We start from the raw sequence: 72,089 nt of genomic DNA, 5'->3' as shown, positions 1-72,089 counted from the left end.
TGAATGTAGGCCACAATTACTAATCATGCAATATTGTAATTTACCTACAAGCAATTACAAGTGGTACATACAAGATTTTAATACTAGACTTTCAATGAAATCTCCATTACTTAACAACATAAGTGCAATTTCAAGATATTCATAATAAACCCTCAATGAAATCACAAGTATTGGGCAAATCATTAAACAATAACCTACCTATACAATTTAATAGTCATATACATGCTTAAATCCGCAAATCCTAAGTCAAGCATATAAAATCTCTATTTATATGCAAATACAAGAATTTAAAAAGCATGTAATCAATATATATCAAGCTCCAATATGTATAAAACCCAAAGAGGATAAACATACAACCACCCCTACCTCAATAGAGAATTGAATCTCTATAATCCAAGCAACCAAGCTCTAAATGGAAAACAAGTTTAGGGTTATTGAAGAGGAGAGTAGGAGGAATCTTTTCTCTTCTAAGGTTTTTACTCTAAGGTGAATGGAAGTAAGCCAAATTGAAGGGATAAGCTATGAACTAAGCTCTCCTCCAATGGTGGATTGGCTAGGGTTCATGAGAGATAATGAAATGAAAAAGGTAAAATGTAAAATGGTGAGTGGAAGGGCTAGAAATCCTCCACTCACTATGTGCTCTTGCACTACCTCTCTCACACACACAATGCAAGACTAAATCTTGATCCTACACTTGTCACTAATCCAATGCCTCTTCCAAGACTAAATCCCAAGCCGACACTTGTCACAAATCAAAGGCTACATGTGCACCAATCCTAGGCCAATAAGTGGGTGAATCTCCACCCTCCAAATGTCAAGAAGTCATGGTGCCAAGTTTCTTCACCCAATTGCCAACAAGTGGCTCTATGAGAGTGTGACACTTTTCCAAAAATTACAAAATGGTCCTTTTTCAAAATATCTTCTAAAATAAATTACAAAAATGTCCCTAAAACGAAAAATAATTATTTTACATAACTACACTAAAACCCCAAAATTAAGAATAATTACGCTAAAGTATGCATTCATGCCCTTTACAAGAAAAGTAAGCGACTAGCATGCTTTTCTACAAAAGTAAAAATACTAATGTCATGGAAATCAAATATCATGCATACATGCAAAATCGGAATCAAATCCGAGCACAACAAGTGAGGTTATGCAAGGAAAAATGAAAAACGGGAAAAGACGAAAAAAGAAAATCGCCGAAAAAGGAAAAGGAGGAAAAAGTCCAGGTCATTACAACCTACCCTCCTTAAAAGGATTTCATCCCCGAAATCGAGTCGTACTTGAAAGAGAAAACAAATGAGGATACCGAGAGTGAACCTCCTGTTCGAGCTCCCAGGCAGCCTCCTCAATGCCGTGATATCTCCACAAGACCTTAACCAATGGAATGGTCTTGGTCCACAAAACCTGCTCCCGTGAATCAAGAATCTGGACCGTACCTTCCTCGTAGGTTAAGTTCTCATCAACAACAACATCTGTCCACTGTAAAACATGCGATGGATCCGGCTCGTACTTCCTCAACATAGATACATGAAAGACGTCGTGAATTCTATCCAGGTCTGGCGGCAATGCCAAACGATAAGCAACTTCACTGACGCGCTCCAAAATCTGAAATGGTCCTATAAACCTAGGAGACAACTTGCCCGTCTTCCGAAATCTCAGAAGTCCCTTCTATGTAGAAATCTTGAAAAAGACGTGGTCCCCTACCTCAAAGGACAAGGATCTCCACCTCTTGTCAGCGTAGCTCTTCTTCATGCTCTGAGCTGTAGCTAACCGCTACCTAATCAACTTGATCTTCTCTGTAGTCTCAAAGACAATATCGGGACCTAAGGCGACTGTATCACCTACCTCGGTCCAACAAACTGGAGATCTGCAAGGTCTGCCATACAACGCCTCAAAAGGAGCCATACCGATACTGGCCTAGTAACTGTTGTTGCAGGCAAACTCAACCAAGGGTAAGTAGTCTTCCTAACTACCCCCAAAATCGAAAATGCAAGCCTGTAGCATATCCTCCAATATCTGAATGGTACGGTCCGACTAACCATCAGTCTGAGGATGGAATGCCGTGCTGAAATGAAGCCCAATGTCAAGAGCCTCCTAAAAACTCTGCCAAAATTGAGATTTGAACCTGGGATCCCTATCCGAAACAATGGAAACCGGAACCCCATGAAGCCTAACAATCTGCCCCACATACAGTCCACTAAGCCTCTCTGCGTCATCTGTCACTGCCATAGGCAAAAAGTGAGCCGTCTTAGTCAATCTATCAACAATGACCCAAATGGCATCATTCCCTGCCTTGGATCTCAGAAGTCCCGTCACGAAATCCATAGTGATGTGCTCCAACTTCCACTCTGCCACTGGTAGTGGTTGCAACAAACCTGCCGGTCTCTGATGCTCTGCCTTCACTTGCTGACAAGTAAGGCATCTAGCCATGAGCTAAGAAACATCCCGTTTCATGCCTTTCCACCAAAACTGTCTCCTCAAATTGTGGTACATCTTCGTACCACCAGGATGAACTGCGAGTCGAGAATGGTGAAAATCCCGAAGAACAACGTCACAACAAGACAAAGGAACAACCATCTTTCCTCTGCACCAATTAACACATAGACAAATACAAATAACACATAGACACATAATCAAATCATCAAGTAACACTTAATTCAATTAAACCCATAAGCAATTAGTCAAATAATCAATTAAATAATTAAAAATACAATTAAAACAAATAAATAAATACTGAGGCTATCCTTTTAAAATTAGGGGTATTACATTCTTCCCCCCTAACAAAAGGAATTTTGTCCTCGGAATTCGCCCTTACTTTCTTCCAGTATGCTTAGAAACTGTGAGCTAAAAACATCCTCTTATTCCCAAGCAGACACAACCTTACTATGAGGGCTCCACTTAACTCCAATATACCAAGTGGTATACAGGGTTCCTATATTGTAAGAAACACAATAATCATACAATGCATAGGTTGTATTAAACAACAACGTAATCCTCCCATTTCGACAAGGGAATGATCTACATACCTCCAAGTGCTATAAAATATACGCACAAACTCCTATGCACCCAGTGCTAATAATTTGGTAATGCTAATCCAGAGTTGATTGCCTCAATTACGAAACACAATCCTCTAAAAGTCAATGTAATAAGTAAAATTGGCCTTTCTCCAAAAATCGCCTTTCTTCCTACATGGAAGACATAACGAGAAAACTACTACCTGATAGAAAATCTAGTCTACAAGATTGACTATTTACAACATCCCACTGTTGCCCCCAAATTGTGTGCAGTCTATTACAAAGGGGAGTATTTCTCTCCGACGTATTTTTAAATGAAGTCAAGGTCTGATTGTACAACCCTTGCTTCCATTTCAAACCAAAAAATGAGAGGTATGCACGAGGTAATATACAAAACCTCAAACGTTGTCACCCCAACCTCCTTGTGCTAACAATACCACAGACAAAAACTGAAAAGCGAAGTAAATGCTTCCAATTGTCCATAAAAACATAGGATATATGCCTCAAGCATATCCTTTATGGTCTAATTTAATCTCTCGATTAATTCCTCTATATATAGATATGAAGCAAAACTGCTGCTCCAAAATCGTTAAAAAGCTCATTCGAAATAGCACTTTGCATGATTGCATCCACTATAATGGACATCCACATGCTATAACACCACTATCACTGAACTACAGAACTACTATGAATTTCTAAAATAAGCATCACTCAAATTTATGTCCTCAAGCGATCTTTCTTAATCCACCACTTGGATTCCATATGGAAAATTGAAATTCCAAATCAATGTTGATCCTTTCCAACGACCGTCACTCCTGTTTAGTTCAACTTCCATATTTATTATAGGAAGTGGCTAAAGATTCCTATGATATCCGATGATCAACTTTCCACCTTTGTAACAGGTTTTACACATAAGGAAATTATATACACGTCCCTATCCGTACCTGTTCACCAAAACTGACAATTGATATCGTGATGTACCTTCTAACCATTTAAGTGTACCAAGAAAAATTATAAATTTCCATCTCAGTCACCTGACCGTCATATCACTATTTACAGAAACTACTAACTCCTCCTCTAGTACCTTAAACTCCATCTGAGTAAGGTAACACCTTCACTAGAGTCAGCTCTGATATTTAAAATTGACTTCCTGAACTACCTTGGTAATAACAAGTGTTATTATTACACCTGCTATACATTCAACTGATAACTCATCAATGAACCGAAAGATTTAAATATCTTATCAGTTGTTGAGAGCATCCACTTCCATAATTGCTTCCACCAGACGAAACTTGATGTAAAGTGTGAATCACCACTTCTATCCATCTAAACCGTCTCGCGATCCATTCTATTTGTATGAACTGAAGTCCTACCAGTTCGAAATAAACAAGAACTAAGCTGACATAACTTATCAGTCAACCAATATCCCATCCAGAATCATGACCCTTGTGCGAAGTCAGTAATCCTTCAACTAAATTCGTGGAAAATGCTCTCTCATTTCCACTTCAGTATAGGGAATGGCTATAAATGATCTAGTGATCTCTGATGGTCCATCTCGACTATCTAATAAATATTACACTGGGAGACAAAATCACTCTATCCCCCTTCCTGCCTGTCCTCCAAACGTCTACTTCATACCGTGAAGCATCATGTTTCCACTTGGATAAATAAAGAACTAAGAGTTGTGAAACTCAATCCTTGCATCCTCCATCCAATTTGTCTGCAGAAAGTACTGTTAATCTGGTACCACCAACTTTCGTCTAAACCCATTGTTTAAATTGGAGCATCTTCAAAAGCGAATTCTGTAACAAAATCTATCCACCACTGATCTGTGATAAACTTACCAATATTGAAAGTCAATTGGTAATTCCATTTATCAATAGTCAACTATAACTTTAACTAAACAAAAGTTAACAAACTATAACCTTTCCATACATACCATGCACCTCATCTTTATATAGGTGTTTGGTCTCACCATCTTGTCTTTGACATACCCTGCTTCTTTAAGATAAGTTAATGACAATCCGACTTCTTTGTCTAACTTCAAAAGAATATGAAATCTTTCCATCCTCTACATAAGTCATCAATTTCCTAGCAACAACTAATTGTTGCAAATTGTGACAAAAAAAATAATTCCATATTATTTATGGAAATGAAGAGACTTAGTTTCCTCCTCCATGTGTAATACCAGCAAATTTCTCCTAATGACACACCCTCGTGAATAAATTCTTGATTAAGATTTATTCAGTCTCCTATCTTCACTCGGTGTCATTCCAATAAGTACTTAATCTAGTACTAAATCCTCCTTCTGACTTGGTAACAACTTTTAAAATTTTTAAGAAGATGTTTAGCAAATCCAGCACCTCTGATAAATCATCATGGTGTTACAGTGATCTTTATTTACCACTACCTCACGCATACCGAAACATTAACAACCACCAATATCATGGCGTTATAATATGATATGAATCCATACCTAACATAAAGTATATCAAACTAATCATTCTAGATTGTTTGACTCGTAGTGATGGTTTAACTATCCCATCCCAAAACACACCATAATGACACATGTCCAGGTTTAATAGATTGGCTAGATTTATTTGTATCTACCAAATCCTATGACCGTACGCACACAAATCTAGCGTAAATAGCGTTATTACTCCATGTTATTAAAACAATAGTTAGCTGATCACACATTTGTGTCCCCAACTAAACCACATACCAAATCTCGAGTAATTAACAAAAAAAATAAAACACGTATGATAAACACAATAAAACAAGATATACTCCTACTTAGGATATCATTCCTTCTAAAAAAAAAAAATCTCCTTTGAAATCAACCTTACCAGATTGTTTCAAAATTTCCTTTTATAGTTTCATAAATAATCATTCAACCTCGAAACATATCTTTTTAAACATAGCTTAAAAACACAAATGTTTGCCTAAGCAAATACCAAGGGCTTAACCCTCATCCTTCTTATATGTGGAATGCAAACTGTCTAACTTGGCTTTATAAAGTGAATTAGAATGTCACAACATAATACCAATGCCCTCTTGTATGTGATTTAAAAATTATGTATTTCGTTCTAATAAGAATACATCTGATCCCCAAACTCCTGAGAAATACTTCTTATATACCTCTTTTAGAGATGATAAGAAAGCTTAATTATTTGTAGATTGATCAACCCTAATTCTACTAATAACACTCGCTATACTACTAGCAATTCAAATCACCTCGCGCGATCATCCATCTTCAAGATTTAGTACCCTCTCTATTGGATACACATAAATCTCCTCCATTAGGATCCTCTTCGGCTCCTACTCCTTGCTTGTCTCCTTTTTGAGATCAACTAAAGTCATGTTGGCCCTGATATGCGGTGACCTATCACGTACACCTAAATCCCTCCTTAGCTTATACTTTTAAAGTAACGCCAAACGAACCTAAACCGTCGATCCCTAACTCTGCCTTTGGCAACGAAATCGATAACGTACTCCTTTACTCCTTTGGGTCTTTATCGCTTTTGCCTTGAACCCATCCTTTTCCTAGTGCCAACCATTCTATGACTACAGAATAAAAATTGACATCAGCTCCTCCTAAGAAACCGTAAATAGAGTACAACGAATCCTAATACGGGCTCTAAGTTTTAAGAGACACTCCTAAGGACACTTGAACCTAGAGTGCTCTAATACCAACTGTGATACCCCCGAATTCCCGAATGCGGGTTGGCCAGGCTCACGCCCGAATACCCGAGGATATCGAAAATAAAATCAGCAATAAAGGAATACAGAGTACAAAAGAATAAAGGAGAATAAATAAAATACTGACAAGAAACTAAAATGATAATCTAATAATAAACCTCAGAATATATTTTCATTAATTAATAAACTTTTCTGATACAACTGATCCTCCAAAATACAACTCGAGAATCCATACTGTGTAGACCCTTAGAAAATCCAAACTAAACAAATGACAGCAATAACTGTCTAAATCAGGAAACTAAATCATAAAGGAACTCCTATTTAGCATCGAAAGAATGAAGTAGACTGATCCCCGCTCAGCACGAACAACCTCTACTCTTGACAAACACCTGAAAAATAATGGTGGGTCAGTCGCACAAACAAGTTCTACTTTACTACAGTCCAAATAGAGATCCGATACACATATACATCCTAGTCAAGCCAACAGTAACTAGTATATATATACACACTAAAGGAACCTCACTAGACTATAGGGTTGTCTCAACCTGAATAGTAGGCAATATGCAAAACGCACATATAGAAGGCATGAGTACCTAGACCTACTAAGGTACACAACTACACTATATCTAGCTACACATCCCTGGCGATATACGCGCCCTAACCACTGATCCTGAGACTCAAGCTCATATCATAGCACCATACTTATATATATATAATCTAGTAACCATCCTATCCAGTATAAATTAATCATCCATAAGTCATTCAACTTGTTTCGCTAACCTGACTTGAATATAAGTAGGACTTAACATTTTAGTTAATCCATTCCTTATATAATAAATTAATCTTCCATAAGTTATTTAACTTATTCAGCTGACCTGACTTGAATATAAGTAGGACTTAACATTTTAGTTAATCCATTCCCTTATATAAAATAGGTAAGACTTAACTGATAAGTTAATCCGTCCCTAGAATGACACCGTCCCATGCCGGTGCATTAAAACACACAATCTAATAATTGATGTAACGATTAAGGAACTACATCAAACAATCCAGAAATAACTATAATAATATGATATCAAGTTATCACAAAATAGGAATGACATATTATTTATTTAAGCTTCCTATATCATATGTCCTACACAAACTGAATCTTATATATGATGATATTTTATTATACCGTCAAATAAGCATTCTCCATATCCAATTCATCCTACACATTTAATCTCAATTGCTAAAACATTTTAAAAGATTAAATCCATTCGTTTGTTTAAAACATTCAAATAGCAAGCATCATTATGATTGAGTCTATTTAAATTTATTTAAACCCAAACCTAATTCCTATTTAATGTTCAGGAATCCTAGGCATGTTTCTACGTTCCACCATTCCACAGATATAAAAAATACATAATTTAAAAATGTAAAAATTCACACCGGAAATCAAATCAAAATCATGCATTTATCAATTCATAACACAAGAACAGATATGAACCAAATTCATAAAACCTATGTTCTAATCCAATTAAGCATGCATAATTAATTAATTTTATGTGTTTAATAAATCCTGAAATTTTCTAAGCATGTACAAAAACACGAATCAAAGGGAAAGAGATAGAAGAAAAACTTGTCTTAAACTTTCGGATCGAAAGTTAAACTTCTTCTTCCTTGATCTTTTCTTACAGGGTTTTTCTCCTCCTTCCTTCCTTTTCCTCCTTCCTTCTCTAACTCTATCTCTCTAGAATATATCACGTGAATATTTCTAACCCTTTTCTACAACCTATAGCTATATATTTATAGGCTAAAAAAAATAGCCCTAACCCTTTTCCTAATCCAAGTCAACTTAAAAAATAATAATAAAAAATAAAATTTTTAAAAGGTAAGTAAAATATGTTACATATATAATTTATGTAAATCTTTATTAAATAAATAAATTATACGCATCCCATTATTTATTAATGGATTATTCAATAATACATAAGTTACCGTAATATTATAAAGTAACTTAAAACATAACACGTATCAAATCTATGTATATTTTTATTATTTAAATATAAAACATATACATCTGATTAAATGTTATTACCCAAGTTACCATAAAAGTGATTAATAAATTACCCATTATTTATTAACGCATTTTCCAATAATACTTAAGTTACCATAATATTATAAACTAACTTAAAACATAATACGTATCAAATCTATGTATATTTTTATTATTTAAATATAAAACATATACATCATATTAAATATTAGTACCCAAGTTACCATAAAAGTAATTAATAAATTACCCATTATTTATTAATGCATTATCCAATAATACTTAAGTTACCATAATATTGTAATATAACTTAAAACATAACACGTAACAAATCTATGTATATTTTTATTATTTAAATATAAAACATATACATCAGATTATATATTACTACCCAAGTTACCAAAAAACTAATTAATAAATTACCCATTATTTATTAATGGATTATCCAATAATACTTAAGTTACCATAATATTATAAAGTAACTTAAAACATAACAATCTGTGTATATTTTTATTATTTAAATATAAAATATATATATCAGATTAAATATTATTACCCAAGTTACCATAAAAATAATTAATAAATTACTTTCCCTTTTATATATGTATATAATATATATCTATATATATATATATACACAACTATCCATGGGTAATAATACATACCCATCCAACCTCCTATCCAAGTAATCCATGGGACCCAATTGGTTGGCCATTACTACTAACCATAACCATAAAAGAAAATAATAAAAGAAAAGAAAACATTTAATTTACAGTTAATCAAAACACTATTTAAACTCATAATCTAATTAAACAATTAACACATAAACAAATACAAATAACACATAGACACATAATCAAATCATCAAGTAATACTTAATTCAATTAAACCCATAAGCAATTAGTTAATAATCAATTAAATAATTAAATATACAATTAAAATAAATAAATAAATACCGAGATTATCCTTTTAAAATTAGGGGTATTACACATATCCCGTGCCGATTACGACTCTCTCAGCACCCATATTGACACACTTTAGCTGAGAGTCGAGACCATAAATGGCACCCTTATCGATTTTTGTAGGGAGACTCGGGAGGGACAATAAGCAATGCAGGCCATGCTGTAATCTTTGATTGAACGAGCACCGGGAGGAGCCGGTGCCTCATCCTCTGCTCCAATGATGGAGTGATTTTCTGCTTTCAGTTTCTATTTTGATTTTCAGTCGTACTCTTTGGATTTATTTTGGGCCGTGTTTGGCATTGTTTTTAGTTTCTATTTTGAACTTATGACTATATTTGTTTTGCTATTTTGCATGGATATTCAGTTTTTCTTAAATAAAAAGGCAGTTATTTATTTTTATCTCTCTGTATTCCGTATAATGCTTGTTGTATATTTATGTGTTTTTGGCAGGTTTTTAGATTCAAGTTTGGGGGTGTTGCTTTCAAAATTCTCATGGTGGCTTGTTGTCACAACGCCAATGATTTTCCTCCTCTACTTGGTATTATTGCTATTTTTACCCTTTCTATTTTTCATTTCCATTCTTTGTCTTCCTACATTGAACACAATGTGACATTCAAGTTTAGGGGTATATTTTGGTATTCATTTTTGTTTGCATGTGCTAACTTATTCATGTAAATTGTTAAAATAATTTTTTCTGAAAGCAATGCTTTTGTAATCTTGGAACTTGTTGGAGATTGAAGTATGTGTTTAGTACTTTGTGTATAGAGGCAAACGAGAGTTTTGAAATAAGAAAAATTTGAAATGATCATGTGGATTCAAACTGGTTTGTATAAATGCTTCAATTAGATTTTCATCAGGTATCACTCTCTTCTATGCTTCATACTTCACATATGCACACCGGAAACTTACTTGTGAGGCATGCAACCTGATTTACTTAGTTGATTTGAATTGATGACCCAAATGAATGGATATCTTTGGCATGAACTAAAAAAAAAAAAGATGTTGTATAATGAAAATGACTAGTTTAACTTCGTAGCCTTGCTAACTCAAATTATTAAACCCTTGAAGTGTCCTTACACTTAGCACCCTAAAGCCATCCGGTTTGAGAGTTGTTAGCCAAACGCTTGTTACATGCGTTAGTTAGAAAGCTTAAGGGAATTAGGCATTGCACGGTCATTCACAAAAATAAAAATAAATAAATATGGTTTGTTTGAGTTCGTAACCTTGCTAATTCGAGTTATTAAGCCTTTGGAGTCTCCTTACACTTAGCACCCTAAAGCAATCCGATTTGGGAGTTGTTGGCCTAATACTTGCTACATGGGTTAGTTATAAGGCTTAAGGGATTTCGACATTGCACAACCATTAAAAAAAAAAAAAAGTGTTTTGAATAAAATCATGCCTTAGAGACCTCATTTAGAAGGAAATTCAATGAATTGAAAGCTTGTGTTCTTGAGATTGGAAAAAGAGGGTAAAAGCTGCATATTGGGAATTCGGTTCACTTTAAATGAAGCTAGAGATGATGTCTATTATAGTTATGACAATTGAAGTATTTATATAGAATATGATTTTAATACATGAGAGTTGAAAGATGATTAGCCATTTTGTTATATCAGGGCTTCATATACACAAGGTAGTCTTCATAATGATTCCATCTCTAATGTTCTCTATGTTCCAAGTTGCAAATGAGCTTTGTGCATCTTCTTGCTAAATGCAATCGTCACTCCCTCGAAAGAGGAGATTTGTTGTCATTTCATTAAGTGCTTTCATTTTAGTTTTGTTATGGGACTAGCAAAATTGAAGTTTGGGGGTGTGATAAGCACCGAATATTGCATATTCAAGTGCCCTTATTTGCATTAGTTAAGTCCATTATTTGGTTCTATTGTATATGTTATCTTCATTTGTATGTTTTTACATATTTGCAGGTTTGTTTCCCAAAAAGAAATAAAAATGATGTTTTACGGGTTTTTGAAGATCAAGGTATGCCAGGCTGGGGCTCTACAGTTTTGCTAATCTAATATGATCCATTGAACTCATGGACACTTTCTACAGAGCCCAAGAAGGAAGATAGAGTCATTGGGCCAAGCCCAAGGTAAATTTAAGAAAAGAAATTTTGAGCCCAAGTTACACCATTGCGGGCGCCCGCCAGCCTCATGCACAAATCCTGCGGGTGCCCGCCAAGTTATGATCAAGGCATTGAATTCCAAAAAATGAAAGAAATTCATTCTAGTAGCCTCCAAAATCCGTGGGGCCCCGCCATTTACTCCGGGCGCCCGCCAATTGCCACCATAGCCCTAGAATGCTCCTTTGCCAGCGCGCGGAGGCCAACCATGGCACCCCGCGGGGGCCTACCAATCTCTGCTGGCGCCCGCCAAGTTACAGACAGCAGGTCATGGTCTTCATTGTTTTACCCAATGTTGTCCCCTTGATTGAAGGGATGGGTCTACACTCTTCTAGGGATTTCTGACCACGAAATTAAGGGGGTTTGGTAGGATCTTTGGCCTATTTGGGTGAGTGAAATCATTATAAAAACATTATGCAAGATTGAGAGGATTTTTAGAGAGAGAAATATTGTGTTTTTGAGAGCTTTTGGGTTACATTTGTTGAAAAGGGCGAAAATGGAAGGGCTGAGCTCTTCAACCACTTTCTCCCTTGCTTCTACGGGTAACTAAATCCCTTTCTAGGGAGGTGGTGAAGCCATTCTTTGTAAGCATGAACTAGTTGTGTTTTAATTTGGGGAATGAGTATGTATTTGATAGTTTCATAATCTAGAGACTTACACAAGTTGTAGTGGTTCTTCATTTCAATAGATGATTGTGTTGAAATTATTATCTTGTCTTAGATTGTATTTTCTCATGATTATATTGCTTACATCTTTATGGTGAGAATGGAAATGAGATTATGAAATGGTTTTAATGACATGTTGTGTGTAATTTTGATAGTCTATAGCTTAGGGCCTCCCTTTGATGGATTATTCTTAGTTTTTAACTTCATGTGCTTTCATCATATTTATTGACGATTTTGATAGTCTTTAGCTTAGTGAGCATGTCATAAGCTACACCTTAGTTTAGGTAGTTCAAGCATGTAAAACTTTGATGGACTATACTTAATTCTTGATTTTATGTATTTCTTGAAGATAATGTAGCAATCATGTATTACTACATATCATGGTCACATACATAAGTTGTTCCCCAAGTTAATCACAAGCAAGCATGTTTATATGGTTGGTGGTGGATTCACTTCCCTAGTTCTCTCTACATAAGTTCATTTCATCTTAAAATCATTCCATTTTATGCAAATTTTAATTCCTAGCTCTAAGTGACAAACAAACCAAACTTTACACCTCTTTCATCAAGCAAAGTGATTTTGTAACCTTACGATAGCCCTATTTTACATTACGATAGCCCTATTTTACATTGATTTGTGCTATTACAAGTGTTGATTATTATTGGTAAACATATTTCAACCACCAACAACTCAATATGTAGAGGATGGCTTTGATACCAATTGTGAGGTATGCAGCAGAAAAGGATGTGGAAGTTTGTATTAAAAATAACCTAGATGGGTGGTAAATAGGTTTTACTAGCTCCTTTATTCAATTTTTACTTATTTTAATTTTACATAAAATAAAACCAAAATTAAACCCACAAAGCAAAAATAAGTGTAAGTAAAGTAAACAAAGTTTGAGAGATGATACCGGGATTTTTAGTAAGAAAACCTTGATTGATGGAAATCAACCAATCGTTACGGAAAAAACCTCGTGAACTACGTTGTCCATAACAAAATGATTCACTATGTTTCAAGCAAAATACACTTTGACTTAGGCTCACACCCTATCGTTCTACCAAAAATCAATTGCTGACAATCCCTAGCTTTGCGACTCCCCTGTTCAACAACTTTTGACATCAAGCTTACTCTTGATCTTTGTAGAAGAATTGCTGGTAGATTAAACAACACTCCATGGATACTTTGACCCCTTCAAAGTATGATTCAATCGCCCCTTTTCTTCAATTCTGAATTTGATGAAGAACAATAAAAATCATGCTTCTTAGAATCTCTGAATCTTCAATTATGCTTCAATTCCAATCAAATAGAGAATACCATTCCTAAATTACTCATGTGTATATGTGTGTGCTCTTAAAAATAAAATCAGAAAAATCAGATTTGATTTTCTGAACAAAAATATCTCTCAAAGGCTCTGACAAAAATTCTGAATTTTAGTTTCAAAAAGCCATCAAACCCTAAGTGAGAAAACATGTTTTTCTAGACTTTTGAAAACCTAATTGAGCTTGGAAAACAAGTCAATTTTGTGCATAACCATTAAGGTAAAAGTCTATACAAAATAGAATAGGAAACAGAGTTTCCAAAAACTTCTGTATGACTTGAACCCATTCAGCTACTCTTGAACCAGTTCAAGTTGGCCAGTAGAGTTTTTAAGAAAAATGATTTTGACACTTGAACTGGTTTAGAGGGACTTGAACCGGTATAAGTTGGCCAGACTTGAACAGTGAGGTTTACACTTAGAAAATTTCTAGTAAAAATTTCTAGCAACGCTTAATTTTAGAAAACATACAAGTCATGCAAGTGGCATAGCCTCACCTTCTAAATTACCTTCCTAAAGTTTTGTTCTTATCATCATTGAGTGTATCGAAGTACGAACTCACTTCTCCAATTTCACTTTCGGTCTTGAATCTTGACAAATCGAACCAAAAATTTACATCTCGATCGGATTCGTTTTGACAACGAAATTTGCCAAATTAGAAATTTATATATTTCACATTGTTTCTCTATTTTTCCTTTGTCAATTTGTTCCCAAGATGATAGGTTGATATTAAGGGGAATAAAGGGCCGGGGAGTAATTGTTCATCACTTCTTTGGTAAGCTTTCACAGGTTCTTTTATTTCATAAATGTGTAGTATACATGTTGTTTTTGTCGAAAATGAAGTTGTTACTCCGTGAAGCTACACAATACGAAATGTTGTCAATTCCGGTTTATTTATTTCATAAATTGTAATTTACCTTTTTTGCTTGGGTAGATTACAAATTGTTTTTAGGATTTTATCGCGAAATTGCTAAAGGCGGAGATTGTAAGATATGCATTTGTAATTTAGCAAATTTCTTTGTCAAAACAATTCCAATCAAGTTGTAAATTTCCAATTTGATTATCAAGACTCAAGATCAGAAGCAGAATTGATGAATGATGGTGTCCACGTATAGATACACTCCGTGATGATGAGAACAATACATTAGTAACGTAAGTGAGTGTATGAGGACGCATGTATGGTTTTCGAGTTTAGGCTTTTAGGAAAAATTTCTAAGTATAAACTTGTTTTCCAAACTGCCTCTATGAAACCAGTTCCACCCCATGGAACTGGTTGCACAACTAAAGATTTTTGTAAAGCATTTAGTAAGAAATCATACTAGCCAAGTGGAACTGGTTCCACCCTATGGAACTAGTTGCACTCTACATACCAAAAAGGAAGTTTCATTCCTAATCTGTTTTGGCTCTCTTTTGTTTGCTAGAATTTTATAATAATGATCATGCACAAAATTGAATTTTTTTCCAAGTACAATTAGGTTTTCAAAAGTCTATAAATACTTTGTTTTCTCACTTAGGATTTTACAACCTTTTGCATCAAAAATCTAAATTTATTTGAGAGCCAATTTTGTGAGATTTTTTTGAGAGAATACACACTATACACACGAGTGATTTAAGGTGTTATTCTTATTCTGATCGGAGTATGAACTATTGAAGATTGCATCAATATCGAAAAGAGAAAACAAAATTCATTCCTACTACATCAAATCCTAATTTGAAGAGCGATAACACTTTTAAGGGTCAAGGCATTTGTGGAGTGTTTTTGATCTACCAATAAACCTTCTATAAGGTTCAAGGAGTAAGCCTGAAGTCATGAGCTGTTGGATGAGATGTCGCAAAGCCGGTGGCGTTCAACGAGTTGAGTCTTGGTAAAGTGAAGAGGTGTGAGTCTGAGTCAAAGTTAGATGTACTTTGCTTTAAACAAACATAGTGGATCTTTTCGCTCGGGACAATGCAAAAATCATTGAGGTTTTTCAGTTAGTTTCCTCGCTAAAATCCGGTGTGACTCTAATTTTATATGGTTATTATTTTGCTGTGTAATTGTTAATTAATCGATAATTTTAATTGAGTAAACTCGAATAAAGAAGCACGTGAAAATTCCCTAAAAAAGTTTTTAAAACCTATTTTTTCACTTCCTTTTTCACTGCAAAACTCACAATTGAAACTCTCCTTGTCCTTGAGGAAAAAAAAAAAAAAATCATTTCCTTTGCTTTTTCCTCCATTAACTCCTCAAAAAATAGAAGACTAAATTTTGAGATTGCCTTTTCATTTCCACTTTAATTCTAAAAACGCAATTGAATTCTTATACTCCAATTGACCATTCAAATCTTTAAAATCCTGTTCCAATTCTCTCACCCTCTTTCTCGTTCTTTTTTTATTTTTTTATTTTTCCATGGTATTCACCAGAAAGACATAACTATCACAGTACATGAAGAACCCACTAAAGGCATATGTTCACCTTGCACAAATTCTCTTGGCTATTGGTGTCTTCTCGGGTGGTGCACAAAACAATGCACAAAACTTTGAGGTTGGAAATTAGTGTCAAGTGGTCACCATAATTTAAATTTATAAACCGCTTAACACCTATACTATGTAGTATGAGTGAGAAGGGATCATCCCAAGGGATTAAGTTGTCGTACTAGGTTGGGGAATCAACATTAGGGTTAGTAGGTCGAGTGATACAAATAGTGGTTGGTTGGTTGAATTAAACTAGATGCAAATTGAACTAAACTAAGCAATAATGCAATAAAGAGAATAAAAGAGAGAGAGATCTTGGGGTTTAGAGATCACCACTAAGCATAGCTTTTCTACATCTTTAATGAATGATTAATGAGGGGAAGAACATATATTACAATGAAGTGTGTGTGTGTGGCTGTTTCATCAAGCATGGATGACAAATTAAGCATATATTGTCTAAAAAAACATGGTGGATAGCACAACATATCAAATTAAGCCATTAATCATTTCTTTAAGCTCACAATCCAAACACATCACAAGGTTAGAGATACAAGCTACTTGCTTTCCATAAGTATGGAACATCAACAACAAGCATGGATTGTCCTCCCATTTAACAACTACACTACAACTAAGCTAATGACATGAAATTAAACTAATTAAACTAAGGGAGAGGCACAATCCATCAAGCAATGAGTATGAACCATCAAATAAACCACACGAACATGACATTAAGCACTATGTCTTGACAATCTCTAGATCTAAAGTATCAACACACATAGACATGCATCAATAACACAAGGAATAGAGACAAACACATAAACATCTATTCTAGCATACATAGACATATAGATAGAATGAAATGATCAATTGGAAGCATTAAACCATATAAATCATTGAATAAACAAGATCAATATATATATAAATGTCAAGAAATGAATTACAATACAAATCCCCTCAAAAATACATAAATCAAGAAGTAGAAAGCATGCTTAGGGCTAACTCTAGCCCCAAGAGGATGTCTAGCCACTCATGGATGATGTCCTCCAACCCTCAAGGGCAAGCTCCATGGAAGAAATTTGCTCCTTGGTTGATGAAGAGTCTCCAATGATGTTTCTAGCATCCTCCTCTTCTTTGCTTCCTCCCTAAGAGTTCTCTAAGTATGATATGATATGAGATAATACATATGATCATCTATGTTCTATGTTACAAAAAGTAATCCTTATCCTTATATAGGTAGGTCAAATGACACCCAAAATGAGTTGGGGTCGTATAGCAAATATTCCCTAATGATTGGATAAAGGACAACTTTTGTAAGCCGGAAATTAAAATTTTTCGCACTGGAGGAAGTTTGATCGATCGAACCTTGGACTTGGATCAATCAAACATGGCTGAGATCGATCGAACTAAAGTTGGATCGATCCTCAATGGCTACGCCTTTTTAGATAAAAACAAATCTGAGATATTTTGAAGATATTTTTGGGAAAAGGACAAAAGCGGTTGGTAGGGTGGTATAACTAGATAAGATCAATCATTTGTATAAGGACAAGAATGTTCGATCGATCGAAGAAGGAAGTTATCGATCGAACTTTTGAGATCTTTGAACAGGGACAAACATGGCTCAGATCCATCTTAAAGTGCTGAGATTGATGAAAGTTGGATCAATTGAACTTTTCTTGAGATCGATCGAGTTGCTGAAATTCCACTATTTGCTTCATTTTGCTTTACTTTGCTCCTTTCTTTGATTCATCCCAGAATTGCTTCAATTATGCTCTTATTTGGCTGAGTTAGCTTATTTTGGGGATAAGTACCTGAGAATGAAAATAATACGAAATCAATACAAAACGGTAAAATAAGATAGATAAAGGTTCTAGAATAACTAAGCTTAAGGGGTTTAAATACGCACTTTTCAGCGCTCATCACACCCCCAAACTTAAATATTGCTAGTCCCTAACAATGAATTAGAAAGTAAAGGAATGAAATGAATAACTATACAACTATGAACTAGAAAGCAATAAAATGATAGCACCACTTTCGTAGGGAACACGATTGCACTTAGCATATGCAACAAGCCTTTTAAACCCTTAGGTTACCCCTAGTGGATGAGTAAAGTCTCGTGAGGGTTTCCAGAAATGATACCCACAAACCTTATGTTCATTCTTTCAAAAGAGGCACCAATATTGCAAACAAGCATTAGACGTCCAAGTATCCACTTTGGTTTGATTTCGCATTTAAATTCCAAATTTGATAACTATGTGATATTGCATCTCATTGTGCCATGTGAAAAGTTTCAATGACATTTTAATTGCATGTACTAAATCCTATTGAATTGTAAACTTTGAAATAAGTTAAAACTTATATATACACATTCCCTACGAAAAAACTTGTTAGACTTGTTTATTCACCTCGAGGTTACTGGTTTTGCAGGTAAAGAAGCTTTGTTGTGGGATACACAACACTCTTAGACATGCTAGAAGTCTCGAAGTATTTTTGACGACATTGAATATGCACATGTTAGCATATCATGTTTACTTTTGTTTATTTTGACAAAACTTGTACTTATTGTCTAAGTCATGTAATGTGCGCTTAAGTGTACCTTTTGACACTCTTTTGATATATATGTAAAGAGGCCAAGGGCCAAGCATGTCCATTTTTGTGTCTATACTCTTTTGGTATCAAACTTTTGCTTCAAAATGTATTTAAACCAAAGTTTGAGGTTTGATATATGAAAATCTTGTAAATGAAGTGTATGAGGCCATAGGCCATTATTTTACATTCAAGTACTCATATCAAAGTTGTTGACATATTCACATTCTCAAAACTCATGAAAAATCAGTTTTGCATATTCATTTTGAACCAATTCATGAAGGGATTCAAAGTATAGGTTGAACCTTAGCACCTTGGACTCATAATAGCTTTTTTAGCAAGTTTTCGAGGTGTTTCTGTCGACCAAAACTCCATTTTGGTTGACTGATGGCAAATGGAATTGCCAATGAACAATAAACATCACATTCCAGTAGCCTTTTCTACTGTTTAGGACCATTTCGGTCGACCGATGGCTCATTTCGGTCAACCGAAATAAACAAGCTCTTTCCTTCATGTTTTCAGCTCTCAGCACTTTCATTTTGGTCGTCTGAAACTCCATTTTGGTCGACCAAAATAGCTAGAACCCGAGCCTAGCTTCTGTTGAGTTTTAGCACTGATCTTCCAACTTCAAAGGGTCATAATTTCTTCGTTTCTAATCCAAATAGGGTGATTCTTGAGCCTAAACTCAAGGATTTTGAGTCATATTTCCAATGATACCAGTCCTATCCTCATATTCCAAACACAGTGGGAGTTATTCCTATTTTAATGAAGTAGTGTCAGTTTTTACTTCAACCGGGATAGGGCATTATGTGGGTTTCTTGGCCAATGGTCATGAAACCTCTTGGAATGTTTCAAAATGATTAGATTAGGTTGTATTCACCTTGTTTGACTTGTTTAGAGTCAAGTTTCTCCTTTTAATTGTGAATTGACCTTTTTGCCCCTTGGATGACGAATTTTGTCCTTTTTGACCCTTGTTTCCGTCTTTGTTCTCTTTGAGCTTTATGAACTCATGGAGGGTCACATTTGTGTCTTTGGAGTGACTCTTACCTCTTAAGATCTCGGTTTACCTTTTGCTTCTGAATTTCAGATTTGTTATCGGATTAACTTTTGGTTCATCACTGACGCACCGGGTTGAAAAACTTGGGCCGTTACAGTGTTATGCTACAAAATTGAGCTTACTTGCTCGGTTAAGACTGCTTTTCTAGGTGCTTAGCTTTTGTTCTTCTGCTTTTGGGTGCACAAGTCTTTCAAGAATTTGGCATAAACCGAAATTTGCTTGATTGCATCCAAAAGTGGAAGATTGACTTTCACTTACCTAAACACGTCCATGATTTCATTGATGTTGGCCTTTTGTTTGTCATTTGAAATGGATCCTTTTAAGGCATCCGGAATGGAGTTTTTGGTTCAAAAACCTTTTCAGAATTTTTCTTTGAAGTCTCTTCAACATAAGAAGTTTTCAAATCATATTGCACATCTTTCTTTTCAAAGTCACTTTTCAAATCACTTTCAACACATTCTCATTTATATGGTCATGCACATGCAATGAAGGAGGAATATGATATGAAACGGGATGGGTGTCAACTTGTGGTTACACCGGTTCACTCTCTTCATTGGGCACACCCATTTGGTTGTCCACAATCTTTCCACTTCTCAAGGTAGTCACCGCATTGACATGCTCTATTGTGTGACCTTCCGATGAGGAATGAGTCTCCACAACACATTGTTGCTTTTGTGGGGCGTTTAAAGGCATTTTTCCCTTCTCTCTTGCATTCAAAGTACTAGCTATTTGCCCTACTTAGGTTTCTAGCTTAGCAATGGATTGAGAGTGAGAATGAAGCAATTGTGTGTTTGCCTCTAAAGTGCCCAAAGCGGTCAAAACTTTATCTTCAAAAGCGGGACTTCTAACATTTCCTTGGGAATATGATGGTTGATTAGGAAAATGAGAATTAGAAAATTGGCTTCCTTGTGATTGATATGATGATCTAAAACCTTGGGAACCTTGGCCTTGTAGTGGAGGTGGAATGTATTTTCCTTGAAAACCGCCTTGGGAAGGGTTTGAGCCCTCCCCTTGGTTTTTCCAAGAGAAATTCGGGTGATTTCTCCAACTAGGATTGTAATGATTTCCATAAGGATTGTTCCCTTGATTAGTGAAAACAGCATTTACTTATTCATGATGCTCACTTTGCACATGTCCATGAGGACAATTGGAAATAGAATGTAAAACACTTGAACAAGTCATACATGTTTCATTAGATGCATGATGAGAATGGTTAGGGAAGGAAGATACTTGATTCGTCAAGTTTTGGTTGATAAAAAATTTGAGATAATGATTTCATTTCGGCGGCAATTTCATTAGAGTGATCGACTTGATGTAAGCCAACACTCTTCTTACCACTAAAATTTCTACCATTCTTTGAAGATAAAGTACGATGCAAAGAATTTTCACTCATGCTCTCATAAAGACGCCACATGTCATCCTCATGCCTATCAATGTAAGAGCCACCCATGGAAGCATCAACCATGCCTTTGTAATTGTCCAATAAGCTCTCAAAGAAATATTAAACTAATTGCCATTTGGGCATGTCATGATGTGGACACTTCCTAAGCAATTCATTAAAGCATTCCCATGCCTCATGAAATGTTTCTCCATCCCCATGTGAAAATTTTCGAATTGAGGTTCTCATGGCATTATTCTTAGAAACCGGATAGTACTTCTTTAAGAACTCTTGTTGCATTTCCGCCCAAGAAGTTATTGAAAAAGGCCTAAGATTATTAAACCAATATTTTGCCTTGTCTTTAAGGGTGAATAAAAAAAGTTTAAGGCTTAAGACTTCTTCCGGTATGTCCGTATATTTTACGGTGGAACAAACTTCAAGAAACTCATCCAAATGCTTGTAAGGTTCTTCACTTGGAAGTCCATGATAATTAGGAAGCATTTGAATGGTTTGTGGCTTGATTTCATAGTGATGTGCTCTAAATGACGGCAATTGAATGCATGTGGGTGCATTATATTCATTAGGCACATAGTGATCTCGTAAAGCAAGGGGAGAATTAGCAATTGGAGGTGCAACATAGGCACCTTGGATGCCTTGAATGATGGGAGGCAGTGAAGCATAGATTGGCCTTGGCATTCCCAATGGAACTTGGCCTTGTTGTTGTGGTGGATGAACATATGGCCTTGGCATGCCTAATGGAACTTGCATGTTATCATGATGCACATTGGGGTGGAGGATACCTTGTTGGTCTATGTGACCAAGGTCCTCCACATGGTCCTCATTATGTCCTTCCATTAATGAAACGGATTGACTAGAACTACCTCTCCCCCTAGGGTTTCGAATAATGGATTCAAGATGAAAATTTAAAGGGACAAGAGTGGGTCTCAATGATCTACGACCATGCATGGACAATGCAACACAATAAGCAATAACAACAAACACTTCACCTTCACAACAAATCAATAATCAACAAACTTCGTCCACATTCAATGTTCCCATACTCCCATGCTTTAACAATATGCAAGAAAAGTAAATTGCCTCCACGCGGGCTCACGATTTATCTAAGAATTGAATTACAAGCCTCCACGCAAGCCGATGATTTAACTAAGGGATGAGTAAAGAAAAGCTCACAAAGGTCCTTTAGCACTTCAACTCCAAATTTATAGCTTAGCTTAGCAATTTTTAAATTTTTAGCATTTTTCCTTTGCTTGCTTAGCTCCTTTACTTGGAATATCCTTTGCTTGCTTCCTAGCTCAATGCTCCTTGTCAATTAAGAACAACCACAATAAGTAACAAAAATTGAAAATAAAGTAAAGACACGATCAAAAGAGTACTAATTCCTAATTGATTCCACAAATACAACATAGCCAATCAATCAATCCCCCGCAACGGCGCCAAAAACTATGGTTTCTTCTCGGGTGGTGCATAAAACAATGCACAAAACTTTGAGTTTGGAAATTAGTGTCAAGTGGGCACTATAATTTAAATTTATAAACCGCTTAACACCTATACTATATAGTATGAGTGAAAAGGGATCGTCCCAAGGGATTGAGTTGTCGTACTAGGTTGGGGAATCAACATTAGGGTTAGTAGGTCGAGTGATCAAAATAGTGGTTGGTTGGTTGAATTAAGCTAGATGCAAATTGAACTAAAGTAAGCAATAATGCAATAGAGAGAATAAAAGAGAGAGAGATCTTGGGGCTTAGAGATCACCACTAAGCATAGCTTTTCTACATCTTTAATGAATGATTAATGAGGGGAAGAACATGTATTACAATGAAGTGTGTGTGTGTGGTTGTTTCATCAAGCATGGATGACAAATTAAGCATATATTGTCTAAACAACATGGTAGATAGCACAACATATCAAATTAAGCCATTAATCCTTTCTTTAAGCTCACAATCCAAACACATCACAAGGTTAGAGATACATGTTACTTGCTTTTCATAAGTATGGAACATCAACAACAAGTATGAATTGTCCTTCCATTTAACAACTACACTACAACTAAGCCAATGACTTGAAATTAAACTAATTAAACTAAGAGAGAGGTACAATCCATCAAGCAATGAGTATGAACCATCAAATAAATCACAAGAACATGACAATAAGCACTATGTCTTGACAATCTCTAGATCCAAAACATTAACACACATAGATATGCATCAATAACACAAGAAATAGAGACAAGAACATGAACATCTATTCTAGCATACATAGACATATGGATAGAATGAAATGATCAATTGGAAGCATTAAACCACATAAATCATTAAATAAACAAGATCTATATATATATATATAAGTATCAAGACATGAATTACAATACAAATCCCTTAAAAAATACATAAATTAAGAAGTATAAAGCATGCTTAGGGCTAACTCTAGCCCCAAGAGGATGTCTAAACACTCATGGATGATGTCCTCTAACCCTCAACGGCAAGCTCCATGGAAGAAATTTGCTCCTTGGTTGATGAAGAGTCTCCAATGGTGTCTCTAGCCTCCTCCTCTTCTTTGCTTCCTCCCTAAGAGTTCTCTAAGTATGATATGATATGAGATAATACAATATGATCCTCTATGTTCTATGTTACAAAAAGTAATCCTTATCCTTATATAGGTAGGTCAAATGACACTTAAAATGAGCTGGGGTCATACAGCAAATATTCCCCAATGATTGGATAAACGACAACTTTTGTGAGCTGGAAATTAAACTTTTTCGCACTGGAGGAAGTTCGATCGATCTAACCTTGGACTTGGATCGATCGAACGTCGCTAAGATCTATCGAACTGAAGTTGGATCGATCCTCAATAGCGGTGCCTTTTTGGATAAAAACAAATCTGAGATATTTTGAAGATATTTTTGGGAAAAAGACAATAGCGATTGGTAGGGTGGTACAACTGGATAAGATCAATCATTTAGATAAGGACAAGAATGTTCGTTCGATCGATCAAAAAAGGAAGTTGGATCGATCAAACTTTTGAGATCTTTGAACATAGACAAACATGGCTCAGATCCATCTTGAAGTGCTGAGATCGATGAAAGTTGGATCGATCGAACTTTTCTTGAGATCGATCGAAGTTGCTAAAATTCCACCCTTTGCTTCCTTTTGCTCAACTTTGCTCCTTTCTTTGATTCATCCTAGAATTGCTTCAATTATGCTTTTATTTGGTTGAGTTAGCTTATTTTTGGGATAAGTATCTGAGAATGGAAATAACACGAAATCAATACAAAACGGTAAAATAAGATAGATAAAGGTTCTAAAATAACTAAGCTTAAGGGGTTTAAATACGCACTTTTCAGCGTTCATCAGCTATTATTAAATTTAAGCAACGTGAAATTTTTTCAAAATTTATAACAACCCGTATGGTATTCTAAGCAACCCATATAGTATTCTTCAAGCAATACTCATTATACCAACTATGGGGACATATATATTAACATAAATTATTTTCTTTTCTAAATAAATACTCACAAGCTCCCATAACTCTATTAGTACAAACTATCTTAACCGGGTAAAGGGTAAAAAACTTCCATATAGTTTGAAAAGTGTACAAATAACATCTTTGGCGTTTAAATCTCACCATTGTAGCATGTAAAGTGTGCAACTAAGGACTTTTCGTCCATTAAATAATAATGAAAAGGCAAAAAGACCAAAATATCCTTCACTCTACTCATAACAAAAATAATATAAAAAAATCTAATAGACAAGATTACCTTAAAGGACAAATTCAAAACCACACCCTTTTTATTTCTTTTATTTATATATATAATCATTTATATTTGTATGTAATATATGAAATATTTAATTTTATAAGAGTGGAGGGCAATTAGAGAGAGAGAGAGAGTCGTTTCAGAGGAGACAAAATATATTAAACATAGATAGAGTATTTATAGAGATAGAAATATATTAAATAAGAGTATATGTATATATATATGCACATACATTTATATTCTGTATGTAATCTATGGAATATTTAATTATAAATTTATAAGAGTGAGACAATTAGAGAGAGAAAGAGTTGTTAGGGATGAGAGAAAATATTTTAGTCATATGTTTTGTCCATATCATTTTAGGAAGATAAAAGTTCTTATTTGCTTACTTTTCATATTACACCAATAAAATTTATTATTGGTACAATTTTTAAGCTAACAATAGTGCCCTTTTTGCACTTCACCCTATCTTATATGTCTTTAAACCCAAACCTCTACCTTGAGAAAATCGACATTATACCAACTGCTTTAATTGCTGTCATATTGTAACATTGTTAGTTGTGCATTATTGAGAAAATCGACATCATACCAACCACTTCAATTGTGGTCATATTGTAACATTGTTACTTGTGCATTATTGATTGCTCTTTACTTTACTTTTCTTTTTATTGCTCTTTTTTTTTTTTTTTTTTTTACTTTTTTTTTTTTATTGCTCTTTAGTTTATCTCTTTCTAGCTTTATCCATTGTGAGACACCTTTATATAGCGCCTGCACCACTCTCGAACCCAACTATCTTCCTTGCTTGCTTCTCTCTCTATATAACTTTTTTTTCAGTGTTTTTAGCTATTTGGATCAGTTCTTTCTCTAATCAGCTGAAGCTAATCCTCAGAAGCTCAAACTTAATTTTAAAATACTTAAGAGATCCGTGATGGCTGATGAAGAAAGTTCTCATGCCTTGGGGGAAGAAGAAGAACTGTCTCAATTTGTTAAGTCTCTAGAGGACAAAATTGCCGGCAATTTAAAACAAAATCGCCTGCAATCGTTCGCTGGTGATCCCAATCTGCCTGGGGAAAGGATCCACATCATGGACAGGGTCCCCAGTGTGCTTCACCAGCAAAACGAGAACCCGTACAGCCCTACCACCATATCTATTGGCCCTCTTCACAGAGGGGCACCGCGTCTTCAAGCAATGGAGCCGGTCAAGTTGAGCTACATGTGTGCCCTACTTCAACGAACCACAACGTTCGAGGAAACATTGAGAGATTGTGCGGAGGCTATGTTGAAGTTGGAACAAGCTGTTAGGGATCGTTATGAGCCGGCCAGGTTACAGCCCTGCAACGACCAAAATTTCAGGCTTGCAGAAGTGGTGCTCATTGATGGTTGCTTCATAATCGAACTTCTGTTGAGGAATTTCAAAAACGATTATGACCCCATTTTGCGCAACCCTTTCAAGTACTATGCTATCCTTTATGACTTGCTATTGCTCGAGAATCAGATTCCTTTCTTTGTTCTTGAAGAATTGTTCAATGAGATGGTGGGAAGGATCCAAATCCAGTATCCTCCCCTTACTATATGGGTCCATCTATTCTTTGGCAATATAATGGGCCTTGAAAATTATCAAAGAAGAAACATGGAGAAGGAATGTCCTTACCATATACTCCATTTCTTGCACATTCAGTACATGCCGGCTTGTACAGGCAACACATACACTCAAAGATCCCTCGATGATGAAAATGAAATAGATAAGATGGAATGTGATGAAACAGAAAGGATGGAGAGCAAAATCATTTACTCTGCAACAGAACTTCGCTTGGCGGGAGTCAGATTGAAGGCAGCTAGTAACGATAGGAACCTATTCGACATAAGGTTTACTACTGGTTTTAGTTGTAATAGCTGCTCCACTCTGTTTGTAAAAGGTTACATAGAAATTCCACCTTTCTCTGTCTCTGATTCCACGGAGTCAGTCTTGAGAAACCTCATCGCTTTCGAGCTAAGCTGTCACTGGATTCCTAGTTACTTCACATCATTTGCGTTCCTCATGGATCTCCTCATCAATACTCCCGAAGATGTTAAATTGTTCGAGGATGCAGGAATCATACGCAATTATTTAGGTTCGAGGGAAGAAGTGGCCCGGCTTTTCAATGGTATTTGCCAGAATGCCAATCCGAGTGGTTTCCATTACACTAAGCAATACAAGCAGGCGATGGATTTCTGCACGCCTTGGCGAGTTTCTACCGGAAGGTTCAGACAATATTATTTTGGTAGTGCATGGTCAGGCATATCAGTCATTGCTGCCATCATCCTTTTCACCCTTGCGTTTATGCAGACCCTATACTCCATGCTTTCTTTTTATTAATTAGGTATCTTTGCCTTTGTTCCTATCAGTACAAGCAATCCTACAAGTGTCTGTAAGACCATATCTGAATTAGTTATGTACGTAATTATAGTCCTTATGGTTTGCCTTTAAGATAAGCTTTGTTGTTCATTTCTGTATGGGTTCTCTTAATGAAAGTGTTTAATTACCCAATTTATGTGTAAGAGCCTTGTACATTAACTACATTTGTTTTGTTTCCAAGTGAAGTATTCTTCTCATAAAATATTTTCCTTCTTCAAGTAAAATAATTTTTATTTTTTTATTTTTTTTTAGTGTTGGGCAAAGGTCTAGGTTTAGTTGGGTGGCGTGCAAAAAACTTACTAAAAATTTAAGAATAAATTATTTTTGTTAAATATTAATATTAATTTTTGTTCCTAAATATTTTAGGACAATCAACTACCAAAAAAATAAATAAATATTTTCTATAAAATATTTTACATCAGGTTTTTATTTATTTATCTATTATTATTATTTTTTTAAAAATGCCAAACAAACAAAGACTTGCCTTGGAATTCCAAGCTTGTACATTAACTACGTTTGTTTTGTTTTCACATGAAATATTTTTCTCCTAAAATATTTTTCTTCTTCAAATAAAATATTTTTTATTTTTACTTTTTTAACGGACAAAGGTTTAGATTTAGTCTATCCAGCGGGGCATGCAAAATATCTTACTTAAAATTTATAAATAAATTATTTTTGTTAAATTTTAATATTATTTTTTATTTGTAAATATTTTACGACAATCAAATATCAAAAAAATAAGAAATATATTTTTTTAAAAATATTTTACATCCAAATAAATTAAAGAGTTTTTTTTTTTTTTTTTTTTTTTTTTTTTTTTTTTTCAGTAATTCCAAACAAGCGGAGACTTGCGGTGAATATCTATTACGTGTTATTTGTTGATTACGTTTTATTTGTTGAGATGCAATCTTCTACTTTTAGATCCAAAATCTACATCCATTGGGCAGTGGAGAGGTGATAACCCTAGATATCTTACTGATCTAGTATTTTTATTTCTTTTCATGTTAGAGGATTATCTCTAAAACATATCCTAAATAATCTAAATAAGAACTTAATTAATTTTTTATTTTTATTTTTATTAAATAAAAATATTATTGGAATATACAACCGATATATCCACTAGGCACTATTAAATCACATTCAGGCTTCAAATATTAGATTACATTCGTTTCTGTTCATAAATACAATCATATAAAACTCTAACTGAATATTAATTATATTCATTTCTTGTGATTTTATAGTGGATCAGATTTATATGCCTATTATGTTGACAGTTTGCCTTTCCACTTTACATGGACAGGATGTTTCAAAACAAAATTGGTAATTTGCCGACTCTTAATTTTTTTTTTTTTTAATCGTGGCAAGAAATCGCCAAAGCCAAACCGCATCTACACGCCAAAAAAAAATAAAAAGCAATCTCACTAATATATCCACTAGGCACTACTAAATCAGAAGAAATTTTAATGATGTGTAAGTCTCACTCACAGCAAAGAAGCTAAGAAAATTTTGAACCAACGTGAAGAAATTCAAATTAGATTATATCTATGTTTAAACGTGTTTCTCAGTCTCAAATTGATACGTTTTTTTTAATTTTGTTGTATTTTCGATTTTTAGTACACCAAATTTTTGCTTAATCTAAATTTACGGAGTAGAATGTTAAATTAACCAATCACAAAGTAAAAATAAATGCAAGTAGTAAAGTTTGAGAGACAACTAATTTTAGTGAAGAAACCTAGTCCAAGAAATCATTAAATAATTCAAGAAATCTCTGAGATTGCCACGGAGTTTTGAGCGAAACAATCAACTATATTTGAAGTAAAATATAATAGACTTTGACTTAGACTCACATCTTTTCGCTCTACCAAGAACCAATTGCTGACCTTCTTCAGTTCTGCGATTCTCCCATCCAATAACTCTCGACTTGAGACTTAACCTTGACTTTTGCAAAAGGATTGTTGGTAGATCAAACAACACTCCGCGAATTCTTTGACTCTTTTAAAGTGCGATCGCTCCCTCATTTTCTTCAAATCTGATTTTGATTTTTTTTCTCTCGTTCAACATCCTAAATCACTCATGTATATATAGTATGTATGTCTCAATATGAAAATAAACACTCATAAAATTTTCACAAATTGGTTCTATGAATTATATTCAAAAGCGGTAGAAAACCCTCAGTGGTAAAAGGTATTTATATAGATTTTTTGAAGACCTAAACTGTTTCTTTTGGTAAATAAGACATAAACTTACTTGGAAAAAGAGTTTAATTCCAGTCTAATTATCTCAAAAATAAATAAATAAATATATATATATATATATGATAAAAAGTAACCTATATAGAGTAGGAAAATAATTTTTAATTTGGTTTCAAGATAGGCGTAACCGGTTTCACTTTGATAATGTCTAATATTTCAAAAACAAATTTTGAAAAACAAGTACCAAATGGGTTCTGTTTTTGCAATGCACTTTTGTAAAACTATTTTCAAAACTTGTTTTAATTGCCTAACCTAAAACTTAACAAAGATGAAAAAAAAGTGTCCTCACTCACTTACTTGTCTAATATGTGTTATTATGGAACTGGAGTATTTTCACACAATCCTCAATATTAAAAGATTAAACTAGAAGTACAACTATGACTGAACTTATTTTGACGCCCAATATTACCAATTACAAAGTTATTTCTCACAAAAAAAAATTTAATTGAAATGACTCGAACTAAATTTCACCAGTAGACAAAAAATTAAGTTATGCCGATTGCCCAATAATACCAATAAAAATATTCAGGACTTGGATAAATATAAAAATTATTAAAATGAAGATCATTTACTCAGAATATAAACCAACTTTAAAAACGAAAACGAAAAAGATAATATGAATGTCAAAATATTTTACCCCCAATCATAATCATCATGTATATAGAAGAGCGAACTCATTGTAAGGTTTTATTAGTATGGGATCCAAGATAGAGACCGAAATTGACATTGATATTCTAAGAAAACGTGTAACATGAGATCAAAGATTCCATAATAATTGTTGGTTAACGATTCGCTGATCTGATATTCGGATCAACTACTTTTTTTCAATTATTATTATTATTTTTTTTGCAGCTAACTTTTTCCAAGTGGTATGAATTACTAATTTTTCCTACTTTAATGTATTATGGCCCAGACTTTTGAATATTTCTATGCGCTGGTCCCCAAACCTAAATGTTAAAATGACGAATGTAACGTGACGTGAATCAGGAACCGTATAAAAGCAATATCTCCACTACTTTTTTCGTCTTCTTTTTCCAAAGAGAGAGAAAATGAAATTTTATGAGAGAAAATGAAATTTTATGTGTCCATAAAATAGATGTGACTTATAGGTAAAACAAAAAAAAACCAAAGGTGTAACATACTAACATGACAGTTTTGTATTTAACAAGTTTATTTTTTTCTTACTTTTCAAAAAAAAAAAGGTTTATTTTTTTCTTTCTTTTCTTCAATATTTGAATATAGAAATGAATGCATGCATGTCTTGACAAATAGCCGTAATAATATCATTTTTTTATTATGATGAAATAATCAAACAATTATAAAACGTGTTACACAAATGGAAAGCAACAATTAAAACGTTACACGTGTCCAATTTGCATTCTAGTGATTGGTTTAGTTTTGGTGTTGGAATTATCAATGGCGTCGTGGCGACGGATCAGTGAAAATCGCTATAATCTGTTTTCTAGTAGTCTTCGTCGTCCCTCCATAAAGTAAGTCTTGGGACCATGTTGAATATGATGAATCTGTCGTTTGGAGAAAAAAGTTTGATAAAGTTGCTTTTTAATTTTTTATTTCAATCTTATCTTGTTGTGTCTGATCAGAAAATGCCAGACAGAGAGAGTCTGTCCAGTGAGAGAGAGAGAGCTTGGTCTTTTGTAGGAACACTAGGATCACATTATTTTCCAATGTGATCCTACAAAAGGAAAAAATGAAATTAAAATGTACCAATTTCTCATGAAACTATCTGTCATGAGATAATTTTCTCCGGGTGTGTACTATTTTTCAATCATCTATGGTATTATGTTTATCCTTGTCAATGTTATCCTACAAAGTGAAAAAAAAAAAAAAAAAAAAAAAAAAAAAAAAAAGTACTAAAATAAGATAATTTTTTTTGAAAATATTCGAACTAGTGATGGAGCTAATGAAGGCCTAGGGGGACACGTGCCCCTGGCCTGGCCCCGCCCTTTATAATATTTGTGCTAATATATATATATATATATAATTTTTCATATATATGAAAATTTTTATACAATGTGCCCTCTTAAATTTTGTGGTTTCTAAAATTATTTTTTTATTTTCTCTTTTACTCTTTAAATTCCCTAAATTTCCTTAGAAAAGGTTAATTTTTTCTTACTCAATTGAAACTCTTAGCCCCCAGGGGCTTGGATGAGTTGGTAAGGTGAGGGCTTTGGCTATCACTCGCCAAGGTTCGAGCCTTTCCACCTCCTTTATTACTCTCGACTTACCTTGCTGTTTACAATGCGAGGCCGGCAACGGTAGTTTTACCTGATAGCTACAAGTCCAAAGGGCAAGTGGTTGTGAGGGTTCCCAATATATATATATATATATATATATATATATATATATATATTGAAACTCTTAACTTTTTCCTTTTAAAGTTTCCTCATTTGCTTTCCTTTTTCCTTTTCTACTTATACTTCTTAAAATTCTTTTTTTTCTTTTTTTAACATGTATATTTGAATAATTTTCTACTTCTTCTTCTTCTTTTGTATTTTATATTTGTTATGTTATATATATATAAACAATACGTAGATTCTCACTAATGAGAATTTATAATATCTTAAACATATCAAAAAAATAAAGAAAGAGAAAATAATCCAGATCCTACCTGAATAAAATTGTAATGACCCAGTCATTTCTGTCATTTCCTTTTTCTCAAATTTTATGAATATTGTTTTTTCCGTTGATTTTTCTTTTCCGAGTTCGGTTTCTCATCACTTGGTGTCTCGAGTGTTCGGAAATGGTTCCCGAGACTCTTTCCTTTAGATTGACAACTTCCTTAAAGGACCACATCATTTCCACATTTTTATTTTTTGGACACTATTCACTTTCCCTCTTTTTCCCCGTTTGTCACTTTTTGGCACAACCTCACTTTTTGTGCTTGGAGTTAATTTTTGACTTCACGATTTTTCATTCTAGTTGATTTTCTCGAAACGCGTAATTTTACTTTTGGAGAAAAGCTCATCGGTTGTTCCTTTTTCCCGCATGGGCGTAGATGAAAGGATTCTTCAGAAATATTTATGTTTCTTGGGATATTTTTCATAAATATCTTTTGAAGATATTTTATTTCGGGAGTTTTTAAGAAAATATCTTTTGGAAGATATTTTCATTATGAACAGTTTTGCAGTTATCCTTTCTTGGAGGGGTCATTGTGCAATTAACAAAAGTTATTACAAAATGCCTTATTTTGAGCCTGGATCCTCGTATGGGATTCATTTTCACATTTCGTCGAGTCGGGTACTCTTAGAATTTTCTTCCAGTCGTTTTCCCCAGTTTTAAGGTTTTCGACCCCGGTTGCCGTCGAACTTGTTTAGGGCATATCTCTTTGTACGGAACTCGATTTTCGACGCCATTTCTTCTGTTGTTCATTTTTTTTCATTTCGGTTTTTTTTGTTCTTGGTGTTTTTACCATTTGAGCGCGTCTGCGCAAATTCCACTTTTTCGGATCCGGCGGGACCCGTTCGGGGCACTTTTTGAGATTTTCTATAAATAGAGGGTTTGAAAAATTAAATTATTGCATTTCTTCTTCTTCTACACTGCTACAGATCAGATTCTATAGCTCTTCCATGGCTGCCACCCTTTTTTTCCCAAATCAACCTCCTTCCCCCTTGAATTTTGCCGTGATAACTTAGGCTTTATCGTAGGCCTTGGCGAGGCGGTCCTTTCCCCTCTATTAGAAGCCAGTTCCGACCATTTTTGAGTTCATATTTGGATTTTGGTGGTACCTCAAGGTTGATAGTTGCTTCCCTCGTTGTCCCCGACATAACCCTGAAGTATTGTCAGATTTGGAGCGGTTACATTTAGGTGGCTTTTGAGATTTCCATCTCAAATTGAGGTAGGGGATGTTTTAGGGTTATATATGTATTGTATTGAATATTTTTCTTGCCTATACAACTTGTATGCATACCTTTGTATTAATTCTAGAATTTAATTTAATTATTTTTTATGTATAAGATTTAATTCTCACGGTTGTATATAGCTTGAAATTAAATTGTGATATGCTATTAAATTAGGCCTTGATATATTCATTAACATATATTAAATTAGGAGTATTTGAATAAGTATTGAAACTTTTATTTAATTATATTCTTGAATGAAAATTTAATTCACATGGTTGTAACTAGCATAGAATCAACTTGTAATGTGATATTAAAATAGGCCTTGGTATGTTCTTTAATATATGTAAATTTGAGGATATTTGAAATTGTTTTAAAATCTAGAGAAAATTAATTAATTAGATTAATTAATTTTTTTTAAGTGTTCATTTCACTTAATTGAATTTTTGACTTGATATTGTTGATGAGTTTGGCATGTTCTATCATATATGTTAAATAGAGAATATTTGGATAAGTTTTGAGACTTTTATTTAATTATTTTCTTTGTATGGAATTTAATTCACATGGTTGCATCTAGCATAGAATGAACTTGTAATGTGATATTGAATTAGACTTTGACATTACCTTTGACATATCTTATTTATAGAATTTTTGGAGTTGCTTTGTAATTTTGAGAATTTAATTATTTAAATTAATTAAATTACCTTTTTATGCTTCCATTGAGGTAATTATGCATTGATGTTGAATTCTTGCCTAATTTATAATTTAGAACTTGTTATATGATTACATGATAGTATTCCATGAGTTGAAGTTATGATTTAACTTGTTAGTACACACGTTTACTTATATGACATTTAATATGCCATTGTAGCTTGAATTCCTAGAGCATCTTTTGTGTGTATTCCATGACTTGGTTGTGCATGGTAATTGATTTTGTGCATTGTGTATATGTGATATACTTGTTATACAACTTGATGATTTTTGGAAAGTTAGCACGAACATTGGAATATGTTACGGCTAGGGCATGGCTCTAGTACGGGGGATGAGAGCTCCCCCTATAACATATAGTGCATACTGGGTGGTACCCTGAGTGCTAGTAACCCAAAAACACCAATGTATTGGTTTTATTCCTGGTTTAGTGCACACTAGGTAGCACCTTGAGGGCTAGTAACTCGAGATCACTTGCTTGGTTATTGAGACCGTATGTCCTTGTCTTTCCGCCATTTGTTGATTTCGCATTCAATTCCAAGTTGTTAATCGTTGATTACCTTTAGCTTGTGATTTGGTGCATGATATTTCATTTTTACTTAGTATACTTGAGGTTGTGTACTTGTACTCTATATATGTTTATATTGCTTAGTATACTTGAGATTGTATACTTGTACTCCATGTATGTTCATATTGTAACTATACTTGAGGTTGTATACTTGTGCTCCATATATGTTTATATTGCTTAGTATACTTAGGAATGTATACTTGTATATATGTTGTCTTTCCATTCAATATTGTTTAGCGTACTTGGTGTGTACACTTGTATATTGATGATTTACTTTCGAAGTAACCTAGTATACATGTGTTTTGTATACTTGTCTTACGTGCATTTCAATATTGATTGTGTTATGTATACTTGTATATTGAACATCTTGTTGCACACTGCCGCATGTGTAATGACCCGGTCATTTTCATTCCTTTCCATTTCTTCAAATTTTACGGATAAATTTTTTTCGTTGTCTTTTCCTTTCTGAGTTCGGTTTCTCGTCAGATAGTGTCATCTTGAGTGCTCGGAAATGGTTTCTGAGACTCCTTCCTTTGGATTGACAACTTCCTTTAAGGACTGCGTCATTTCCACTTTTTCACTTTTCGGACACTATTCATTTTTGTCCCTTTTCCTATTTCGTCATTTTCCCTATTTTGTCTTTTCCCCGTTTGTCATTTTTTGGCACAACCTCACTTTTCGTGTTCGGAATTGGTTTTTGACTTTGCGTACCTTCGTCTTGAGTGGTTTCCACGAAATACGTATCTTCACTTTTTTAAAAAAGTACTCTGGTTGCTCCCGATGTCTATAAGGGCATGGATGTATAGTTCTTTGGAATTATTTTCTTTTCTTGGGGTGTTTTTCATAAATATATTTTGAAGATATTTTATTTCAGGGGTTTTTAAGAAAATATTTTTGGGAAGATATTTTCATTTTGGGCCATTAGTGCAGTTAACCCTTTTTACAGGGGTCATTGTGCAATTAACGAAAGTTATTGCTAAATTGTCTCATCTAGAGTCTGGATCCTCGTATGGGATTCATTTTCACATTTCGTCCAGTCATGGATTCTTAGAATTTCCTTCTGGTCGTTTTTCTCCAGTTTCAGGATTTTTGGCGCCGGTTGCCGCTGAACTTGTTCGGGGCATAACTTTCTGCTCGGGACTCAGTTTTTGACGCTGTTTCTTCCGTTATTCATATTTTCTCATTTGGAATCTTTTTCATTCACGGAGTTTTGCCGTTTGAGCGCGTCTGCGCGAATTCCACTTTTCCGGGCCCGGCGGGGCCCGTTTAGTGCACTTTTTGAGATTTTCTATAAATAGGGGACTTAAAGAAGAAAAATCAGATTTTTCTCTTCTTCTTCCTCTCTTGGCCGGCAGCCATGGATGCCCATGGAACTGTCACCTTCTCTCTCCTCCTTTGATCCACTTTTCCTAAGTGAAAAGTCTTCGGCCTTCACGGTTATTGTTCGCCTCAACGTGCTCTATCTTTCACTCTTATTAGAACCCATTTCTGGCCAAATTTTGAGTTTGGGTTTGAAGTCAAGTTGTGGTTTTCATGGGTCCCCTTTGGAGTTTATCGTTCACGACGTTGTCCCCGACAAAACCCCAAAGTATTGTCGGATTCGGAGCGGTTTCATTTTGGTGGCTTTTGAGATTTTCATCTCAAATTGAGGTAGGGGGTGTCTTAGGATTTTATTTGTGTTGTATTGATGATTTTATAAGTTTATACAACTTGTATGCATGTTTTGTAGTAATCCTAAAATTTAATTTAATTATTTTCTTTGTGTAGGATTTAATTCTTATGACGCTATACAACTTAGAATTTAATGGTGGCATGCTAGAAAATTAAGCTTTGGTATGCTTGTTAACATATATTAAATTTGGATCATTTGATTAAGGATTGCAAATTTTATTTAATATTTATCTTTTGTGAAAGTTTAATTCACATGGTTGTAACAAACATGAAATCAAGTTGTAATGTGATATTTAAATAAGCCTTGGCATGTTCCCTAACATACATTAATTTGGGAGCTTTTGGTTAGGTATGAAAATTTAGATATTTTAATTAAAAGAATTAATTAAAATATATTTAATGGTCCCATTGGTTTAATTAAGTTGTTAGATTTATTTTTGTAATGTCCATGCTATGTTGATTAACATGTATTGATTTGAGACTATTTGGTTGAGATATGAAACTTAGGGAAATTGATTAGTTTATTTAATTAATTTCTATTCCTATTGCATTAATGATCAAATCATGTATTTGACCTTGGTTATATGTTTAAATCATGATTTCGGACTTGTATTAGATTCATGAGTATCTGTTTTCAATATTGAAATATATTGCCATAACGTGTAACGAATCGCACACTGAAGATTTGACATTTGTCATGCCTTAGTAGTTGTGGATTTAGAGCATGTATTGTATGTGTTTTCCAAATTTGGTTGTGCATGGTAGATAGTTGATATCTTGTATATACATGTTGATATATACGTTGTTGCATAACTTGTTGATTTTGGAAACTTGGGAATGTTGTTATTTGGCTACGGCTAGGACTTGGTTCTAGTACGGGGATTGTCCCTCTATATAGTCTAGTGCGCATATAGGGAGGTTTACCATGGGCTAGTAACCCTAAAGTAACTATGTTGTCGGTTTTATTCGGCGTGACGTCCAAGTGTCCATTTTGTTTGATTTCGCACTTCATTTCAAGTTGATAACTAGATGATATCATAACTTGTTGTTCCTTATTTGATTTCCCATTTTGAGTTCAAGATGTAACTTTGTGAAATCATGCTTTATGCGTTGTATTGGAGGTTTCAATGTTGGTTAAATTGCATAGATGTGGTAATTTGTGTTTTGATGTTCAAATGTAGCTTAAGAGATCCTATAGATTCATTTGGAACATAGATGTTAGGTGGCATGAACCCACTTTTGTTGCTTTTGTATTTTTGATTTAAAAGTTGATACTTTGAGAACCAATATTTTGTTGTTTTATATAACATGCTTCCATGTTGGTTAAGTTGCATGAACAACGTGATTATGCTAGAAATGATCTTAAATAGCTTAGGATGCTCCCTGAGTCTCATTTGACATAGACATTAGGTGGCATGAGTCCCTTTGACATGTTTCACCTTAAGGTGATAAAATTGTTAAACGCTAGGTCGACGTATGCTCATTTCCTACGAGTAGCTTTATGTTGCTTACCCCAAAGTTACTGGGCATATTTCAGGTACAGGATTCAAGGTCGAGATTCATTATGCTTGGGCGATTAGAGGACTTGAAGGTTCCATTTTTGTGCAGGTTGGCATGAAATGCCTCTTTGTAGTCTTATGTATCAAAACTTGAATTCTTTGATTCTATATGTGTAAAGTGTACATAAGTACACTCTTTTTATTGTATTCAACATGTATAAGATGAGGCCGGATGCCAATGACATGCATCTTGTATTCTATGCACTTTCGTTTATAAGGTTTTCTATGTAAATATTGAAAAACGCTAAGTCTTTACTTCATAACTTTTGCATCTGGTGTGGGAATTTCATTCTTTTTCTTTCATAGGATTTCTATGATCATGTTTGAGGTGTGGCCAAGGGCCAAACACCATTTTGTTTTAGGTTTCGCATTTTGATCTCATTTATTGCATTTTAAGGCATTTTTGGCCGTTGAGAGGTCATATTTTGCATTGGGGTTATTTTGAGGCTGCGGACCATTGGGACGCATTCTAAATGTCTTTTTACATCTGCGTGCATGTCCACATTTTACAAAACTCTTACGTTTCAACTTTTGACCTATTTTTGGCGATTTTAAGAATTTTTATGAAAAATTCATCCATGGGGTGTCATTTTAAGTTCCTCCTTGTTTTGGCAAGTTTTGGACGCTTGCATGGGGCTAGGAAATGTTTTCAAACTTGTTCGGATCATGTACAAAGTATGTAGAACCATAGAGATGGATCAGACACCATCTCCACACATTGCAGCAGCTTTTCATAACTGCAGCAGATGTGTCAGTCGGCTAATGAAGCTCCATCGGTCGACCGACAAGCCTCGAGACTCCATTCCAGTAGCCTTTTAAGGATTTTCATCATTTCCGCCGACCGATGGTTGGGGTTCGGTCGACCGAACCTCCCTGGAACCATCTTCTTCATCTTTTCCTTGGACAGCTTTGTTGTTCCGACTTTAAGAGATCATATCTCATTCGTTTTAAATCCAATCTGGTTTGTTCTTGATTCTAAATTCAAAAGCTTGAAGTTAGCTTTCCATTGGTACCAAACATTCATCAAAACTTCATCTGTAATGTGAGTTATTCCAGTTTTTGTAAGATAGGTTCGTGTTATCTCTTGAGCGGAGAAAGCCACTTTGTTTTAATTTCATATCTTTTTCGTTCGGACTCAGAATCAGGCAATTTTTGAGCCTAATTTTGTTCATTTTTTTGTTGTCCTTCCAATGGTGTGCATGGTGGCACCCATTTCAGTGTGAAATGACCATTTTGTCCTTGGTTCATTTCTTTTCGGGTTAGGCATTCTTGCTTCATTTGCTTGGCCCATTTGAGTTTTGTGGCTTCATGGGGAGTCACTTTTGTGCCTTAGGGGTGATGTACATCTCTTGAGGCCATTTTACGTCTTTCACTTCCGCATTTTGGATGCGTTACCGGATCACTCTTTTGGTTCATCACAGAAGACACTGGGTTAAAAAATCTAGGGTCATTACAAGTGGTATCAGAGCTCCTTGGTTTGAATACCTTGGGGAGACGGGTTTTGGGTGCATATCACGTTTCTGTTACTTTGTTTCACGTGTTTATATGCTCCATGATAACATATTTATGTGCGTACGTGCTGCATGTGGTATGCCATTTGTTTAGTATGATTGTATTCTATTGTAAAGAGCATGACATATGATGTATGCTAGGTTAGATTTGTGTATGCATAACTGGTTTGTATATTTGGCATGATACGAGATTGGCCATTGAGGCACGAGTTGAGGTTGATGGTGATTGTGGTCACAATTTCATTGTAATTTAGGTTGTTGTTGACCTAGTGTTGGCTTTGGATAGGTGGAGGGTCACCTTTTGTTTAGGGTCTCGTGAGGTTAGCCATTAGGCAGAACCGTAGTGCTAGATTTGTTGGTTTTGGGCCATGATGAGGTTATAGACCTCTTAGGCTCCTTGTTCGTTTGGGAAGGTTCCTCTGAGATTGCAAGTTTCATGGGCGGGTACATTTGTGGGCGAGTGCATGGCACTGTCATGCTACCGTACTGGCTAGCTACGAGCGCAATTCGGATGGAATTAACTTTGGCCTTTGATTTGATAGGCGTAGTCCTTTTGATCGATGATGATGATGGTCATTTTAGGGACGATTATTAAGATTGATTCGGTTGTCCGATTGTATGGCTAGACTAGCCATTTTGTTTGAGTTTCCTTGCGCGATGACCTTTTTGTGGTCGAGTCCATTGATCGATGGTTTGGGTTGGTGAGAGCATTGCATTGTTAGTGTCACTCGTAGTGTCACCTTTAGATTCGGGGATGGATTGTTAGAGTCTTGCCATGGTGGTGAAGGCTTGCTTTTGTTTTGAGACAGGTTATTGTCACATTGGTTTTTGGGATCGGATTATGGCTAGGATTTGCCTTCCTTTTTCCTAAACACTCTAGGACACGATGTCCATAGGGTTCATTATTGCATCATTTCATCTTCTGCAGTTTCGTTTACTACCATGTTAGTAGTAAGATTTATGTTTTTGCGATGCATGAGTAGGTGGAGGTCTATCCATATTTGTTTTCCTGTTATATGACATTAGCATGCCTTATTTACATGCTTAGAGATGCCATGTTGTTACTATACTTCAATGACATACTTTTGTGTTAACGTGAAGACGTGCTGCATGTGCTGTTGATTTTATCTATATAAGTAGATTTACTTATTTGGTAGTTGCATTCCTTGTCATATGCATGACTTCCATGTTCAGTTTTTCCCTTTTGTTTCCTTTAGTTGCACTTAGTGCGTATGTTGGTTTCTGTAATGGTTTCGTTGTGAGATTCCTTGTAGAGGACTTTTCACATTTGTTTTGTCTTGAGCTGTCTACTTCCCTAAGGTGGGAAGAATGCTCCATTTTTGTATTCGTCGTGTTAATACTCATTGGAGAATAGGGTTTCCCTTCCTTTCCTTGGTTCATTTTAGGGACTTCACGAGGAGTGAGTCTCTTCTCTTCGTTGCCTTGTACACAGTTTTGGGGTTGGTTGGTCCATGAGGATCGCCGTTGTTGTCTTGAGTCCTTGGTGAGGATTTAGTGGATTTTGGTCAACTTACTTCCATGTAGGGGGCAAAGTCTTTGACCTTATTGTTTTTCGTTTCAGAGATTGAGTCGTGCTGTTGTCCTTCTTAGGACTGTGGTTTCCTTTGTTTCGTGTCTTCCCTTGGGGAGTTTTTGCTGTAGTTGTTGACGGAGTTGTGGTGCTCAGGGTGAGTTGATTTGTGTGAGATCATTTTATGAGGACTTGTGTCCATATCATTGAGGATTTGTTTGAATCGTGAGGTGAGCTCGATGCTCTTTTGAGAATGTCTTTTGAAGACTTGTTTCGATTTTGGAGACCCGGATGTGGTTGCCTATTAGGAGCAGTTTTGGGGGATTGTTGTTGGATATGGCTTGTTTATGGAGTTTTCTCATCCTAGTTGTGGCTAGGCATAGTTTTGAGGAATTGTAGTTCCAATGATTGGGTATGGATTGAAATTAAGGAATTTTAATTTAGCTTGGTGATGCCAAACACGGTTTTGAGAGACTTGTCTTGTGACCTTGGTTGTCAGAATTCTGAGGTGTGTGCCACGTGGTGGACTAGTTTTTTTTGAGGAATTGGATATTAGTGATAGGGATGTGGATCTGATGTTTGATTACGGTATGGTTTTGTAGTTGATCTGTTTCAGGAAGATATGTAAGACTTTCGATGAAATGTCTTGTAGTGAGATTCATTTTAATTTCTGGAGGTTTCGATTTGCTTTTCAGGCTTTAGATTCTTGATTGACGTTGTTAATAGGAATGTTTTGAGGTGTTGGAGTTGTCAGTTAGGTTGTATTGAGGATTTAAGGCCTTGAGCGTAACGGTGCTAGTGACATTATTGTTAGAGTTTTGGGATTAGCTAGCCCAACTCTTGCAGATGCTTGGGTTCCATAGTGCCTTTGGTAATGATCATTTTCGACATTGATGTCATTTGTATCAAAAATTTTCTTTCTGAGTTGATCTGTTGGGGGCAGGTTATGAATTAGTACCTAGTACCGTCATGCTACCTTATTTACGAGTAAGTGTGGGTAGGTTATGGTCGCTATTCGTACTGCCACATTGTCTTTATTCTGTACCCTGATTTGATACGTAGTTATCTTGGAGTTCTTTTGGTGGTTGTTTTTGGATCGGTATGATGGTTCATCGGGAGGAATGCTTATGGTTGTTGTCTTCCGTTCCTTTGTCTGACCTTGGGTTCTGTGTGTGTGGCTTTTGACTTGTCGTGTGGCTATGTGGTCACTTTCCTTTTAAGAGATTGTCCTCTCGTAAGCACATGGGTACGAATGACATTGGTTTGTGCATTGTTCTTCAATTTTGGGATTACTTTTGTAGCATGTCGTATGGGGTACTCGGAGATATACTCCGTAGTTATCCTGGCTTCGCCTTTTGTTTCTTGGGGCTGGAATAAGTATGAAAATTTAGAGATTTTAATTAAAAGAATTAATTAAAATCTATTTCATGGTCCTACTGGTTTAATTAAGTTGTTAGATTGATTTTTGTAATGTCCATGCTATGTTGATTAACATGTATTGATTTGAGACTATTTGGTTGAGATATGAAACTTAGGGAAATTGATTAGTTTATTTAATTAATTTCTGTTTCTATTGCATTAATCATCAAATCATGTATTTGACCTTGGTTATATGTTGAAATCATGATTTCCGACTTGTATTAGATTCATGAGTATCTGTTTTCAATATTAAAATATATTGCCATAACGTGTAATGAATCGCACACTGAAGATTCGACATTTGTCATGCCTTAGCAGTTGTGGATTTAGAGCATGTATTGTATGTGTTTTCCAAATTTGGTTGTGCATGGTAGATAGTTGATATCTTGTATATACATGTTGATATATTCGTTGTTGCATAACATATTGATTTTGGAAACTTGGGGATGTCGTTGTTTGGCTACGGCTAGGACTTGGTTCTTGTACGGAGGATTGTCCCTCTATATAGTCTAGTGTGCACATAAGGAGGTTTACCATGGGCTAGTAACCCTAAAGTAACTATGTTGTCGGTTTGATCCGGCGTGACGTCCAAGTGTCCATTTTGTTTGATTTCGCACTTCATTTCAAGTTGATAACTAGATGATATCGTAACTTGTTGTTCCTTATTTGATTTCCTATTTTGAGTTTAAGATGTAACTTTGTGAAATCATGCTTTATGCGTTGTATTGGAGGTTCCAATGTTGGTTAAATTGCATCGATGTGGTAATTTGTGTTTTGATGTTTAACTGTAGCTTAGGAATGATCCTACAGATTCATTGGGAACATAGACGTTAGGTGGCATAAACCCATTTTTGTTGCTTTTGTATTTTCGATTTAAAAGTTGATACTTTGAGAACCTATATTTTGTTATTTTGTATAACATGCTTCCATGTTGGTTAAATTGCATAAACAATGTGATTATGCTAGAAATGATCTTAGGTAGCTTAGGATGCTCCCTGAGTCTCATTTGACATAGACATTAGGTGGCATGAGCCCCTTTGACATGTTTCACCTTAAGGTGATAAAATTATAAAATGTTAGGTCGACGCATGCTCATTTCCTACGAGTAGCTTTATGTTGCTCACCCCAAAATTTACTGGGGCATATTTCAGGTACAAGAATCAAGGTTGAGATTTTCATTATGCTTGGGTGATTAGAGTACTTGAAGACTCCATTTTTGTGCAGGTTGGCATGAAATGCCTCTTTGTAGTCTAATGTATCAAAACTTGTATTCTTTGATTCTATATGTGTAAAGTGTACATAAGTACACTCTTTTTATTGTATTCAACATGTATAAGATGAGGCCAGATGCCAATGACATGTATCTTGTATTCTATGCACTTTCGTTTATAAGGTTTTCTATGTAAATATTGAAAAACACTAAGTCTTTACTTCATAACTTTTGCATCGGGTGTGGGAATTTCATTCTTTTTCTTTCATAGGGTTTCTATGATCATGTTTGAAGTGTTGCTAAGGGCCAAACACCATTTTGTTTTAACTTTCGCATTTTGATCTCATTTATTGCATTTTAAGGCTTTTTTGGCCGTTGAGAGGTCATATTTTGCATTGGGATTATTTTGAGGCCGAGGACCATTGGGATGCGTCCTAAATGTCGTTTTACATCTGCGTGCATGTCCACATTTCACAAAACTCTTACGTTTCAACTTTTGACCTATTTTTGGGCGATTTTATGAATTTTTATGAAAAATTCATCCATGGGGTGTCATTTTAAGTTCCTCCTTGTTTTGGCAAGTTTTGGACTCTTGCATGGGGTTAGGAAATGTTTTCAAACTTGTTCGGATCATATAAGAAAGCATGTAGAACCATAGAGATGGATCGGACACCATCTCCTCACATTGCAGTAGCTTTTCATAGCTGCAACAGATGTGTCGGTCGGCTGATGAAGCTCCATCGGTCGACCGACAAGCCTCAAGACTCCATTCCAGTAGCCTTTTAAGGATTTTCATCGTTTCCGCCGACCGATGGTTGGGGTTTGGTCGACCGAACCTCCCTGGAACCATCGTCTTCATCTTTTCCTTGGACAACTTTGTTGTTACAACTTTAAGAGATCATATCTTATTCGTTTTAAATCCAATCTGGTTCGTTCTTGATTCTAAATTCAAAAGCTTGAAGTTAGATTTCCAATGGTACCAAACATTCATTAAAACTCCATCTGTAATGTGAGTTATTCTAGTTTTTGTAAGATAGGTTCGTGGTATCTCTTGAGCGGAGAAAGCCACTTTGTTTTAATTTCATATCTTTTTCGTCCAGACTCAGAATCAGGCGATTCTTGAGCCTAATTTTGTTCATTTTTTCATTGTCCTTCCAATGGTGTGCACGGTGGCACCCATTTCAGTGTGAAATGACCATTTTGACCTTGGTTCATTTCTTTTTGGGTTAGGCATTCTTGCTTCATTTGCTTGGATTATTTGAGTTCTGTGGCTTCATGGGGAGTCACTTTGGTGCCTTAGGGGTGACGTACATCTCTTGAGGCCATTTTTTTCTTTCACTTCCGCATTTCGGATCCGTTATCGGATCACTCTTTCGGTTCATCACAGAAGACACTGGGTTGAAAAATCCAGGGTCGTTACAGCATGCTTTTATATTGTTTAAATTGCATGAATGATGTGATTTATGCTAGAAATGTTTTAAGGTAGCTTAGGATGCTCCCTGAGTCTCACCTTTGACATAGACGCTAGGTGGTATGGACTGTATGTATTGATTTATATCAATTTAATGAACAGTAAAATGTTAGGTCGATGCATGCTCATCTCCTATGAGTAGCTTTATGTTACTTACCCACGTAGTGGGGATATTTTTCAGGTACACGGACTATGATTTGGGATGCACACTATTCCTTGGATGTTTCGTAGACTTGAAGTATTTGATTCATGCAAATGTTAGCATAAAATGCAATTTTTGATTTAAAATGTCAAAACTTATATATTTGATTTTAAATATGTAATGTGTACTTAAGTACACCTTTTGAGATGTATTTGACATATATGTAATGAGGCCATGAGCCAAGTACTTTTATCTTGTATCCTAAGTACTTTTACTTCCATGCTTTATTGTTGAAAAATAGAAAAATAGCATGCTTTAACTTCATTGCATTTGCATGGGTGGTAGGAAGTGGGCTTTAACACTTCCACGGGATTTCTTTATTTATGTATGAAGTGTGGCCAATGGCTAAACGGTCTTTTGAAACCATTTTATATTTTATATTTTTAAGTTTCAAAATTTCTTTTAAAAGTCCATTTTAGGCATTTTGAGGTTCGAATAGGTCATATTTTGTATCGGCCATTTTTGGGAGCCGCGGACCATTCCCGCTCTTAAAATCATTAATTACGTTTGCGTGCATAATCGTTTTAGCACACAGCTCCATTTAGGGTCAAATGAACACTTGGTGCGAAGTTGTATTTTCATTGTTTTTGACTTAAATTGATCTAGGGGCATTCTGGGCATTTCACATTGCTTTTTAAAATTTTCTTTCGAAATGGTCAGGCAGAAAACATGATTTTAAAGGGGATTTCGTCTTTGTGTTTTTGCAAAAAAAATTGTTTAAGGGTCCAAAATGACTCTCAGTTCTAGAAAATCTGTCAAAAACCCTTACTGTTAGCTGAGTGCCATAGCCGAGCGCTGGTGGGTGCGCGTGGGTGCATGGCCTGATACTCGTTGGGCCGTCGCGACTCCGATTTTGTTTTTTACCTTTCTCCCTAGACCGGACTCCAAATCAAGTGATTTTTTTTTATTATTTTATTAAACTTCGTTAATTTTTCATTATCTATCCAATGGTGTGCTTGGTGTCACCCAAATATTTTTGAAAAATTACCAGTTTACCCCTAGGGCTAAACTTGTCCGTTTTTATTAAACTTCACTTCCGCTTTGTTTTCCTTTTGTTTCCGTGGCTTCATTGGAAGTCATGCTTGTGTCTTAGGGATGACGTGCATATCTCTAGACTTTGATTCTGTGTGAAAAGACCCTTTTGCCCTTAGGGGCCTACTTGGTCTATTTTTGATCATTTTATTTCGCGTTTGTTCTCGTTGAGTTCTGTGGCCTCATGGATGGTCACTTTAGCGTCTTAGAGATGCATTGCATCTCTAAAGACTTGGTTTCTATTTTCGCTTCTGCATTCGGATCCGTTATCGGGTCAAACTTCAGTTCATCATAAGACGCACTAGCTTGAAAAACCAGGGTCATCACAAAAATTAGATAAAAAGGGTTCAATTTTAGATTTTTTTTTTTCCCGCAAAGGCCCAACATCTGTCACCTTCAGCCCTCTCTCTCCACCATTTTGTTCCTCCCAATTTTCTAGTCTTGGACATCTTGATTCAATTGCCAAGAATACTTGAAAGAGGTATGATCTTTATTTTATTTTTATTTTATTTTTCTTTTTTTATTTTTTTTACACATTTAAGATTCTTTTTCTACAAAAGGGCTTTCCATGAATGATTAAAGTGGCAAGCTGATCATTGGCCTCTCTGTTCAGTTTCATTCATTCTAACACATAATCTTTATAGAAAGCCCTTTTCTAGAAAAAGAATCCTAAATATGTAAACAAAAAAAAAGGGGATACCTCCTTCAAATATTCTTGGCAATTGAATGATGATGTCCATGACTAGACACTTGAGAGGAAGAAGATGGTGGAGAGAGAGGGTTGAAGGATGGTGCTGGAAAGAGAGAACCAGACGTTAAACCCTAGAAGAAAAAAAATAAAGAGAAAAAAAAAAAACTAAACCCTCTTTACCCGATTTCATTCAGGTAGGATCGAGTTTATTTTCTCTTTCTTTATTTTTTTTATAATGACTCGGTCATTTTCCTTCCTTTCCTTTTTCTCAGATTTTCACGGATATTTTTTTTTCGTTAATCTTTTCTTTTTCTGAGTTCGACTTCTCGTCACTTAGTGTCATCTTGAGTGCTCGGGAACGGTTTCTGATACTCTTTCCTTTGGATTGATGACTTCCTTTGAGGACCGAGTCATTTTCACATTTTCACCTTTGTGACATTATTTACTTTTCGTCTTTTTCCCGTTTGTCACTTTGTTAGCACAACCTCACTTTTCGTGTTCGGATTTGATTCTAGTTTTGCATGCATCCATGATATTTAAATTCCATACTATGTGTATTTTTAACTTTTGTGGAAAAGCATGCTAGTTACTTACTTTTACGTAAAGGGAATGAATGCATAGTTTTTCTTCGGAAACATTATTGATTTTTGGGGTTTTAGAGTAATTAGGTAAAGTAATTATTTACCGTCTTAGGGACCATTTTGTAATTTAATTTGGAAGATATTTTCAAAAAGGACCTTTTTGTAATTTTTAAAAAGTGTGACAAGTGTCATACTCTCATTGGTCCACTTGTTGACATTTATGTGGGGACACTTTGATGCCTTGGATGATGACATCTAGAGGGTGGAGATTCACCCACTTGTTGACCTAGGGTATGTGCACTTGTTGGCTTGGATGGTTGACAAGTGTAGGCTTAGGATTAAGCCTAGAAAGGAGCCATAGATTGGTGACAAGTGTAGGTACTAAATTAAGTCTTGTATTGTGTATGTATGAGAGGTAGTGCAAGAACACATAGTGAGTGGAGGATTACTAAATCCTCCACTCACCATTTTTCACTTTCATCTTTTTCATTTCCTTGTTCTTCAAAACCCTAACCTAGCCACCATTGGAGAAAAGCTTGGTTAATAGCTTAATTCTTTATTTTGGCCTCCTTCTACTCACCTTGGACCATTAACCTTGGGAGACAAAAGTTTCCTCTTACTCTCCTCTTCAAAACCCTTGTTTTGTTTTCCATTTTTGAGTTTGGTTGTTTGGGATCATAGAGATTCAATTCTCTATTGAGGTAGGGGGTGTTATAGTTTATTATCTATGGGTTTTTCTTGCTTTTGTATTTAAATATAAGTTGTATGCATATCTTATATTAATTTGAGAAATTAATGATTTATCATAGCTTGCATATAACTCATTTTAGACTTAGTATATGACATCGCCATGACTTGATCTTTGTTATATATTAAATTGGGATGAATTTAAAATAGTTTTCAAATCTAGAGATTTAATGAATTTAATTGATTTAAATTCTAGTTAATTGTGTTTTGCTTGTATCCCATTTTAGACTTGATATATGGTATGACCATGACTTAGTGCTTGTTATATATTAATTTGGGATCATTTGAAAAACTTTTGAAATCTAGAGATTTAATATATTTAAATTAATTAAATTCTACATTATGATATCTTGCTCATCTTGCACTTTTGATTTGATATATGTGATGACTATGCTATGTCCTTTAACATATATTAATTTGAGGTTATTTGGAATTGATTTGAAATCTAGAGAATTTAATTATTTTTGTTTAATTAAATTCTATCCAAATGTTCCATAGATTTAGTTATGTTTTAGAAATTGTTTCTAAGTATAAATCGTGGATTTAGACTTGTTGTGTATTCACTTGGTTGTGTTTTGAGTATTGAATAACAACATTGTTAAATTTATATTCATGAGAACTGGTTTCCAATATTGAATATATGATTGACTTGTGTAATGAATTGCACACTTTGTATTTGACATTATATATACTATTTTGGAATTGAAAGTCTAAGGCATGGATTGTGTGGTTTCAATCTACTTGTGTATGGAAGGTGATTTCGTGCATCATTTAATTGTGTATAAGTTGTGAACTTACTTGTTGATTTTAGAGTCACTTGGGACATTGATAAGAATTGGTGGCTAGGGTTTGGCTCTAGTACGGGGACAAGAGTCCTCTAAGTTAATTATACGCGCATTGGGTAGGCTGCCTAGGGGTTAGTAGCCCAAAAGTAGCCCTGTGTCGGTCTGACCCGAATGATGTCCAAATATATCCGCCTTTGTTGATTTTGCATTCAATTCCAAGTTGACAATCATGTTTAATTGTGACTTGTGGTTTTAGTTATTGGCGATTTAATGTTGTTAAGTACATTTGTACATTATGATTTTTAAGGAATCATCGCATGTTTTTAATGTTATAAGTACATTTGTGCATTATGATTTGTAAGAAATCATCGCATGTTTTTAATGTTGTTAAGTACATTTATGCATTATGATTTGTAAGGAATCATCGCATGTCTTTGATGTTGTTAAGTATATTTATGTTAAAATGTTCAAATGTAGCTTACGAATGATCCTATAGATTCATTTGGAACATAGATGTTAGGTGGCATGACCCACTTTTGTCGTTTTCGTATTTTAGATTTCAAGTTTATAACTTTAAGAATCTATATCTTGTTGCTTTGTATAGTATGCTCTTTTGTCATTTGGAATTGCATGAAGAATGTGATTTATGCTAGAAATGATCTAAGGTAGCTTAGGATGCTCCCTGAATCTCACCTTTGACATAGACATTAGGTGGCATGATTCTTTTGAATTGTTTCATGTTAATGTATTAATCTTGTAAAAAGTTGAGTCTATGCATGCTCATTCCCTACGAGTAACTTGTTTACTCACCCCAAAGTTATCGGGTGATTTGTTAGGTATGGATGCCTTGGTTTAGGATACACCATATCCCTGGATCGTTGTGATGAATTGAATTTCTTTAAGTGCATTCTTGTTCATAATTCTTGTAAAGGTTGGCTTGAAATGCCACTTATAACCTTTTATGTCAAAATGAGTATATTTGATTCTAAACATGTAATGTATACATAAGTACACTCTTTACAATGTATTTAACATGTATGAGATGAGGCTTGAGGCCAATGACATGTATCTTGTATCCTATGTAACTTTTGACTTCATGGAATATTATAGAAAAATTGAAAAATGTCAAGTCATTGCTTCACAATGTTTGTATCGGGTGTGGGAATTCCATTTTGATTCTTTCATAGGGTCTCATTAATCATGTATGAAGTGTGGCTAAGGGCTAAACAGTAATTTGAAACCATTTTAAAATTTAAAGTTTCAAAATTTCCTTTTCATGATCATTTTCGTCATTTTGGCTGTCGGGTGGTCGGATTTTGCATCGGCGATATTTTTAAGCTGTGAATCATTGTAACATGTCCTAACAGGTAAGTTACGTCTGCGTGTATGATTGTTTCTGGGAAAAACTCCTTCGTTGGTGAAATGAGCCTCCTATGGACTCATTTCACATTTTTATTAAAAAATCTTGCTTAAGGGCATTTTGGGGATTTCCTTTAGGAAATAAATTCCGGTCTTTACTTCATCATATAGAAAATGTGATTTTAGGGGGAGTTTCTTCATGACATTTTTCCAAAAAATGTCGTATTGGTGTCGAAAACTGTGTTTCAATATCATTTTTCTGTTTTTTCTACTGTTTCTGCTGTTTGGTTCAATTCTGGGTGGGTTGAACCGGTTCAGAGGGGCTGAACCAGTTCAAGATGTGATTTGTGTCCAACATGGATGTTTTTCCCATGCTTTGGCCTTCCAACTTCGGACTCTCGTAACTTCTTCGTTTTAAATCTGAATTGGTCCTTTCTTGTATCTAAATTGACCATGTTGAAGTAATCTTGCCAAATGTATCAATTTAAGTTTTAGATTATTCTCTTACCTCAAGATATCCTTGTTTTAGTGAGAGGGTGTCAGATTTGGTTCGAACTGGGATAGGGTTCATTTGGGATTTCACTTGCTCTGGCCTTAGAACTTCATGTGAAGTTACCAAAGGATGTTTTTGAATATTTTTGATCTCATTTGACTTTTTGGAAGTCAAATTCCTTCCTCTTCAGGTAAAATGACCATTTTACCCTTGGTCTTTCTTTTGGTAAGGTTTTGATACCATTGTCTTTGTTTTGCTTCCGTTGAGTCTTGAAATTCCTTCAAGGGCCATTCTTGTGTCTTAGGGATGACGTTCATCTCTAAGGACTTGTTTTTGTTTTGCTTCCACATTTTGGATCCGCTTCGGGTCTTCACAGGACACACTGGGTTGAAAAATCAAGGGTCGTCACAGGTGGTATCAGAGCTCCTAGGTTTGAATGCCTTGGATAACGGGTTTTGGTTGCATATCATGCTTATGTTTCCATGCTTTATATGTTTATATGCTTCATGATAACATATTTTGGTTTGATAACATGTTTATATGCCTATGTGCTATATGTGTCTTGCCGTTTGTTTAACCTTATTTTATTCTAATGTAAAGAGCATGACATATGATATATGCTAGATTAGATTTGCATATACATAATTGTGTTTCATATTTAGTTTGACACGAGATTGGTCATTAAGGCATGAGTTGAGGTTGATGGTGATTGTTGTGACGGCCCTGGTTTTTCAAGCCAATGCGTCCTGTGATGAACCAAAGATTGACCCGATAACGGATCCGAATGCCGAAACGAACACAGAAAACAAGACTCTAAGAAGTCAAAGTGACCTTCCATGAGGTCGTGAAACTCAATGAGAACTGATGTGGAAGAAAAAGATCGAAAATATGACATATAAGCGCCTAGGGGCAAAATGGTAATTTTTTAAAAATATGAACTCGGGTGCCACCGAGCACACTGCTGGGAAAACAACAAAAAATTAATTAAGATGGACTCAAGAATCACATGATTCGGAGTCTGGACGAAGGAGAAACGACATGACGAAGAAAAACGAGCACTTAAGTCAAAAGGGTAAACTGGTAAATATTCAGGAAGATCCGGATGCAACCGAGCACACCGATGGATATACAGCAAAAAATTAGTAAAGTTAAAAAAAAAGTTTACTTTGAATGATATATTCCCAAGATTAGAGTGTCAACTAAATGTATGAAAATTAATTTTCATAACACTAAGGAGTTTTAATCCTTAGAAGCAATCAAGTTTACTTATCATACTAATTTCAATTTATTTGCATGCTTGAGATAAACTTCTTTGTACAACACATAAATGTTGATTTAAAGACAATATCATCCATGTAAGTGCAATCAACATAATGTCATGAGTGGTTTTGAAAATGATGAGATATATATATATATATATATATATATATATATATATATAGATATATATATTAATTTGTCAAAAACCATCACTCTTGAGAAAACCACAAAGCCTTTTGAAAAGAGCTCTATGAGCTAATTTTTAACCACATAAGGCTATAGATCATTTTAAACATGTAGTTCAAAGTATATGCATTTCAATTCCGGGTGGTTTATCTTTAAAGGCGTTTGAATGCGAAGTCAATTAAAATTGCATTTGCTAAAAATCATTTAATGCAAAAACATGTAGCATTTTTATTGTTTCAATTCAAGTAATATATGCAAGGTTATTCATTTAATTTCTTCTTATTGGTTGAAGACTTGGGGATATATTCTAACTTAGTTACCAATAATTTAAAATGTTGCCTATTATGATGTGAATGTAAAGGAATAAGGATAAAAATATAACAACTTTAAGAAAGAATTAGTTCTTTTATCCAAAACATATAAAATGTTCACCAATGAATAATCAATTGGATGGTGGTGAACACAATAACTCTTAGGAAGGCATTAGAAATTTTCATTCTTATTTTTCATGAGATGGCTCTTCCAATGAGATTTGTTTCTTTAGATTTTCAAGTGAGTACTTATTTGATTTTTCATTACCTTAAGTCCACCTAAACCTTTTCAAGATGAACAACCTCGTTTTCTATAGGCATGGAAATGATACAATAAAGTGGATAAAGCATTTAAGATCACAAAAGCATATAGATGACTTTTTAGACATTGCTACTTTGATAGATTTGATAAGGTTCAAATGAAATAGCATGATGGTTTATATGAGATAGTGTATGCTTTCCTTTGATGGCATGTCTTTCAAAAAACAAATCTTTCACAAAGATTGGGCATAGTTAATTTAAAGATCTTTTGAAAGATAGAAAATCATTTCGTGTTAGCATATTCATACCACATTAATTATGCTATGAAAATAATCATGTACTACTTTTTATCTAGCATAATCAAGTCACATTCAAGCTTATCAACTAAAAGCACATTTGTGATGAAAAATAAGATATTTACCGAAGCAATTATTTGCATTAGCTTTGGCATGTTTTCTCAATGTAGTGCATCCTTCATCCTTTTGTTAGCCATGGGAAATCATGACTTAATTTCCCTTCATGTGCTTTAGCCATCTATATTTGTGAATCCACTTGTCCTTGAAGGTAGATGTCTTTAACCTACAAAGCATACTCAAGTGGCATTCTTGGTACCTAATTCTTTTAGGGTCCTCATGAGTTAGAGCATATTAACAAGGTTCCTTTTGGAACACAATTCAATACAAAGCACAAATGTGACACTAACTTTAATCAACATGCTTCAAACTAAATTTTCAATTTAAATGTCTTTAGCATGCTAGTGCAAATGTCAATTCAATAAATAGACATGCTTATGATTACATTCAATTTAATAAATCCATCTGAGATAAATAAAAATGAGTGAAGTAACAACCTTTCATATATAGATCATAATGGAATTCCATGAGCATTGTCCGTAATGAAATTCAAGAATTGACAAGGAGGAACATGATTCTTCATAATAGGCAACATTAAACAAAGTGCCCCTTTTCAAAATTCTTAAAGGATTCAACAATTTGAAGGAAGATGTACTTGTTTCCATAAACAAATTTACATTTAAGGAATGTTAGCTCATTGGAAAGTGAAGTCCCTTTTACACAAGAAAGTGAAAAAAACTCACTGTAAAATGCCCAAAATGCCCGTTCAAGAAATCAGGTCATGCGGGTTAAAAAGCTGCTAAAATGCAAAACTGAAAGCTAAACTTTACAAGGGATTTCCGGTACCAAGATGAAATTTTCTAGAAAAATACAAAGAATAAACCCCCCCTAAAATCACGTTTTCTAAGTTACCATGTGAAGACCGGAATTTATTTCTTGAAGAAAAATCCAAAAATGCCCTAAAATCAGATTATGCAATAAAAATGTAAAATGAGTCCATATGAGGCTCAAATCACCAAGGATGAGGTTTTTCTTCAAAAAGATCATGCACGCAAACGTAACATACCCATTAGGATGTGCTACAATGGTCCACGGCTTAAAAATATTGCCGATGCAAAATTCGACCCCCCCATAGCCAAAAAGGCAAAAATAAACTAGAAATGGAAAATTTGAAAACTGAAATTAACAAATGATTTCAAATTACCATTTGGCCCTTGGCCACACTTCATGCCTATCAAGTAGGTCCTAATGAATGTGCTCGTGCACATTTTGCAATACCCTATTTGGAAATGAACCCTTAAAGGTTTGGATTTTACTATTTTAGCCCAAAATGCAAAGTATGAAAGTAAAATGCAAAAATGAAAACAAAATGGTGATTGGTCATTGGCCACACCTCATACATATTAAATGAATGTTAGATAATGAATTTCATACCCGATGCACACTCCGGTGCAAAAATGTCATGCTAAAACCTTAATTTCTCATATATTCTCATTAAAGGCAAGATTTTAACATTTATGAATATACATGAATTTCAAATATGGTTTGGCCCTTGGTGTGACGGCCCTGGTTTTTCAAGCTAGGGCGTCCTGTGATGAACCGAAGATTGACTCGATAACGGATCCGAATGCGGAAGCAAAAACAGAAAACAAGACTCTAAGAAGTCAAAGTGACCTTGCATGAGGTCGTGGAACTCAATGAGAACTGATACGGAAGCAAAGATCAAAAATATGACAAATAAGTCCCCAGGGGCAAAATAGTCAATTTTGAAAACTATGGACTCGAGTGCCACCGAGCACACCCCTGGAAGGACAACGAAAAACTAATCAAGATGGACTCAAGAATCGTATGATTCGGAGTTCGGACGAAGGAGAAATGGCATAACGAAGAAAAATGAGCACTTAAAGCAAAAATGGTAAATTGGTAATTATCCAGGAAGATCCAGGTGCAACCGAGCACACTATTGGAAAGACAACAAAAAATTAGTCAAGTTGAATAAAAAGTTCACTCGATTTGGAGTCAGGACGAGAGAGAAATGAGTGTTTGAAGTTGTGACGTCGCGGTTGCCCGACGAAGGCCATGACATGCCCCATTCGCACCCGGCGCCCATGCCGGCGCCCAATGGCATGTACATGTTGATAGCAAGAAAAAAATTGAGTGTCCAGAACTGAGGCTTGAAACGAAGGTCAAAACGAGTTTTTCTGGAAAAACACAAAGAAGAAACCCCTCATAAAATTGAATTTTCTACCCGACTTCGTGGAAGGAAAGGAAAAAAAAAATCACTGTAAAATCCCCAACCTAATTACCTAACCTAATTAATTTCTCTAAGCTTTAAATCTCAACTAAATGATCCCTAATTAACACATGTTAACAACATAGCATGGTCATTACAATATGATTGAATTTAATTAAATCACGATAATTAAATTCTTAGATTCTAAAACAACATTAAATGGTCCCAAATTTATACATGCTAGTACACAAGTCCTAGTCATCTCAATATCAAGTCAAAAACTTATTTAAACCAATGGACCTTTAAAATAGATTTTAATTAAATTCTCTAGATTTTCATACTCATCCAAATGCTCTCAAATTAAAGTATGTTAAAGAACATGCCAAGACTCAATTTAAAAGCATATTTCAAGTTTATTTCTTGCAAGGTACGACCATGAGAATTAAACTTTCACAAAAGATAATTATTAAATAAAAAGTGCAATTCTTATTCAAATAATTCCAATTTAATATTTGTTAACAAACATATCAAAGCCAAGCTCTCTAGCATGCCACAATTTAATTCTAAGTTGTACATCATCATAAGAATTAAATCTTAACCATAGAAAATAATAAATTTAATTCTAATACTTAAACCGAAGCATGCATACAAGTTGTATAATCATGGAAAACACCCAATACAACACATACAAAACCCTAAAACATCCCCTACCTCAATTTGAGATGAAAATCTCAAAAGCCACCAAAATAAAATGGCTCGAAATCTGACAATACTTCAGGGTTTTGTCGAGGACAACGCCGTGAACATTAAACTCCAATGAGGACCTACCAAAATCCTAACTTAACCTCAAACCCGAACTCAAAATTTGGCTAAAAACGGGTTCTAATAAGGGTGAAAGAAGCGCATGTTGATGTGGTTTGCTCTTTGAATGACAAATACTAAGTCTTTTGGCTAAATGGTATCACCTATCTTGAGGTTTGTTTCTTGAATGACAAATACAAGTATTTCTCACAAGGGTATCTTTGTCTTCTACATATAGGAACAATCTTGTTACATTTTTCATTAGTGCTTCATTGTATTTCAAATATCATACAAGGACTGAATTGCATTTTGAAGAGGCTGCTGCTGCAAACAGTTTTGGTATTTCGGGATATGTGTTCTCAGCAAGGGTATTTTAGTATAAATACCTACATCCTCAGGGGTATTTTGATCTATCTAATCTACAGTGTATGATTAGAAACCTTTTCTGAAGGTGCATTGTCTCCTTGGTGGAGAAAAGTATGCTGAATAAGTTCGTTTAGCTAGTATACACAATGTGTATCAACCAAGGGGTAATTGTGGTATTTCGCTGATATCACAGCAATGTTCCACGTGCACAGTGGTCCTAGTGAGAGAGGATAATGACAGAAAGGTTTATTCTGGGCTATATGTATACTACAACATTGCACAAAGACAGTTTTAGGCTGCAAAAGGTGTAGGTTTGTATTAAAAGTTGAAAGTTGTGCAAGGGCAGTGTGGTCCTTTCTTTACTGAAAATGCCAGAATATCATCTCAACAACGATTGGAGGACTTCAGTGATTCTTATCTACAATTCTAGGGCTGTGTCATTGAGATAGATGACATATAAATAGTCCTTATAACCCACAGCAGCTGAAGGGCAGCAAATAGATCTTTTGAGCTACATTGTAAGGTTGTGTGTGAGAGGCTCGTGAGCTAAGAATGTGCATGACCTTCTATGAGGTTAAAAAAAATTGATGTTCAGACCTGATTTTAATCTCTGAAATCACCATGAAGAATGCATTGATTCACTGAAGAATTAATGAACTTGTGAAGACTATTTTCTGGGTATAAAAGTTGCTGTCAAGGCTGGAATGAGGGGTCAAAAGTTGTTCTAGAGGTTTCATGTGCTTTGTGAAGGTTAGAGCAAACTTGAGACACAAATTTACATCTACAAAACTCAGGTATATGCCTAAACTTGCACAAAAAATCATTATGAGTTCACATATCTCACTTTCAGCTTATTTTCTAGTTTAGCCTCTTGATTTGTGTAAAGAATGGCTGTATCTTGCTATGAGTTTCAAGTTAATCATCCTAGTAAGTTTTTATCATTGATTAAAGGCTGTTGAAGTTCACAAATTGCCAGAAATATAACCACCTTGTTGTTTGACCTTGTAAACCTAAGTTTCTAGGATTTTAAGCTTGAAATTTGAGATTTGAGCAATGAATATTTTATACCATGCTATACTTGTTGTTCTTACTATCTGAGGATGTGTATTATTATGAAATATGACTGAGGACTTCGAGTACGCGGCTTTGCAGCTGTGAAATTACACTTCAGTCCCTAAGAGCAGGGTTTCTGCAAAAATTGACTAAATACAGATTTTGGAGCTGAATTTGACCTGTGTATTGATGTGCTTAACTTCTATGCTTCTGTGTGAAGTTGATACAATATTGTGAGAGGATTCTCTAGCTCTGAGACACTGCAAATTTCCATTTATACCCCCCAGAATAGAGATGTCACAGTTGCTGCAAACCTGAACCAGCTGTGAGCAGCTTAATTGCTGTATTCAAGCTACATTGTTCTTTCTAGCCTATATTACTTGATTAATGTTATTGAGCAAGCTATATACTGAGTTGAAGCTGTGGATGTCCATGTTGAGAAAGATTTGAAGCTTATGAAGTCTTTGATTGACAAAAGTTGAGATTTTAGGTTTAAACTCTGGTTTAGCTGCTATGAGCTTACACTTTGTTATATCTTGCTGTTTTAATTGTTCCTATAAACTGAGCAAGTGTATCTTATATATTGAAGTCTGTGGGTGCAAAGTTTGGGGTATTAATGAGGCCATAGTATTGTTTTGCCCTTAAAAGCTTGAAAAGCTAAGGTTTGTTGAGACTAAGTCCTTTGTGATTAGAAATTGTTATTTCTTGCTCTATTTATTGAATATATCTCTTGAGCAAGATTGTATAAAGATGTCAAGGCTGTGGTAACAGAAGAAGGGTTTATATTGAAGCTAATCATCGAAGTGATAGATTTACCCTTAAAGAGGGTTTGTAGCCTATCAACCAGCCACTACTGTTAAACTTGTTGTTCATTGTTATAAACTGGTGTGAGCAAGTTATGTAACGACCCTGGATTTTTCAACCCAGTACGTTCTATGATGACCCAGACTGGATCCAAGATGCGGAAGCAAAAGAAATGGGACAACGGTCCTTCAAGGTACAAAACACCTCTAAGACACTTTGATGACCTTCCACGAGGTCATGAAACACAAAACAAATGAACCACGAAATGAAGCAAGAATGCCTAACCCGAAAAGAAAGGAACCAAGGGCAAAATGGTCATTTCACACTGAAATGGGTGCTACCTTCCACACCATTGGAAAGACAAGGAAAAATAAACCAGGTTAGACTCAAGAATCGCATGATTCCGAGTCCGAATGAAAAAGATATAAAATTAAAACGAAGTGGCATTCTCCGTTTAGAATTGCCACGAACCTATCGTACTAGAATTGGAATAACTCCCACTATAGGTGGAGTTTCGATGAGTGGTTGATACCATTAGAAAACTAACTTCAAGCTTTTGAATTTAAACTTAAGAATCATCCAAATTGATTCTAGAATGAAGGAGATATGATTTCCCAAAGTTGGAACAACAAAGCTATCGAAGGAAAAATGCAGAAAATGCTCCCAGGGAGGATCAGTCGACCGAAATACCACCGTCGGCTGGCCGAACCTCAACCGTCGATTGGTTGAACCCCAATGATCAGCTGGCCAAAACAAGGTTTTTCCTAAAAATCCTATTGGAATGGGTCTCGAGCATCGTCGGCCGACCGATGATGCTTTACTAGCCGACCGACACATCTGCTGCAGCTCAGAAAAGCTGCTGCAATGTGTGAAAATGGTGTTTGGTCCGTCTCTAAGGTTCTACATGCTTTCTACATGATCTGAACAAGTTTGAAAACATCCCCTAGCATCATTGAAGCATTCAAATCATGCTAAAACAAAAGGAAACTCAAAATGACACCCCATGGATGAATTTTCTATGAAAATTCATAAAATCACCCAAAAATAAGTCAAAAGCTGAAACTCAAGGTTTTTATGCAATGCGGACATCCACGCAAATGTAAAAAGACATTTAGGATGCGTCCCAATGGTCCGCGGCCTCAGAATACCTCGAATGCAAAATATGACCTCTCAACGGCCAAAAATGCCTAAAAATGCAATAAATGAAACCATAATGCAAAACTTAGAACGAAATGGTGTTTGGCCCTTGGCCACACCTCAAACATGATTTATGAGACCTTATGAAACAGAAAGAATGGAGTTCCCACACCCGATGCAAAAATTATGAAGAAAAGACTTATGAATTTCCAATATTTTCATAATAACCTTGAGAATAAAAGTACATAGGATACAAGTTACATGTCATTGGCCTCTGGCCTCATCGTATACATGCTGAATACAATGAAAGGGAGTGTACTTAGGTACAATTTACATATTTAGAATCAAAGAATACAAGTTACGTAAATTAGGCTATAAAATAATGGTTCATGCTAACATTTGCATGAAATAGAAACTGAAAAGCTAGAAGCCATCCCACTGAACAGCAAGCATCACGAACCAAGTCTTCGTACCTGATCAAATCCCCCAGTAACTTCGGGTGAGTAAACAAGTTTACTCGTAAAGAGTGAGCATGCATTGAACTCGATTTCTTTAGAGATGTTTAGGACTGACATGATATAGTTCAAAAGGGATCATGTCACCTAACGTCTATGTCAAAGATTAGACTCAGAGAGCATCCTAAGCTACCATGGAGTACTAACAACAAGAATCATGATATATACACATATATGGAACAAGTCAAGATTTGGGATAATCCAAAGAACATGACAAGTTTGTACTAGAAAACAAAAATCACATTCCTAATGCAATTTACATGATTGGGATAATCCAATTAACAAGACAAGAAGCATACTCGAAATCAAGAACAAGACATAATATCTATGCTAGTAGACAAGAATGGAATACACGACATGAAGTATACTTGAAATCATAAACAAGGCATAATATCTATGCTAATGGCAAGATTTGGATAATCCAATTAACAAGACAAGAGTTATACACCAAATTAGGAACAGGGCATAATGTCTATACTAATACAATGATGGAACATTCCATAAACACGAAAAGAGTCTTAAATCTTCAAGGAATACTACATTTGAAATTTAAGGAAATGAATTCACGAATGAAGCATATTATCTATGCAATGAACAAGATTGGAGCATTTCACATACACGACAAGTTTAAATCTTCAAGGCATAGCAACTTGAAATTTAAAGAGTGAAATCAACCATTGTGGAAAACTCGGATATCGCCCGGATTAAAACCGTACTCTTGAGATCAATTTAGGGCTACTAACCCATGGGTACCTTTCCCCTAGTGCGCACTATAGTTGTAGAGGGACATTCCCCCGTACTAGAACCAAGTCCTAGCCATGTCAATTCTTGATTAATATCCCAAGTTCCAAAATCAACAAGTTGTGCAACCAAGATTGTATCAATATACAAGATATGCATTTACCACGTTTCATACACAACCAAGATTTTGGAACACACAAGTCATGCCTTAAGTACTCAACTATAATGGCATATGAAATGTCAAGAAATCATAGTATGCAACTATATAGACAACAACCAAGATATATAGTGCATGGAGTTCATTGAAGTAAGTATACCACAAGTATAAGTTACATGATTTAATTACTTTCTAAGCAACACGTGTGTAATTAAATCATTCCAAGACAAATGTGCATGTTCATTAAGTACATTAATGAAACCAAGATACAAGTGTTCACGATGCTTGATAAAAAGAATGAGGTTCATGGAATTCAAGTCAAGTTCACAAGTTTAACAAGAATTCTTAACGAGGTATGATTAACACGATGGAAGCATATAAGGAAATTTAATCTACTTAAGAGATTAAATTGTCTAGATTACAAGGCAAGTCCAATGTCAAGTCACAAGTTCATTTTAAACAAGATACCACCATGTGAATTAAGTTCCATACAAAGGAATTAATTAAATATAAGTTTCAAAACTTATCCGATTATTCTAGATTTGATACACGTGAATGAACTTGTCATGAAAAACACGAATACATGGTTAGAAACTTACTCAAGTGCATAAAACCATTGAATGGACTTTAATTAATTCTTTTAATTAAAATCTCTAGATTTTGAAACTCACCCAAATGGTCTCAATTTAATATATGTGGAACTATATGACATACATATCAAGAATATCAAGTCGGAATTCCAATGGAGTGAATAGTACACTCGGAATAGCTTAATTAATCAAATTGATTAAATATTCTCTAGATTTCAAAATACACCCGAATACTTTGAAATTAATCTATGTTGAAGAGCATGCTAGGGCCTATCATAATATGCTAACACACATTGATTTCAAGCTAGTTAAGGCCATGTGAATTAATCTTTCACTTAAGATAAATATTAAATAAAACCTTTAATACTTATTAAAATATTCTAAGTTTTATACACAACAATGAGTATATCAAGGGGGCAATATAAAATCATGCTACATGTTTAAACCAAGTCATGAGCAACCGGGAAAATCAGATCCAATACAAGAAAAATAAATAATAAAATCTCTAAATTTTATATTTAATTATGCTAACAAGTTGTACAAGCATCACAAGCATGCTATATAACAAGAAAAATAAATTATAACACCCCCTACATCAATTTGAGATGAAATCTCAAAAGACCACCGAAACAAAAGTGCTCTGAATCCGACGATACCGAAGGGTTTTGCCGGGGACTACACCGGGAACAAGAATCTGCAAGAAGCCCCGTGAAAATCCAAACTTGACTCCAAACCCGAGCTCAAAATTTGGTCAGAAATGGGTTCTAATTAGGGCAAAAGGTGCACGCCATCAAGAGAAGCATTAAACGTTAAGGCCGAAGAGTTTTCACTCAAGGGAAGTGGTCGGAAAATGAAGAACAAAGGTGGCAGCCCCTTGGTAGCCATGGCTGCCGGCCAAGAGAGAAGAGAGAGAGAAGAAAATTATGATTTTTCTCTTTAAGTCCCCTATTTATAGAAAAACCCTAAAAGCGCCCCGCAAGGGTTCTACTGGGTCCGGAAAAGTGGATTTTGAGCAGATGCGTTCTAACGGCAAAACTCCCTGAACAAAAAAGATTCAACATGAGAAAATATAAACAACGGAAGAAACGGCGTCAAAAACTGAGACCCGAGCAGAAATTTATGCCCTGAACAGGTTCGGTCGCAACTAGGTCCAGAAACTCTGAAACTGGAGAAAAATGATCAGAACGGAATTCTATGAATTTACGAGTCAACGAAAAGTGAAAATGAATCCCGTACGAGGATCCAGGCACCAGACGAGGTATTTTGCAACAACTTTCGTTAATTGCACAAAGGCCCCTACAAAAAGGGTTAACTGCAAAACTGTCGCAGAATGAAAATATCTTTCAAAAGATATTTATGAAAAACAGCCCAAGAAAAGAAAAGAATTCCAAAGAATTGTGCATCCATGCCCCTATGGACACCAGGAGCAACTAGAGTACTTTCTTGAAAAAGTGAAGATACGTATTTCGTGGAAACTACTCAATATCAAAATATGTGAATTCAAAAACTAACTTCGAGCACGAAAAGTGAGGTTGTGCCAAAACTGACAAACGGGGATAAGACATAATAGGGAAAAGGACGAAATAGTACATAGTATCCGAAAAGTGAAAATGTGGAAATGACTCGGTCCTCAAAGGAAGTTGTCAATCCGAACGAAAGAGTCTCAAAAACCTTTTCCAAGCACTCGAGACGACACTATGAGATGAGAAACTGAACCCAGAACAGAAAATTAAACGGAAAAAATTTATCCGTAAAATTTCAGGAAAAAAGGAAAGGGAGTCAAATGACCGGGTCATTACAAGTTCATTGTGCTGAGACAAGGCTGTGAGATCGTAGTATGAGTATCAATTGAAGCTGCATTATGTCATTGAAGAAGTATCCATTGATTGTAGAAGAAAACAAGCTAAGGCTCTACTTTGTTCTATTCTTAAGGCTGTGTATTGCATTCCTATCTTGTATTGCAGCTCAAGTTTATTGTACTTGGTGTAGTGACACCTTATTGTAAATGGTAGTGAGGCTTTGATACCTCACCCCATCGATGTTTAACCTATTGAGAGCTTATTGAGTCCAAGCAGGGTTGCTTAGGATAGGGGGAGTGCTTGTGAGCATATTGGTGAGCCAGTGTGTGTGTATTGGTTGTGAAATTTAGTGTCTATTCTTATACAAGGTATGTGCAGAGAGTGAGACAGCTGAGTGTGTAACAAGATATATACAACTAGTGAATGCTTTTATTGGCTGAGGCCAAGAACCCAGGTTTTTCCCTATTGAAAGGGTTTTCCTTGTAAACCTTGTGTTATGTGTTTGATGCATGTTTGTTTGGTTTTGCTTTCATTGAAGAAAAAGTTTAATTAGACCAATTCATCTGCCCTCTTTGTCTAACAGCGCGTAGTCAAGATAAACACAAAACGCGAAGGCACTATGACTTTATAACAAAGTGAAGGAGGTTTAAATGAGAGGAGAATGGTGGCAGCCCCCCTTGGGCTGCCATGGGAGCTACTAGTCGTGCATAAGGAGAGGAGAAGATGACTTTTTGACTTTAAGTCCCCCTAGACGCGCTCAAACGGCAAAACTCTGTGAATGAAAAAAGATTCAAAATGAGAAAATATGAACAACAGAAGAAATGGCGTTGAAAAACGAGTCCCGAGCAGAGAGATATGCCCCGAACTAGTTCTGCGGCAACCGGGGCAAGAAACTTTGAAACTGGAGAAAAATGGCCAGAAGGAAATTCTAATAGTACACGACTCGACGAAATGTGAAAATGAATCCTATATGAGGATCCAGGCTCAAAACGAGGTATTTTTGCAATAACTTTCACTAATTGCTTAATGGCCCCTCTAAAAAGTGAAAACTGCACTAATGGCCCAGAATGAAAATATATTCCAAATTTTTTTTCTTAAAAACCCCTGAAATAAAATATTTACAAAATATATTTATGAAAAATACCCCAAGAAATGAAAAAGATTCTGAAGAACTGTGCATCCATGCCCCTATGGACACCGGGAGCTACCAGAGTATTTTTCTACAAAAGTAAAGATACGTATTTCGTGAAAACCACTTAGAATGAAGATACGTGAAGTCAAAAACTAACTCCGAGCATGAAAAGTAAGGTTGTGCCAAAAAGTGACAAACGGGGAAAAGACAAAATAGGGAAAAAGACGAAATAGAGAAAAGGACAAAAAGTGAATACTGTCGAAAAACGAAAAAAGTGGAAATGACTCGATCTTTAAAGGAAGTTGTCAATCCAAAGAAAAGAGTCTCGAAAATCATTCCAGAGCACTCAAGACGACACTAAGTGACAAGAAACCGAACTCAGAAAGGAAAAGAACAACAGAAAAAAAATATCCGTGAAAATCTGAGAAAAAGGAAAGGAAGGAAATGACAGGGTCATTACACTTGACCTCATATTATATACATAAAATGAGAATCAAAAGTGTACTTAGGCAAACATTACAATTTTAGAATCAAATATACACATTTGACAAGTAAGGCTACGAATCGCTTTTCAAGCCAACCTTTACAAGAATGGAATTTTCAAGTCAACAAATCATCCAAGCATAACGAGAATCTCAACCTTGATTCCTGTACCAGAAAAATGTCCTCACTACGTGGTGGAGTAACATAAAGCTACTCGTAGGAAATGAGCATGCATCGACCTAACGTTTTACAAAGTTATTACATTAACTTAAAACAATTCAAAAGGGTCATGCCACCTAACGTCTATGTCAAATGTGAGACTCAGGGAGCATCCTAAGCTACCTTAAAACATTTTTAGCATAAATCACATCCTTCATGCAATTCAAACAACATAGAAGCATGCTATACAAAGCAAAAAGATATAGATCCTCAAAGCCATTAACTTGAAATCTAAAATGCGAAAACAATTAAAGTGGGTCATACCACCTAACGTCTATGTTGCAAATGAATCTATAGGATTAGTCCTAAGTTGCATTTAAATAATATAACATAGATGTACTTAACAACATCAAAAACCTGCAATGATTCATTAGAAATCATAATGCCTAAATGTACTTAACAACATCAAAACCTGCAGTGATTCATTAGAAATCATAATGCCTGAATGTGCTTATCAACATTAAATCACCAATAACCAAAACCACAAGTCACAATTAAACATTGGTTGCCAACTTAGAATTGAATGCGAAATCAAGTAGTGGAAGACTTGGATATCAAATCTTGGATAAAGCCAAGACCTAAACGGTTATTCTGGGCATTAACCTGCTGGGAATACCACCCTAGTGTGCACTATAAATAGGGAGAACTCATACCTCCCGTACTAGAGCCAAACTCTGGCCATGTCTCTGTAACAATGTCCCAAGTGACTCCAAAATAAATAAGTTAACAACTTATATACGAAATATATATAAAGTACGAAACTACATTCCATGCACAAGTAGGTTGTAACCATACAACACATGCTCTAAATCCACATCTACTATAGGATGACAAATGTCAAATCTTCAGAGTGTGATTCGTTACACACTATAACAACATCACATGTCGAATCTTCAGTATGCGATTCGTTACACGCTATAACAATATAATTTAATATTGAAAGTATAAACTGAAGAATCTAACATAAGTCTAAAATCATGCTTTAAACATACCACCAATGTCAAACTCGTGATTAAATCAATAATGCGATAGAAACGGAAATTAATCAAGTAAACTAATTAATTTATCTAAGTTTCAATTCTCAACCAAATGGTCCCTAATTAACACATGTTATATAACATAACTTGATCATTACATATATCAATTCAAAAACTTAATTAGGCCATTGAGACAACAAAATGGAATTTAATTAAATCATGATAATCAAATCCCAAATTTCCAAAGCAACATCAAATGGTCCCAAATTAACATATGCTAGTTAAAATCTCTAGAATTTCATACTCATCCAAATGCTCTAAATTAAAGTATGTTAAAGAACATGTCAAGACTTATTTTAAAAGCATATCATAAGTTAATTTCATGCAAGGTACGTCCATGAGAATTAAACTTTTACCAAAGATAATTATTAAATAAAAAATACAATTCTTATTTAATTAATCCCAATTTATTATATGTTAACAAACATATTAAAGCCTAATTTATCATCATGCCACAATTCAATTCTAACATATATACATCCTTGTAAATTAAATCTTATATAAAGAAATAAATATTACTAATTTTCTATATTTGATACAAGGCATGCAAACAAGTTGTATAATCATGGAAAACACTCAATACAACACATACATAATCCTAAAACATCCCCTACCTCAATTTGAGATGGAAATCTCAAAAGCCACCAAAATGAATTGGCTCCGAATCCGACAATACTTCGGGATTTCGTCGTGGACAATGCCGTGAACATTAAACTCCAAAGAGGACCTACAAAAATCCAAACTTGACCTCAAACCCGAACTCAAAAATAGGCAAAAAATGGGTTCTAATAAGGGGGAAAGATGCTAAATAAAAATAAAGGAGCAATACCACCCTCTTGGTCTTGATAGAACAAGAAATTGCGTAGTCAAGACAAACACGAAACGCAAAGGCACTATAACTTTTTAACAAAGGGAATGAGGTTTAATTGAGAGAAGAAGGGTGGCAGCCCCCCTTGGGATGCCATGGCAACTTCTGGTCGTGCATGAAGAGAAGGGAAGATGAATTTTTAATTTTATAACCCCTTATCTATAGTAAAACCCTAAAAGTGCCCTGAAAGGGCCCCGCCGGGTCCGGAAAAGTGGAATTTGAGCATACGTGCTCAAACGGCGAAACTCCGTGAACAAAAAAGAACCAAAATGAGAAAATATTAAGAAAAAAAGAAACGGCGTCAAAAATCGAGTCTCGAGCAGAAAGATATGCCCCAAACAAGTTCGGTGGCAACTGGTGCCAAAAACCCTGAAATTGGAGAAAAATAACTAGAAGGGAATTCTAAGAGTACGCAACATGGTAAAAAGTGAAAATGAATCCCTTTCGAGGATCCAGGCTCAAAATAAGGCAGTTAGCAATAACTTTCATAAATTGCACAATGGCCCCTCCAAAAAGTGAAAACTGCACTAATGGGCCAGAATGAAAATATCTTCCAAAAATATTTTCTTAAAAACCTCTGAAATAAAATATCTTCAAAATATATTTACAAAAAACACCCCAAAGAAAGAAAAAGATTCTAAAAAACTATGCATCCATGCCCTTATGAACATCGGGAGCAACCAGAGTACTTTACTGCAAAAGTAAAGATACGTATTTTGTGAAAACCACTTAGAATGAAGATACATGAAGTCAAAAACCAACTCCGAACACAAAAATCGAGGTTATGCAAACAAAGTGACAAACGGGGAAAAGACAAAATAAGAAAAAGGACGAAAAGTGAATAGTGTCGAAAAACGAAAAATGTGGAAATGACTCGGTCCTTAAAGGAAGTTGTCAACCCTGGGGAAAGAGTCTCAGAAACCATTTTTGAGCACTCGAGATGACACTAAGTGACAAGAAACCAAACACGGAATAGAAAAGACAACAGAAAAATTTTATCCATAAAATTTGAGGAAAAAGGAAAGGAAGAAAATAACCGGGTCATTTCAACCTACCCTCCTTAAAGGGATTTCATCCCCGAAATCTGGAACAGAAAAAAGAGAATCGAACAAGACTAAAGCAAGATCAAACCAAAGGATAAACCATAAGGTGCTAAAGGACAACTCCAAAAGCCTGAAGGTCATTCGAAGGGACACAAAAATTAAGAACTGAGTGACACTTCCTAAACGAATTGGCATATCAACTCAAAGTCAATCACCGAGAGAATCCCTAAGACAACGACAAGTCAAATAATGACAGATGGCTAAGAATGATATGGCAGTACGAACAATGACTAGAACCAGCCCACACTTACTCGTCAGTAAGGTAGCATGATAGTATAAGGCACTAGTTCATAACATGCCCTCAACAGATCAACTCAGAAAGAAACTTTTTGATAGAATTGACATCAATGTAAAAAATGATCATTTCCAAAAGCACTACGAGAACCAAGCATGTGCGAGAGTTGGGGTAGCTAATCCCAAAACTCTAACAACAATGTCATTGGCACTGTTACACTTAAGGCCTTAAATCCCTAACGCTAACGTAACTAATGACCCCCACATTTGAAAATGCAATAATAACAACACCAGTCTTAAATCCATAGCCTGAGGAGTCTGTGCCCTCAAGTCAATGGATTGGACCCACAAAACCAAAACCCTAAGCACAGATCTGAAGTAGACCTACCATAAGGCTACATACAGAAGACCAAACATTAGGTCAAAATCCCTATCACGGGCAACTAAAACCTCAAAACACAAGTCTACTACGTAGCTCGCTTATGACAATCCCGACATCCAAGGTCACAAAACCCCAACATAAGTGCAGGAAAGATGAAACAGTATAAACCAAATACTCACATAATATATGCTCGCAAAATTTAAATGACATAAATCAAATAATATCATAGTACTAAGTACAGTACACATAAGGTAAACCAAATAAACCACCTATGACATAAAGGTTAAATAAATAGCAATGTGCCATACACCACCAATGGCACAAACATGGTAGGTAGATACAGTATAAGCAACGTATCATATACATCCGCACACGGACTACCACATAGTCATAAATCCTAAACATGTTTCTAAGGTATGCCCGAAAACAATGGAGCTCATAAACATGTAAAAGTGATCATACAAATGGCAAGTTCGTAAAGTCAACATAAATGAATGGAATGCCTCTCAAAAGACAGCACGCAAAAATGCAACACAAAACCTGGATGAGTCCAATCTCTCATTATGAGGAAATGAACCATCCCCCAAACCAAGATTCCAATGAGCTCCATAGGAACTCTACAGGATTCTACCAGAACCCTAACGTAATGCCCTAAGTCTTCAAAGACTAGGGAGAGCAATTAATTACGCCAGTGCAATTAATTAAACGGAACCACTCACATCCCAACCGTAGCTCATAAAAGCTAACCAAGGCAACACAAGAAAGATTCTAGGTGAACACACCCATCCAAATCCCGAAACCATGGTCTTAAGAAGGCAAGACACAAGAACCTCGCCCTGAGGCTCATAAGGCAACTTCCCAGCTCCCTAAAGAAGGATTCGAGTCAGTCCTGACTCATCGTCCCATGACGCTAGAAACAAAGACCTCCATGACATCAATGACATCAAGACCACTACGAAGTCCTAAGATATGACACTGACACCTCTAACACCATTATGACTACATCACGAAAAGATAAAAGAAAATGAGATGAAATGGTGCCTCAATGGCCTACGTTTCATCTCGCCAGATGAAGACTACAACTCTACATTCACATGAGCCCAAACGAGAAGACTCTCCGTGAGTTAAAACTTTGACGCTATATGCGCAAAAGAAAATGAGATCAATAATAACACGAGTTATTATGATCGAATGTAACTCATACTATGAATGCATCAAATAAGTAGCACATTAATGTATGCAACATACAATTATGCTAAAACAATTAAAGAAAGTAGTTTAAAGGGCTAAGTACTTACGCAAATAAGCATACATGTTGAACAAATATGTTCTTAACCACATAGGCATACAAGCATAGAGACATGTCATAATACTGAGCGTGTTATCAAGAAACATGTAAACATGTTATCAAAAAGCATGTGAACATATCAAGGCAAATCAACAAAAAACATGAAATGCACCCAAAACCCGTCGTCTAAGGTATTCAAACCTAGGAGCTCTGATACCACCTGTGACGGCCCTGGTTTTTTAAGCCAATGCGTCCTGTGATGAACCGAAGATTGACCCGATAACAGATCCGAATGTGGAAGCGAAAACAGAAAACAAGACTCTAAGAAGTCAAAGTGACCTTCCATGAGGTCGTGGAACTCAATGAGAACTGATGTGGAAGCAAAAGATCAAAAATCTGACAAATAAGCCCCTAAGGGCAAAATGGTAATTTTCTAAAAATATGAACTCGGGTGCCACCGAGCACACCGCTGGGAAGACAACAAAAAATTAATCAAGATGGACTCAAGAATCGCATGATTCAGAGTCCGGATGAAGGAGAAACGGCATGACGAAGAAAAACGAACACTTAAGGCAAAAAAGGTAAACTGGTAATTATCCAGGAAGATCCTGTAATGACTTGGTCATTTTTCTTCGTTTTCTTTTTCTGAAATTTTACTGATAAATTTTTTCCGTTGAATTTTCTTTTCTGAGTTTGGTTACTCATCACTTAGTGTCATCTCGAGTACTCGGAAATGGTTTTCGAGACTCTTTCCTTTGGATTGACAACTTCCTTTAAGAATCGAGTCATTTCCACATTTTTTTTAACACTATTCACTTATCGTCTTTTTCCCGAGAATGATTTTCTTCGCGTAACCTCACTTTTTGTGCTTGGATTTGGTTCCGATTTTACATGCACCCATGATATTTAAATTACATGCTTTGTGTATTTTTACTTTTCTAGAAAAGTATGCTAGTTGTTTACTTTTATGTAAAAGGGCATGGATGCATAGTTTCTTTGAAAACATTATTTATTTTTTGGGTTTTTTTTCGTAATTATAGAAAGTAATTATTTTATTTCTTACGGACCTTTTTTTAATTTATTTTGGAAGATATTTTCAAAAAGGAGCATTTTGCAATTATCAAAAAATGTGACAAGTGTCGCATTCTCATTGGTCCACTTGTAAGCATCTTATTAGTTCACACTTGGATGCCTTGGATGATGACATGTGGAGGGTGGAGACTCACCCACTTGTTGGCCTAGCATTGATGCACTTGTTGGCTTGGATTGTTGATAAGTGTAGGCTTTAGATTGAGCCTAGAATGCACCATTAGATTAATGACAAGTGTAAGCTTCTAATTAAAGTCTAACTTTTGTATGTGTGAGAGGATGGTGCAAGACTAGGTGTGTTTGACTTCCATTGACCAAGTGAGTGGAGGAATACACTAAAGTGTTTTAATTATTTCATTTTACACATTAAACTTCTTCTTCCTCACTTAGAACCCTAGCCACCATTGAAGGAAACCATTAACCTAGACTTAAAACCTTAGTTTTTATCTCCTTCCACTCACCTTAGACCTAAAAACTTGGAACACAAAACACTTGCCTCACCTTCCTCTATACAACCCTTGAAGGAAATTGTAAAATTCCTTTGTTTGCTTTGGATTCAAGAGGAACAATCCTCTTGTGAGGTAACGGG

At 35.2% G+C, this 72,089-nt stretch overlaps 1 protein-coding gene and 1 pseudogene across 1 annotated transcript; both read left to right on the top strand.

Annotated features, from left to right (window-relative positions):
* The first annotated feature begins 21,429 nt into the window (after nt 1–21,429).
* LOC132305815 (small nucleolar RNA R71) lies at nt 21,430–21,528 on the top strand (annotated as a pseudogene).
* A 4,456-nt stretch (nt 21,529–25,984) lies between these two features.
* LOC132304961 (putative UPF0481 protein At3g02645) lies at nt 25,985–27,412 on the top strand. The gene has a single exon (XM_059802655.1). It carries the CDS (start codon nt 25,985–25,987, stop codon nt 27,410–27,412), a length of 1,428 nt encoding a protein of 475 aa, XP_059658638.1.
* Nucleotides 27,413–72,089: the final 44,677 nt, after the last annotated feature.

Source organism: Cornus florida, unplaced genomic scaffold (genome assembly GCF_030987335.1).
Source record: "Cornus florida cultivar Cherokee Brave unplaced genomic scaffold, ASM3098733v1 CherokeeBrave_3.0.0_Hap2_Chr04, whole genome shotgun sequence".
Lineage (NCBI taxonomy): Eukaryota > Viridiplantae > Streptophyta > Magnoliopsida > Cornales > Cornaceae > Cornus > Cornus florida.
Note: the sequence above shows the minus strand (reverse complement) of the source record. Positions and strands in the feature narration are given on the sequence as shown.

Coding starts and splice junctions, on each gene's coding strand:
- LOC132304961 (XM_059802655.1), top strand. CDS start 25,985: ATGGCTGATGAAGAAAGTTCTCATGCCTTGGGGGAAGAAGAAGAACTG.